Source organism: Ceratotherium simum, chromosome 6 (assembly GCF_057802395.1).
Source record: "Ceratotherium simum simum isolate JZ-2026a chromosome 6, ASM5780239v1, whole genome shotgun sequence".
NCBI lineage: Eukaryota > Metazoa > Chordata > Mammalia > Perissodactyla > Rhinocerotidae > Ceratotherium > Ceratotherium simum.
In genome coordinates this window covers 90,890,485-90,962,573 of record NC_141905.1, presented here as the reverse complement: position 1 = coordinate 90,962,573, position 72,089 = coordinate 90,890,485, and the positions used below count along the sequence as shown (strand labels likewise).

The window sequence follows — 72,089 nt, the reverse complement described above, 5'->3', positions numbered from 1 at the left end:
TGGCAACTTGATAGGGATTGCATTGAATCTATAGATGGCTTTTTGTAGTATTGACGTTTTAGCAATATTAATCCTTCCAACCCTCGAACATTGGATACTTTTTCATTTGTTTGTCTTCTTTGATTTCTTTCATCAATATCTTATAGTTTTCATTGTACAGATCTTTCACCTCCTTGGTTAAATTTATTCCTAAGTATTTTATTATTCTTGATGCTATTATACATGGGATCATTTTATATATTTCTTTTTCAGATAATTTGCCATTAATATATAGAAATGCTACCAATTTTTGTATGTTAATTTTTTATCCTGCAACTTGACAGAATATGTTAATTGGTCTAACCGTTTTTTGATGGAATCTCTAGGATTTTCTATGTATAAAATCATGTCATCTGAAAATAGAGAGCATTTTATTTCTTCCCTTCCAATTCTGATGCCTTTTTTTTCTTTTTCTTGCCTGATTTCTCTGGCTAGGACTTCCAGTACTATGTTGAATAGGAGTGGTGAGTGTGGGCATCCTTGTCTGGTTCCTGATGTGAGAGGAAAAGCTTAAACCTTCCCCCATTGAGTATGATCTTAGCTCTGGGCTTGACATATATGGCCTTTATTTTGTTGAGGTACATTCTCTCTATACCTAATTTGTTGAGAGTTTTTATCATAAAAGGATGGTGAATGTTTTCAAATGCTTTTTCTGCATCTATTGAGATGATAACATGACTTTTTTCTTTCTATTAATGCAATGTATCATATTAATTGATTTGTGTATGATTAACTATCCTTGCATCTGAGGAATAAAGCCCACTTGATCATAGTGAATGATCCTTTCATTATGCTGCTGAATTTGGTTTGTATTTTATTGAGAATTTGTCCATCTATATTCATCAGAGATATTGGCCTGTAGTTTTCTTCTCTTGTAGTGTCTTTTCTGGCTTGGGTTCAGGATAATGTTGGCCTCACAAGATAAGTTTCTGAGTTTTCCCTTATCTTCAATTTTTTGGAAGAATTTGAGAAGAATTGGCATTAATTCTTTTCCAAATGTTTGGTAAATTTCACCGGTGAAGCCATCTGGTCCTGGGCTTTTCTTCATTGGGAGATTTTTGATTACCAATTCAATCTCCTTCCTAGTAATTGTCTGTTCAGATTTTCTATTCCTGATTCAATCTTAGTAGGCTGTATGTTTCTAGGAATGTATCCATTTCTTCTATGTTGTTCAGTTTGTTGGCATATAATTATTCATGGTATCCTCTTATGACCCTTTGTATTTCTGTGGTATAAGTTGTAAAGTCTCCTGTTTCATCTATGATTTTGTTGATTTGGGTCCTCTCTCTTTTTTCCTTGGTTATTCTTGCTAATGGCTTGTCAATTTTGTTTATCTTTTCAAAGAAACAGCTCTTAGTTTTGTTAATCTTGTCTATTGTTTTTTATACTCTATTTCATTTATTTCTGCTCTAATCTTATTATTTCCTTCCCTCGTCTAACTTTGGGCTAAATTTGTTCCTTTGCTAATTCCTTGAGGTGTAAAATTAGGTTGTTTATTTGAGGACATTCCATTTTCTTGAGGTAGGAGTTTATAGCTATCAACTTCTCTCTTAGAAGTGTTTTTTCTGCATTACACAAGTTTGAGTATGTAGCGTTTCCATTCTCATTTGTCTCAAGATTCTTTTTTATTTATCCTTTAATTTTATCTTTGATCCATTGGTTGTTCAGGAGAGTGTTCTTTAATTTCCATGTATTTGTGAATTTCCCAGTTTTCCTCCAGTTACTGATTTCTAGTTTCATACCATTGTAGTCAGAGAAGATACTTGGTATGATTTCAATCTTCTTGAATTTGCTAACACGTGTTTTGTAGATTAACATATGATCTATCCTAGAACCTTCCATGTGTGCACAAGAAGAATGTGTATTCTGCTGTCGTAGAATAGAATGTTCTGTGTATTTCTGTTAGGTTCATTTTGTCTATAGTGGTGCTCAAGTTTTCTGTTTCCATATTGATTCTCTGTCTGGATGATCTATCCATTGTTGAGAGTGGGATATTCAAGTCCCCAACTATTATTGTATTACTGTTTGTTTCTCCTTTTGGTTCTATTAGTATTTGCCTTATATACTTTGGAGCTCTTACGTTGGGTGCATAAACATTTACAATTGTTATATCTTCTTGATGCCTTGACCCCCTTATCATTATATAATGACCTTCTCTGTCTTTACCATTTTTAGTGTAAAGTGTGATATAAGTATACCTACCCCTGCTTTTTTATGTGTGTGTGTGTGAGGAAGACTGGCCCTGAGCTAACATCCATGCCCATCTTCCTCCACTTTATGTGGGACGCTGCCACAGCATGGCCTGACAAGCGGTGTGTCTGTGCGCGCCCAGAATCCGAACCTGGACCGCCAGCAGCAGAGCACGCACATTTAACCGCTATGCCACGGGGCTGGCCCACCCCACCCCTGCTTTTTTTTAATTACCACATCCTTGAAGTATCTTTTCCCATCCCTAACTCTCAGTCTGTGTGTCTTTAAAGCTAAAATGAGGTTCTTGTAGGGGGCATTTGTTGGATATTGTTTTTTAATCCATTCAGCCATTCTATGTCTTTTGACTGGATAATTTAATCCATTTACATATAAAGTAGTTATTGATCAAGTAATGATTGATGGGTAAGAACTTACTATTGCCATTTTAACTGTTTTCTGACTGTTTGTGGAGGATTGTTCCTTACTTCCTATCTTGCTGTCTTCTTTTGTGATTTGATGACTTGTGATATCAGTATGCTTGACTTCTTTATTATGTTCATTTGTGTAACTACTCTATGTTTTCCCCTCGTGGTTACCATAAGGCTTCCATAAAATATCTTAAAGTTATAACACCCTATTTTAAACTGATAGCAACTTCACATTGATAGTATTCCTAAACTGTACACTTTTACTTCTCCTCCCCCTTACAATTTTTGGTTATCCATGTTACAATTTACATATTTTTATATTGTGTTCTTCACCAGTCTACTCAGCTTGGGGTTCTGGATGTGTCAGTGGGTAGTGTCCCTGGGCTTGCTATCAGGGTCTAATTGTGGGTGAGGCCACTGCCGAAGCTCTAAGGTTGGCAGAGTTGCCACTGGGTGAGAAGAATTGGATTGAACTGCTGGCGTGCTTCCTCCCCAAGTGAGGCTATACGATGAGTTCTGCAGTTGCTTGGTTTTGGTCAGGCTTCCTAGACGGTTGGAATTGCGTACTATACACAGCAGTAGTGGGGCTATGAATTAGCTTCCCTGCCTCTGTGGGGATGGTTCACAGAGAAGGCTCCAAGGCCTGCAAGACTCTTCTTTAAAGAGCTAATCAAGCAGACCTGTGCACCAAACTCTTGCCAGATGGGGTTACTGGCTAGGCTCTGCAGATGGGCAGAGTCACTGGTTGGGTTCTTTGCTCGAGCGCCACTGGGCCAACCAGTTTCCCAGGTGCTAGGCCAGGATTTCTGGTCAACTGGGTCAGGGAACCATCCTGAGCAGTGAATGGGGCTACGAATTAATCCCCTGCCTGGCTTAAGAGCCAGAACTGGTTCCAAGGCTGGCATGGCTCTTTGTTGGGGTCTTGACCCAAGCAGAATCATGCTTCAAGTTCCCTGGTCAGACGGCACCACCATCTTCACTCTGCACATGAGCAAAGTCACCGGTTGGGATTACGACTTGGGCATGAGGGTAGGAACTCCATCTGCCAAGATCCCAGCACTGGTCGCAGCAAGCCCCTCCCCCTTCTTTGTCATAATCTGATTCCCAGAGGTCAAGCCCTGCTGGTTCCCTTGTGATCGCCATGAGTCAAGATCAGAATGGGACTCCCAAGAGGTAACTGACAACTGTCGAGAGCTGGATGTCCACTCAGGGGAGCCCTCCTGATTCAGGGCTGCACCAGCCTGGCAGAGGAGTGATGCGGTCAGCATGGAGCCACTCCTATTACCCTTCTAACGTGGTCCATCTTGGTCTCTGTGGTGTGGGGGGTGGGGGGGTGCATCAGCGTCACCTCTGTGTTCTGTGGTTTTCACAGTGGTGTCTTGTCCATGAATAGTGGTTAGTTGGTCTTCTTGTGAGGGGCAGCAACGTCAGGAATGACTTATGAAACTATCTGGGTTGCTCCGTGAAAAATTCCTGACTCTCATTTCTAGCTGCTGTATCCAAACGGACTTCAAATCCTATTGAGTTACCACGAACGCCTCTGACATCTGGCCCTCCCTCATCTCTGAAGCCTTCCCATGATGCCTTAGCTACTCAAGACTAGATACCTTCTACTCAGCTTCCCATACCTTGAAAATTGTTTTCTACCCTGTGTCCAGAGTTATAATTTTCACATTTTATTATGAAAGGTTTCAAACTTATAAGAAAATGGAAAGAATTTTACAATGAACATCAATGCACCTAATACCTATATTCTACCATTAACTTGTTACTACATTTGTTGTATCTATCAATCTTTCCATTCCTCAATCTATCTTATTTTATGCATTTCAAAGCAAGTTGCAAAGATCAGTACATTTCTCCTTAAATACTTCCACATGCATATCATTAGAGTTCAACTTTGTTTAGAGTTTTTTTTCCCTCTCTGAGGCAAAACTGTCAAATAATTAAATGCATAAAAAAGATGCACACAGCTGTATAACTCAAACCATATTGAGATACAGAACATGAGCATCACTTCAGAAGTTTTCATCCTGTCCCTTCCCACTCAGACCTACATTACCTCCTCCCGAGGTCATCACTCTTTTGATTTTTTTCCACCATAGATCAGTTTTACATGTTCTAGAACTTCATGTAAATGGAATCATACACTACCAAGTCTTTGCATAAGGTTTCATTCATGTAGCACAATATTTTTGAGGTTCATTTATGTTGTGTGTATCAGTAGTTTGTTCCCTGTTATTTTTTAGTCATGTTAGAGTCTATGAATATAGAACATTTTATTTATTCATTTGCCTGTTGATTTGTATTGTTTCTAACTTTTGGCTATTAGGAATAGAGCTTTGATGCACATTTGTGTACATGTCCTTTTTAGAACCTGTTTTTGTTTCTCTTGAGTAAATAACTAGGAGTGGAATTGCTGGGTCATAGGGTATGTGTTTCTTAGTTTTATGAGAAACTGGCAACCTTTCTTTCACAGTGACTGTACCGTTTTATGCTCCCACCAGCCATGGATGAGTGTTCTGGTTGTTTCATGTCTTCACCAACATTTAGTTTTAGATAGAAAGATTTTTTTTAAACAATTGAAATATAATTACATCATCCCCCTTCTAAGAATACTTGAGTAACTTCCTATTGCTCATAGACTGGAGATAGAAATTTTCTTCATTTCTGCAGGGGTATAGTGCTATAAACTTCCCCTTAACTACTGCTTTGGCAGCATCCCACAAATTCTGATATGTTTTGTTTTCATTTTCATTAAGTTTGAAATGCTCTCTAATTTCCTGTTTGATTTCTTATTTGATCCGTGTGTTATTCAGAAATGCATTATTTAGTTTCAAAATATTTAGGTATTTTCCAGATATCTATCTATTATTAACTTCTCATTTAATTTCATTGGGGTCAATGTACATAATTTCTATGAATTAAATCCTTTAAAATTTGTTGAGACTAATTTTATGGTCTTGTAGGTGGTCTTTCATGGTAAATGTCCTGTATGCCCTTAAAAAGGATGTGTATTCTGTGGTTATTTCATGGAGAATTTTATAAGTATCAATGAGGTCAGATTGGCCATGGTGTTGTTCAAGCTACTGTACCCTTATTGATGTTCTATCTACTTGTTCTATCAATTACTGAGAGAGGAGGTTTGAAATAGCTCTCTATAACTGTGGATTTGTCTATTTCTCCTTGCAGGTATATCAATTTTTGCTTCATGTATTTTGAAGCTCTGTAATTAGGTGCATAACCGTTTAAGGTTCTTACATCATATTTATTAATTGTTTCAAAATTTATTCTAACCCTTTATTAGTAGAATACCTCCTAGATCCCTGGCAATATTTTTTGCTCTGAAATTGACACTGTCTGATATTAATAACATCACTCCAGTTTTCTTTTGACTGTTCTTAGCATGGCATATCTTTTTCCATCCTTTATTTATAATGTGCTTGTGTCTTTACATTTAAAGTGCTTTTTTTTTGTAGGCAGCATAGAGTTAAGTCTTGCTTTTTACTCCAGTCTAAAAATCTCTCCCTCTTAATTGGCATGTTTTGACCATTTACATTTAATGTGATTATTTCATCTTCATTTTTGAGAGATATTTTTGCTAGGTATGAAATTCTAGGTTGACATTTTTTTTTCAGTACTTTAATGATGTTGCTCCTTTTCTTTCTAGCTTTGGTTCTAACAAGAATTCTGCCATTATCTTTTTTCCTCTGTACAGAACATATACTTTATAATTTGAAATTAATTTGAGTGATTATTTTCTTAATGTGCTTCTGTTGCACTAGGCAACACTAAAGGTAGGGCTATGTTTGTTCTCTCCTACCATTAGATCTCCAATAGATAGCACAGACTCTGGTGCATAATAGAGACCCAATAAATGCTATTGAATGATGGATAAATTCATGTTAACTAATGGCCTCTACAATCCATTCAGGTGTTGGGCAGTGAGAAAGTGTAGTTCAGGAGGAAAAGTACTCTATTTGTAAGGAAAATACCTCCTTACAGAAATTTTGTGGGTATTTTTTCTTATTCTTAAGGTTCTAAAGAATATGAAGGGAATATTTTTGGGGAGAGGTAAGAATTTTGAGAGCAAAACCCAGTGACTTACTTGGATGAGGATGGCTGAGTACTCTTGTGTGAGACATTGAGCATAAGTGACTGAGGAAAGCAATGCTGGATCCTCTTCACCTCCGTGGTTGGATTGTGAAATGGACTCTGGAAGCCTCATCTTCTTTCCTCTCCCATATTAGTACTGACAGGTGATGAAAAAGAATGCCTAAATTGACTTCCTTCGAGCATAGTGGGTGGAGACTGTCCAACAAAAGGAGAGATTTGTGGCGAAAAACTTGTTTAAAAAGGCTGAATTCTTTGTTCCACTGTTGGAGAGACAGTGTGAGGACTGGGTTCTGAAAAGTCCTGTGGCAAGGACACAATTGTCTACATTTCTGATGCACTGTTTCCCAGACTTCATGGACTAGGGAAGCACCAGCAAATGCAGTGCCCATCAGCAATGAGTGAGTGCATCTGGGGAGTCTGTTGTCCAGAGAGCCCCATCCATGCTCTAGGGTTTAACGTGTCTCCTGGGGCTGCTGTAGGGAAGGAAATGGCGAATTCTGAAACCCAGCTCCCCGCATCATGGTGAATCTGGCTGGAAGTAGATCCACACAGAGGGATTCATGTAAGCATCTTTGATCTTTGCCCACCCACTTGGCTTGAGGGTTCAATGGGACATTGAGAGAACTGGAGAGGATCAGTGTGCAAATATGGCCCAGCCATCACTGGACCCCGAGATGAATCCAGAGGGAGGCCTAACCTGGAGTGTAAAGAAAGAGACTGGAGATCAGCAAATTGCTGCCCAGTGACCTTTCTCCTTTTCCCCAGATCTTCATCTAAAATACAGACTCTGCAATTGTTTCTCATCGCTCTCTGAATAAAAGTCAAACTCCCTACTGAAGTCTCCAGGGCCCCATGTCATTCAGTGGCACCCTCTTCTAATCTCACTTCCCCACTCTCCCCTCACCTCTGTCCCCACCACTCCACCCTGCTCTCTGTGTGTCACACATGTTCTAGTTTCCCTCACTGTCCTGCCTCTTCACCTGGCTTGAGCCTCGATCTCATTCAGGTCTCAGATGAAAAGTGACTCACAGTGTCTTCCTGTGTCCCTTATCTGCAAGTTCTCCCCCAGCTATTCACACTGTGTTCTTCTGTTTATCTTTTGAAATTATGTTGTTTATTTACCCATGTATATTTTCCTGGAACGTGAGCTCTGTGTGTACATGGGGTTTTGTCTGTTCAGTTCAGTGTTGCATTCCCAGCATCCAGAACCGCATCTGGCAAGCAGCAGGCATTTAATAAATGTCAGTTGAATGCATAAGTGTCTCACATGCTAGAATGTAGGTACTACATCCAGGAAGTATTCCTCTGCTTTATTCAAGCTGAGCACAACATAGGATGCCGGGCACATCAGAGGTGCTCAGTAAACATTTCCTGAATGAGTGGCATCCCCAAGCTTTTCTGGGCAACTTTGGTGCTGGACTACCGGCTGTAAATGTGGTTTCGTAGGAGTTTAGGATTGGGCCACACAATTGTGTGTTTTAGGACCCCAGTGGCAAGCTTTGCCTATAACTAAGAAGTCAAAGTGCAGTTTCCAAAGCCTGGACTACATATCCAAATGCTTCTCCACGTAGTCCTCTAAAAGGAGACCTGTCCCCAAGAGGCTTCAGTAGACAGGGAGGGGTAACAGTGGCATATGAAGGGTAGGAATAATGAGGGGATATTCTCCAAAAGCAAGACTGAAAAATCCTGTTCATCCTTTTAAATGGAATTCCCAGGAAGGATGTAGTTGGGAGGATCAAGTAAGATGTATGAGAAAGTCCTTGGACATGCTGAACCCATCTTGATCCTTGGTGATCCCCCCAGAGGAGCGGGGGGATCTCTGCTGCAATAGGCATCCCAGCCTTTAGATTCAGCACAGCTGAGACGAGATCCCATAATACCTGGCTTTGAAAACCAACAAGGAATACCCTCAGAAAAGCTATTGAACTTTAGAGAAAGACAAACCTGCTCTTAAAGAGCCCGTGCACAGATTCACCTGTTCCAGAAACTAACATAAAACACCAGAAATAAAAATTCATAGTCCATTGGTAGAAGAGACCCACTTATTAAGCTATGAGCACATCTCAGAGGATTAGGAGATGGCTGGGCCCATGACGCAGGGACTGAAACACTTGTGGTAGCCATTATTGTGACCTAGTGCAATTGTGCTAACACAGGCGCTGGCAGACCTCATTGGATTTCTTCCTCTGGCATGTTAGTGAAGGGGTTTGCTCTGCCCAATAGGGCACCAATATTAATCCAGGGCAGCCAGGGCAGGCAGCCTGCCCCAGGGACGAGCCCCTGCCCGCCAGCAAGCCCAGGGCAAATGTGTGCATCTGTGTAGGTGGAGTGTCTGGGACCTCTGCAGTGGATCGAGGGGGTCCACCGCAGGAGGGCGTGCATGTAGGAGGGCCTGCATTGGTGGGGGTTTGTGGGCCCACAAGCAGTGGGGAGTGTTGGCAGCAGCAGACTTGTGCCCCCCGCCATCTCAGCCACATAGGGGATCTGCCCCACATTCCAATGTCAAACAATTGTGCACTGCTGTGCCTGGGCCAGCCCCACCCATCTGCCAACAACAGCTGCGCCCTGCAGAGAGCTGCACCAGAGGCCTGCAGCAATCATGAGCCCCTGGGCCTAGCAACCAGCCACACAGGGGGCCTGACTCGCTTAATAGCAAAACAGCAATAGTTCTGTGCTATTAGACCTCACAGCCGGCAATGCCAGGGCTTGCCCCACCCAATCAAGTGATCATAGCAGCCACACACGGCTGAACGATACAACCAGCTGGCCTGGCAGCCAGCCTAGATAGCCCAAGCACCTGTAACAAGAGCAACCCCACCACAACAGGACACATGTATCCCACACAGGGACACTCCTGGAACAGTCGGAATGGGTGATGAGAGGCAAGCACATTGCTGGGCCCATAAGGCATCTCTTACATAAGGCCACATTTCCAACATCAGGAGATGTAGGTGATCCACCTAATACATAGCTATAAACACAGAGAAGTAGGCAAAATGAGGAGACAAAGGAATATGTTCCAAATAAGGGAACAGGACAAATCCTCAGGAAAAGAACTAAATGAAACAGAGATAAACAATCTACCTGATAAAGACTATAAACTAATAGTCATGAGGATGCTCACTGATCTTGGGAGAAGAATGGATGAACACAGTGAGAATTTCAACAAAGAATTGGAAAATATAAAAAAGAACCAATCAGCAATGAAGAATACAATACTGGAAATGAAAAATTCACTAGAGGGACTCAACAGCAGAGCAGATGACACAGAAGAACGGATCAGCAAGCTGGATGAAAGACTAAAGGAAATCACCCAAGCTGAACAGAAAAAAGAATTAAAAAGAATGAGGACAGTCTCAGGGACCTCTGGGACAACATCAAGTGCACTAACATCTGTATTATAGATGTCCCAGAAGGAGAAGAGAGAGACAAAGGGGCAGAGAACCTATTTGAAGAAATAATAGCTGAAAAATTCCCTAACCTGAGGAAGAAAACAGACATCCAGGTACAGAAAACACAGAAAGTACCAAACAAGATAAACCCAAAGAGGCCCACACCAAGATACATTATATTTAAAATGTCAAGAAGTAAAGATAAAGAGAGAATCCTAAAAGCCACAAGATAAAGGCAACAAGTTACATACAAAGGAAACCCCATAAGGCTATCAGCTGACTTCTCAGCAGAAACCTTACAGGCTAGAAGGGAGCGGCACAATATATTCAAAGTGCTGAAAGGAAAAAACCTACAGCCAAGAATACTCTATCCGGCAAGGTTATTATTCAGAATGGAAAGAGAGATAAAAAGTTTTCCAGACAAGCGAAAACTAAAGGAGTTTATCAACAATAAACCAGCCTTACAAGAATGTTAAAGAGACTATTTAAGTGGAAAAGAAAAGACCACAAATAGGATTAAGAAAAATTTCAAAGAAAAAAAATCACTGGTAAAGGCAAATATAGTGTAAAGGTAGTGGATCAACCACCTGTAAAGCTAGTATGAAGGTCAAAAGACAAGAGTACTAAAAATATCTTTCTCCACGATAGGAGGCGAAGGGATACACACACACACAAAAGAGGTAAAATATGATATCAAAAACATAAAATGTAGGGGGGAGTAAAAGTGTACGGTTTTTAGTAAAACTGTTAGAGGGAAATATATAGTCAAATTCAGAATACTCTACTACTGTAACAGTGGTACATATGTTACTTTTAACTGTATTATAAAGGTTAAAAGACAAAAGCATTAAAAATAAGTATAGCTATAATACTTTGTTAATGGATACACAATATAAAAAGATATAAAGTGTGACATCGATAGCATAAAATGTGGGAGGGAAGAAATTAAAAGTGTAGAAGCATACATTCAATTGTATGCTACTGAAGTGAAGTTGCTCTCAGCTTAAAATAGACTTTTACAACTACATGATGTTTTATGTAAATATTATGGTAAACAAAATGCAGAAACAGCTAGTAGATACATAAAAGATAAAGAGAAAGGAATCAAAGCATACCACTACAAAAATATCAACAAATAACAAAAAAAGACAGCAATAGAAGAAGAATGCACCAAAGGAACTACCAAACAGTCAGAAATCAATGAACAAAATGGCAATAGTAATTCTTTATCTATCAATAATTACTTTAAATGTAAATGGATTAAATTTTCTAATCAAAAGACAGAGTTGCTGAGTGGATGAAGAAAACAGGATCCAACAATATGCTGCCTACAATAGATTCATTTTAACCTTAAGGTCACCCATTGGCTGAGAGTGAAGAGATGAAAAAAACATTTCATGCAAATGGTAACCAAAAGAGAGCAGAGGTGGCTATACTTATTATCAGACAAAATAGACTTTCAGTCAAAATCAGTCATAAGAGACAAAGAAGATCTCTGGGTAATGATAAAGGAGTCAATTCTTCAAGACAATATAACAACTGTAAATTATATGCACCCAACATTGGAGCATCTAAATATAGGAAGCAAATATTAACAGAAATGAAAGGGGAAATATAAAGTAACACAGCAACAGTAGAGGACTTCAAACCCTCACTTTCATAAGTGGATAGATCATCCATACAGAAAATCAACTAGGAAACCAAAGACTTAAATCACATTGTAGGCGAAAAGGCCTTAACAGAAATATTCAGAACATTCCATCCAACAGCGGCAGAATACACATTCTTCTCAAGTGAATGCAGAACATTCTCCAGGATAGATCATATATACTTGCCACAAAACAGGTATTAACAAATTTAAAAAGATGAAAATCATACCAAATATCTTTTTCTGACCACAGTGGTATGAAACTAGAAATCAATAACAGGAGGAAAGCTGGAAAATTCACAAATATTTGGGAATTAAACAACACACTCCTGAAGAATCAATGGGTCAAAGGGGAAATCCAAAAATATCTTGAGACAAACTAAAATGGAAACATGACATACAAAAATATATGGGATGCAACAAAGAGAGAGAAGTTTATAGCAATAAATGCTTCCATTAAGAAAAAAAATAAGAAGTCAAATAAACAACCTAACTTTACACCTCAGGAAATAGAAAAAGAACAAACTAAGCCCAAAGTTATAGAAAGAAGGAAATAATAAAGATTTGAGGGAAAAAAATGAAATACCAACTAGAAACACAATAGAAAAGATAAATAAAATCAAGAGCTGTTTTTTCCCTTGCTGAGGGCCAGGATCCAGCATGAGGGAAGCAGCAGCAGGAGGCAGGTGGAGTCTCCCTTGGACGCATCACCCCAGGAGCACGTGAGTGTGCTTGTGGCTCAGTCAGGGACACCGTGACGCGTCTGCCTCTGAGAGAACCAGGCACAATCCTGATGACTTGGGCTTTCTAGTCTTAAATAAGATCTATTAAATCAGATAAAAACAGCAATAACTTAGTGTTTCAGCCTGAAAATGCCATCTCTAAACCAGTGACTCACACCCAGGAGAGGAAGAGAGCAGGCCCTGGGGACAGCAAGGCCTGTGATGCGTGGGGTCAGAGAACTTGAATGTTTGTCAAAGGACGATGCGTGTTTGCAGGGCCTGAAGATTTTCCATTGGGAAAATCATAGCATGGCCCAACAGCAGCACAACAACCGCGGGTTCCTCCCTCTGCCAACCCCGTGATGCTCCGTGATCACATGCATTTCCTCCTCTGCCCCTGGACTAGTGTGTGAGTAGGTGTCCTATCTTCAGATCCTTGCGCAGACTGTGCTCCTCTTCCCTCCCCGACCCTGGCCCCTGCCCTCAGCAGACGGGGATTGCGTGCCTGATCAGCACCACGCGCTGTGCGGGAGGAATGTCATACATCCTACGTGGACCCCCTTCCACAGGGATTTTACAACTGGGCAGGTGGTGGCCTTTACACAACAAACAAGAATCACAGAAAAGTGATGCACTTACAGCTCTGGAAGTGTTGGATATAAAACAGCTGGACTTTGGGGGTGCATGTCAGGGACTCTAACCTGTCATGTGGGGCTGGGGGTGAGGGACCCACAAGTGTCAGAAGGCAAAGGGCTGGGATAGCACCTTCCAGGCAGAGCAAGAGGTGGGGGCCTGGAAGGGAGGAGCCTGCGTGAAGGGGCCTCACAGAAGCAGGTGCGGGGCAGGAGAGTCAAGGAGGGGAAGTTGATGTTTGAGACCATCCAGCTGTGGTCAGTGATGGGAGGGGGGGACAGGAGTGGATGGGGGAGGGGACCTTCTGTGAAATGTTCCAGTGGAGGTGGGAGCATAAGAGAAGAGAATAAGGGGGGGTGACTTGAGAAAGTGGGGGTCTGCATAAGACGATCCCTCAAAGCCCTGGGCTGTGAAGGGGATGTGGCTTCCAGGCAAGATTGTTTTGCCTTTTTGCTTGTTTGATTTTAACATGTGAACAGTGTGGGAAGGAGACAGCAAGGAGGGGAAATCCATGATGCAGGAAAGGGGGCAGAACGGAGGAGGGAAGTCACTGAGGACGTGGAGGGAGGGGACCCAATGCAGAGCAGGAGGGCGAGGCCAGGATGGGTGGGGAAACCGAGGTCAGAGGGACGAGTGACTCTGCCCCGACACGTGGTGGGGAAAGGGTCCAACCCGATGGACAGGCTGAGTGGGGCCCTGAGTCTGTGTCCGCCCCTCCCAGGAGGCTGACAGTTGTAGGAAGCCTGGGTTGAAATGCAGCGAGGATTGGGCGGTCCCTCTGCCTGCCTCCAAAGACTGCTCTCACCCACTCTGCATTCTTGCCCCCAAAACCATGGACTCGTCATTCTGTAAACAGAACCTGTGGCGGGTCTCTCTCTGTCTCTAATTTAACCTTCACAACAGTTCTACGAGGTGATTTTATCCACATCATATGAATAAGGATCCAGGCATCCATCAGCTGGGTCACTTGCCAAGGACACCCCCCATCGTCACCTCTTGTGGTGGTCCCAGGTGTCTATTTTGTCTCCAGCACGAGGGCAGAAAGCCCCCACCTCTGTGGACTCTGCCTGGACCGGAGCTGAAGGGGGATGATGAGAGCAGCGGTTCTGTGCTCTCCTCTCGAGATCCCGTGTGCCAACCCACTGTTATCCTGAGTCCTGCCCTACCTGGCCCACCACGTCCCCTGGGCACCGAGGCACCCCCACTCCTCAAACATCTCAAGGCAGATCCCCACTCCACAGACCCCTCTCCACTGCCTTGCTCTAATTATGCCTTTGCTCTGTGTCTACACAATGGTGTGAACTGATTTCCCTGCCTGCAGCCCAGCCCCCGTCTGTTTCCCGTGCTGGCCTCAGGGGGATCCTCCTCAGAGCCCACCTCTCTCCAGCTCAGGATCCTTCATCAGCACCATCGCTTTTGAAGTCCTGGCCCGACTTCTCACCTGACACACAGAACCAAGTTACCTGGTGGACCTCACCTGGACCACAGCTCCAGCTTTCCTGGCCATCCTCACCTGGCACACACAGCTCTTCGTTACCTGGCTGACCTTTGGCCTCAGCACCCCCTCAGCCTGGGTCCTAGCATCTCCAGGTCCCCGGGGTGCCGCCAGCTCCCTGCCGTGCACTTGCTGCAATTCGGTGTTCTCGTCTCTCTTCCTGTGGGCCCGGAGCTCGCTGCTCAGGTGCTCAGTTCCCCGTGGAAAGAAAGAAAGGAGGCGGGAGGGAGGGAACCCCACTGGCTGTGTGTGGAGCGCCTACTACACCCCAGGGACACTGCCTGGACCCTCGATGTGTTATTGGTCTTATCCCAGTGCCAGAACCAAGTTGTAATTTTAATTGAAGACACAAATACACACAATGTTTCACAATTTCCTCAACAAGACGCCCATTAGATCTTTCAGATTGCAAGTCTGCTGCCAGGTACCTTCCAGGGGGTCAGCTAACGTGCGAGGACCACTGGGCACCAGGCGGGGCAGCAGCCAGAGTCTGTGAGGCGGGTGCTATACGTTATGTCCATGATGACCGTCGTCGTCATGTCCACCCTGACCACCACGTCCACGCTGCCTGCCATGTCCACACTGACCATCACCTGCACACTGAGTGTCATGTCCACACTGACCATCATATCCACGCTGTCATGTCCACTCTGACTGTCATGTCCACACTGAGTGTCATATCCACACTGAGTGTCATGTCCACCCTGACCATCATGTTCACACTGTGTGTCATGTCCACCCTGACCACCACGTCCACGCTGCCTGCCATGTCCACACTGAGTGTCATGTCCACCCTGACCATCATGTCCACACTGAGTGTCATGTCCACCCTGACCACCACGTCCACCCTGACTGTCATGTCCACACTGAGTGTCATGTCCACACTGGGTGTCATGTCCACACTGTCATGTCCACACTGAGTGTCATGTCCACACTGACTGTCACGTCCACACTGAGTGTCATGTCCATACTGACCACCATGTCCACACTGAGTGCCACGTCCACACTGAGTGTCCTGTCCACACTGACCGTCACCTCCACACTGACCACCATGTCCACACTGACCACCATGTCCTCACTGAGTGTCATGTCCACACTGACCACCATGTCCACACTGAGTGTCACATCCACACTGGGTGTCACATCCACACTGAGTGTCATGTCCACACTGGGTGTCATGTCCATACTCACGGTCACCTCCACACTTAGTGCCATGTCCACACTGACCGTCACGTCCACACTGTCATGTCCACACCGAGTGTCATGTCCAAACTGACCATCATGTCCACACTGAGTGTCATGTCCACACTGCCTGCCATGTCGACCCTGACCATCATGTCCACACTGAGTGTCATGCCCACACTGACCGTCACCTTCACACTGAGTGTCATGTCCACACTGAGTGTCATGTCCACCGTGTCATGTCCACACTGAGTGTCATGTCCACACTGAGTGACTTGTCCACCATGACCATCACACCCACACTGCCTGCCATGTCCACACTGAGTGTCGTGTCTACCCTGACTGTCATGTCCATGCAGAGTGTCATGTCCACACTGAGTGTCATGTGCACCCTGTCATGTCCACACTGAGTGTCATGTCTACCCTGACTGTCATGTCCATGCAGAGTGTCATGTCCACACTGAGTGTCATGTGCACCCTGTCATGTCCGCACTGAGTGTCATGACCATACTGCTGCATGTCCACTCTGACCATCATGTTCTCACTGACAGTGAGAACTGTCACTGACCATTATGTCCTCCCTGACGTCCACACTAACATATGTCAACCCCATTCTGACCAGGTCACTTCTCTCCTCGCCCACCTCCCTGCCCACAGGACTGAGTCTGCTGACCTCTGCTGACCTTTTCTGGACTGGCCTTTCTGTGCCTGCTCTCACCATCTCCTCACTTCAACCTCCCAGCCTGGAGGTCAAGTCCAGCTGGCCACAATCCTGTGTCCATCCAGTAGCAGGACAAGGGGGGAGTTTTGTCTGTGGGGTGTGAGCTGGGTCTGGGCTCCAGACACGATCTGTCGGCAGATAGACAGCCACGATTCAAGTAGACGGGTCCTGGGGTCCTGGTGTGATGGGGGGGCCTGGACCACGCCCAAGGGAGCAGACACTTTATTCTCAGGGACAGGAGGGGGGCTCTGCAAGGATCCTGAGGAGGGGCAGCCGGAGACAGGGGAGCGAGGAAAACGGACCTCAGGTGGGCGGCAGGCGAGGCCAGTGCTGCCAAGAGTCCTGGGGTGATGGACGGCATTTAGGGGGCACCTGTGCTCCTCAGAACTCTGCTCCACACGAGGGGGTCTAGCGCCCATCTGATGGGTGTGTTCTGAGGATGAGAGGAACTAACTTAGTGCACGCCTCGTGGTTGCTGCCACACGCCACAATGTGGATGAACCTCGAAAACGTGACGCCAGTGAGAGAAGCCAGACACGATGCTGTGTTAGTCCACTTACAGGAAATGTCCACAATAGGGAACTCTGCGGAGGCAGAAGCAGGCTGAGGTTGCCAGGGGTGGTGGGAGGCGGATGTGGGGTGACTACTGAGGAGGCACAGGGTTTCCACTGGGGGTGTTGAAGAGGCACTGGCATAGACAGCAGTGGTGGTTGCGCAATGTTGAGAATGCACTTAATGCCACTGAATTGTACTCTGTGAATGGTTACAGTAGTAAACTTTATGTTATGGGTGTTTTACCACACACAAAAAAGGTAGAACTGCTGGGAATAAGTATCAAGTCATACACCTCGAATAGAGAAATTTTTATTTGTCAATTATACCTCAAGAAAGATGGGAAAAATACAAATACAACGTAAAAAAACACGAGACCTTGGCACAGAGTAAGTGCTCAAACTGGCTTAGCCCCCCACTTGGCAGCTGCTGCTGTTGCTGCTGTTGGCCTGTCCTGCAAACCCACCCCAGCTCAGCGTCCTGCCTCCCTCACACTCAGGCCCAGGGGCAGTGTCAGCCGGGAACTACTCGCATCCCCTGTTCTGCCTCCAGGACGGCTCTCAGCCAGGACTGAAGAAGCAGAGGTGCTGGCTCCAGCCCTCTCTGTGGGAGGTCTTTGGGGTGGCCATGCCCTCCTCTGTCAGCACCTGTGTCCTCTTCTGTGCATGAGGCTTGACTGCAGCACCGCCAGAGGTCTTCCAGCTCTGTGCCCACGAAGGGAGCAGGGCTCAGAGTGTGCCCTTTGGATTCTGTCCTCCAGGAGACGTTCCCCACCACGGCCCCCTGGGGGGGCGGGAAGTAAGCTTCTTGTCTGCCTAGCTTTGAGGAAAAGGACAGCTCCCGGCACCAACTCTTGCCTCTTTCCCTGGACACGATCTGCTATATGCTGAGCCGAAGCCTGGAGCAGGAGCGAAGGCTGCTGCCCCCCGCCACGGCTGCCCCCTTCCGAGCTGACCCCTGGGGTACTCCATGGCCCACCGGCAGTTCCAAGGCCCTCGGGACTTCTGAGGTCTTCTAAGTGATGGGACCTGGAGCTGGATCCCAGTGGATAACAGTTTCACTTCTCCGTCACACAGCAGAGCTGCCCCTGTTAAAGCCAGGCGCTGTCTGCCCTGGTGGCCGTCGTGGACCCTGAGCCCTGAGCCCTGCTGGGCACTGGGCGAGGACCCGGAAGTACCTGCTCAAGCAGGAGGCCGTTTCGAGCCCGCGGTGACTCCCTGGGCAGCTTAAGGTCCATCTGCCACGCTTCTGGGACCCGGAAAGCTGCTTCAGTTGCACAGCATTTTGAAAAAATGATGTTGTGTATTTATTTTTGATCATGGACCTTTTTCTCTTGCTATTGTTAAAGAGATTCGCTCTACAAAATTAGTGTGGGAAACAATGACTTAGCTCACGGAGCCCATCTTATTTGCTGGGTTATAAATGGCTATCATTGAGCAGTTCCGATTTTTAGGTGTCACGTTTTAATGATTTTCAATGTTCACAGAAAGAAGCAAGTCAGAGCAGGGAGGGGTTAGGACTTTGTGGCCCGAGGCCCCCGTCCCTGAAGTCTGAGCTCAGAGCACAGTCAGGCTGGGAGTGCAGGGCTGTGCACGGCTCTGATGCTCACTGTCCTCTCCAGGATCCCAGCGGACACCTTGGGACACCTTCCCAGAATGCAGCACAGCCCTCCTCCGAGGTAGCTGCTGCCCACTGTGTCACCTTCTCTGACCTACGGAAGTGAGACAGAACAGAGACTGGCTGAGATGGTTCCCCTTTCCCTCTGGACGATGCACATTCTGCGAGGTCTTTGAGTGTGGCCATTGGATAGGACCTGCTGTCATATCTGAGGTTACCTGGTGCCTCCACGTGCCCGTGGAGAAATTCTGCCATTTCTGCTTGGCAGGGCATGTGCACCTGGGCTGTGATGCAGGCTGTGTGAGGGCCGGCCTGGATGTTAGAGGAGAGTCCTCTTCAGCATGTTTGAACACAACTGATTCTGCTCTTTGAGAGAATATGTGGGGCTAACAAATTGCCATTTCATCAAGTTTTTAAACCAACCACTGACCACAGGGTGTCCATTCCAGGCTCAGCCCTAGCCCCTTGGCAGGGAGGAGAGCAGAATGGGAGCTTCCTGCGTCTTTATGGGGTGTTGGGTTTTCCAGAGGACAGACGCATTCCCCACTGCTCTCCTCTGAAGCTCTGGCGTCAACCTCGCTGCGCCTCCCTGGCCCCACATGCTCACTGCACTGCCCGGTGGAAGGGAGTAAATTGGAAGCAGCTCACTCTTCGCAGTGTTCTCATTCCTGAAATGGGAAGAGGCGGAGAGGGTCTGACTTCAGGTCTGATTGCCAGAACAATGTATTTAATAACGCTTCCAAAAATGTCCCTATTAACACCGTCATTGCCCAGAACAAAATCAATGAACGGAGACTACTTCAGAAGATGGGGTGACTTCCCGTGCTTGCTGGACATCTTTCCAACATGAAGATCTCTTGGTGTTGTGAAAAATGAAGATGCTTAGGACCCATTCACACCTAATATTTTAGGCAGAACTATTTTTCTTAAGTTTGGGTTGCTGCTGTGAGCTTGGGAACAGCTTGTACCTTTGCTGTGAGACTACAAAGTCCTAATTAAAACAGTGACAGTACAACTTGACAATACAAATCAGAAATCCTTAAAAAGCACTTTACTTACCAACTTAATCGACAGTTCTCACGGGGTCGGGTTGTCTGTGGTTCGTAGTGGACTTTCCTTTAAGCTGATCTGGGCTTGGGATAGAAGAAACAGACTCTTCCACTCAATAGTAAACAAGACTGTGATCTGTTCTGCAACAATTACGTTGCTTTCTTGGAAATAATTGGCTGGTTGTCTGAAAAGGGTCAGTGTGTCTGAGGATGTGTGGAATCTGCCTGTGGTGGGCGCAGTCCTGACACTGGGTCCAGTGAAGAAGACGATGCAACTCTATCTGCTTGAGGAACTGTCCTTCTGAAATCCCAGAGCTGCGCAGCCTTCTCAGTGAGCCTGAGGCTTACTCATTTGTCACTTACAGGCTCATTCTTGAAGTGTTTCTCTGTGTCTATGTGCACGTATAATGAACAAGGTTAAGAAATACGAAATACATCTGCAATTGTACTCAATTCTGAGGTGCCAGCACAGAGTCAGCTGTGATGAGGCCATGGGGAAGATCACCTCTACAGAATCAGCTGCGATGAGGCCATGGGGAAGATCACCTCTACAGAATCAGCTGCGATGAGGCCATGGGGAAGGTCCTTCTACAGAATCAGCTTTGATGAGGCCATAGAGAAGGTCTCCTCTACAGAATCAGCCGTGATGAGGCCATGGGGAAGGTCTTGTCTACAGAATCAGCTGTGATGAGGCCATGGGGAAGGTCCTTCTACAGAATCAGCTGTGATGAGGCCATGGGGAAGGTCTCTTCTACAGAATGAGCTGTGATGAGCCATGGGGAAGGTCTCCTCTACAGAATCAGCTGTGATGAGGCCGTGGAGAAGGTCCTTCTACAGAATCAGCTGAGAGTCCCCACCAGGCTCCTTGATGCCCTCCCATCCCTGGACTGGAGACATCATTCCCAAGACTGGGCATTCGCTGGGGCAGAAACCCCTTTGCTCTGCTACCTCCCTGTGTGATTACCCTCGACCCTCAGCCTGAGAGCTCCTCCCTGCTTCCAGGGAAGCAGCCTGAATCACCTCTGACCCTTTTCTGTGAGTCGTTATGCCTTCCTATTCTGGTCCTGACTGTACCCCCCAGTTGGCCCTCACACCTATCCCCCCTTCATGACTTAGCTCTCCCCCCTGACTCCAAACTCATCTTCCCTGCACCCTGGCCTCCTGCTCTCCCCTGGGGTCGGCCCCTGTCTGCCTCAGCAGATCGCCCTCCCTAAGCCCAAGCCCAGGCTTCATGTCAGGTGTGGTGCTCCCTGAGGAGGAAGCTCACGTCTGGGGCAGCTCATCAGGGAAGCAGAGAGGTCCGGGAAGAGTCTGTTCCAGGCAGAAGGAACAAGGTGGTACATTTAGAGGGAGGGGGAGATGAGCAGGAGTGAGGCTGGACACTCCCTGGCGAGGACAGAACATGTGTACATTAAAGCGGCTCTCTGTAGATGCTGGACATCATCAATGAAGGGCTCTAGCCTTTCATGGCACAGTCAGTTTGCACTTTGGGAGCTCATCACAGTGTGTGAGGAGATTGAAGTGGTCATCAGGCTGTGATGGGGTAAGAGTGCACATGGGAGGGCGGCCACGAGAGCCAGTCCAGGGCAATGGCAGCAGGACAGAGAGAAGGTCAGCACTCCCACCCTTTCTCTCAGAGGTGTTTGTTAGCTGGTGATGCCTAGGTCTAAAGAAATGTAAAATATTTACATTCTGGGAGAGTCTGACATATGAAGGTCTATACCTACCTGTATAGACCATTAATGTCACACGCTTTCCCCAGCTTAGCTGTAGAGCAAGAAAGAGTCTGAACAGAGTAGTCAATGCCATGAGTAACCAGTTGCTGGTGACGGAATTCATCCTGCAGGGCTTCTGAGAAGTGCCAAAGCTCCAGATTCTCTTCTTCACCCTCTCTCTCTCCCTCTGCACTGTGGCACTCTGTGGCAATTCCCTCATCATGGCAGCCATCACCTTCGGCTCTTGGCTCCGCACCCCCATGCACTTCTTCCTGGTCAACTTGGCTGTGATGGATGTTATCTGTGCATGCACTGTGGTGCCCAAGCTGCTTGAGATCATGGTAGCAGGGAAGAGAAGCATCTCCTATGGGGGCTGCATGGCCTAGATGTTCTTCCTGTCATGGTCAGTAGCTGGGGAGGTGCTGCTCTTCACAGCCATGGCCTATGACTTCTATGTGGCCATCTGCCAGCCGCTGCACTATGGCTCCATGATGAGCCCCAGGGTGTGTGGGGCGCTGGCTGTAGCAGTGTGGGCCATCAGTGTGCTCAGTACTGGAGTCAATGCCTGCCTGATGCTACAGTTGACCTTCTGTGGGCCCAACGTGATTGATCACTTCTTCTGTGAGATCCCTCCTCTGCTGCTGCTCTCCTGTTCCTCCACATACGTGAATGACATCATGGCAACAGTGGCTGACATCTTCTTTGCAGTGTTGAATTTCCTGCTCACCATGGTGTCCTACAGCTTCATCATCTCCACCATCCTGAAGATTCAAACAGCTGAGGGGAAGCAGCGAGACTTCTCCACCTGCTCCTCCCACCTTATTGTGGTGACCATGTACTATTCCACCATCATCTACACCTACCTGACCCCTGGCTCCAGCTACTCCCCAGGGACAGGCAAGGTGGTGGCTGTGCTTTATTCCACTGTGAGCCCCACCTTGAACCCTCTCATCTACACCCTGAGGAACAAGGATGTCAAGGCAGCCCTCAAGAAACTCTTTACACTTCTAGCAGAAAAACTGTAAGGACGTGGTTTAAAGGTAAGAAGGGCTGGCTCAGGGAAGCTGAAAATTCCACATTATCACAATCTAAAAGGTGTTCATTAGGTGCCATCTTCTATTGGGAACCAAAAACTAAATCAACTGACACACAGCATCTCCCATTTAGAAATATGTGCTCTAGACGTTCTTGAATTTAGACCAACACAAATAGGGCCCCTTGAATCTCATTTGACATTTGACAAATGTAGAGCTTAAATACATAGATGTTTGCAGTAACTCCTGGCAATAAGATGTACTTTGTGATAACGCAAAGTAAAAGAGCGAAACGTGGCACAGACATGATCCATCTGTAGGGACGATCTCCGACTCAACTGCTGGTTCACTGGCCACTGTCAAGGCCCCTTCACACCACGTTTTGGCCTGGCACACTTCTCCCCGATGCCCCTGCCAGTCTGTGAGCTGCTTGACAGACAGCAGTGGTGTCCAGGAGCTCAGGGCACATGGGTTGAGGTGAATGGAACCACAGAGGATGAGGGGGCCATGGTGTGTGGCAGGGGAGGTTGGGGAAAGGGCTGGGGCCTCAGGAAGGTGGGGTCAGATGCACTTGAGAGTTGCAGGTGAAACATGGAACTAGTTGTGTCCACATGATGTGACTTAGAAGTGGCTCAATGGCAAACAGCTCGATGCTCCTGCCAGGAGGTGATCAGTGATGACACAAAGGACCACTGGGGACTTTAATGTACTCTGCAGGACATGAACACACTTTCCTGGGTGTCTTCCACTGGAATTCTTTTTGTCAAAAGCCCGTGCAGCTTGGGGGCCTCTCCCTGCTGCACCCCATGGTGCATGCAAGAGAGGAGGGGCACAGCCACTCGAGGTGCAGGGGCCCCCTCCACACGGGACAGAGCAAGGTGCCAAGTCACATGTGGTGACACTGAGTAAGGCAGCCTTCTTCGTAGTTCTGCAAGAAGCTCTGTGAGGAGGAGCTATGTAAGGAGTCAATGAGGATTAGGAAGGCAAACAGCACCACACAGGAGCTGATAGACACCCCCTGGGCCAGAGGAGTTTTCCACTTCTGTACAGAAAAGGAATTAGTGTCAGTTCCATTGTGGAAATTATCCTTGCATCTGTATCTGTGCGTCTGTGTGTGCATGTGTGACTGTGTGTCTGTCTCTCTCTCTGTGTGCTCCTCTGTGCATCTTTGTGTGTATGTCTGCATGTATGTGTGTGAATTTGGTTCTGTGTGTGTGCATCTGTGTTTGTCCATCTGTGTCTCCATGTATGTGTGCAGTATATTTGGGCTCATTTAGAGTTTAGTAAACTCTCTTTAAATTCACATTCCATCATGTGGGTATTCTTCACAATTCAACATTTTGCGGACATACAGCATTCCAACTTAAAGAGCCTTTCAGACACTGTTGACATAGTTAACTTTAAGTTATCTGGAGCAAGGAACCCCATCTTGACACTGTGTCTAGACTCCTGAGGGGTCCAGGAAAGCCATACCTCTCAACAAATGGTGCCCTAAGAAGGCTTATTTCTTGAGGGTGTTTTGGGGTTATTGTGGGTTGACCTGGGGAAAGACTTGAAAATACTGGAGTTCTAAGTCACTCACCACAAGGACAATAAGAGGGAAGTACCACGAGCTGAGAGGCGGAGAAGACAACTTTGTCAGAGACACTGCGGATGAGCAGCCGTGAGTGATGTGGGAGGTGTGGGATTCAGGGAAGCACAGGACAGCCCCGCCAGCCCCTCCCATAGCAGGGTGTGTGTGAGGTTGTCTAAGCATGTGTGCGAGTGTGCCACTGTGGGAGATATGAGCATGTGTGGGTGTGTAAACGTGAGTGCCGTGTAAGAGTGTGTGGGGGGGGTGTTTTATCATGTGTGAGTTGTGAGCATGTGTACATGTGAGCATTGTGAGGGTGTGGGCGTGTGTGGTATGTGAACATGTGTGTGAACACATGTGTCTGACTATGAGTGTGTGTACGCACACCTGTGTGTGAGCCCTTAGTGTTCTGTGCAGTCACTGCCGGTTTGCATCTCTGCTCCTCTGCTGGCCCATGAGTGCCAGGATGGGGTGATACATCAGAAGACGGTCCTGAGCCTGGTCCAGGCTCTGGCACCTGGAGAAACTCGGCAAGTGCTGCTGACTGAGTAATGAGGTGGCCACTTTTCCTCCAAGGGATTCTCTGCCTGTGTGATTTGCAGGGCGGTCTCCAGACCTCAGTTCCTCACTATCCTTTTCCCACTGATTCACAGGTAGGGTCCTTTGTGATTCCACAGCTTTCCAGAGAGGACGTTTTCTGCTGCAGGACACAGAGCCCCCACTGCAAGCTGTGCCCACAATGAGATGTGCTATCTCCATAACAGGGTCCAGGGCAAGGTGGACTCAGGGCTGCCTGATGCAGGGGGCCAGTGTGCCACGGGGGACCCAGATCATTTCCTCCTGTCTCTGCCATCCTCAGACCTGGTGTGTGTCCCACGATTATCGCATCTCCCAACATTTCTAAACTTCAATTTTGAAAGCATTTCCTTTCAGATTTTCCCTAAAATGAAATGAGGACAAAAATGGTTCAATAACTGATAATTCAGCTAAATCCCCACTCTCACTTATTGGAGAAGTGGTATCACGAGATGCTGCTGGGAAGGTGCTCAGAGTCCTCAGTGTGTGAGGCAAGTGCTAATGAAGGAGCCGGGCTGGGCTCAGACCAGAGTTCCCACTCCCCTCTTAGCATACCGGTCATCTGTTCACTGAACGAGTCTGTGCATGAGCGTGTGTTGTGTGTTACGATGCGTGTGTGTGAGAACGTGTGTGTACCACCGTGTGTGGGTGCCCATGGACCTGTGGGTGAGCCCATATGCTTTCGTATTCTATCCTGTGTGTGTGTGTGTGTATGTGTGTGTGTGTGTGTGGATATCTTGGGGGAGAAAGACTGTTCTCGGTGCTGGGCATGGAGCAGTGAACAAAACAGAGAAACATCTGGTTCACAGACTTTGAGGAGACGAGCATTGCTGCTTCCTGCTATAAGCGCATCGCCCCTGAGAGATACCTGCTCGGCCACTTTCATCCAGTGAATTTGGTTCACTTGGAGGTTCTTGCCTCAGTTTCAGAGGCTGGAACACCCCCTTACCATGGTCGCCCCTACAGCCCCCACGCTCCCCACCTGAAGAAGCCCAAGACCTTGGGGCAGGAGCCTTTCTGAGAAGGCATTTGAACTGCACAGAAATCAGGGTTTTGATGCTGAAAATTCTGTAATTGATCTGTAGGACTATTTTGGAAAAAGTAGCCTTTTTATTAGAATAATTCTCGAGGTGTCCTGTGTTGTGGTCAGGTGACTCTCGTGTTTATTCCTGAGTCAGTTTCAATGGTTTGTGTCTTTCTAGAATTTATTCAGTCATCAAAATTACCTAACTTGTTGGCGTACATTGTTCATAGTATTCCCTCATAAGCCTTCTATGTCTGGAAGGTCATTACTGATGTCCCTGCTTTCAAGGTGACTTGAGTTTTCCCCCTTTTTCTTGGGTCAATCTAGCTAAGCTTTGTCAACTTTGTTGACCTGTTCAAAGAACCAAATTTTGGTTTCATTGATTTTTTTTCCTGTGTTCCATTTTATTTATTTCCACCCTAATCTTCACCTTTTCCCCTTTCTTCTGCTTGGTCTGAGTTTGGGTTGCTCTAATTTTTCCATTTTCTTACAGTGAAAGATGAGGTTATTTTTTGGACATCATTCTTTTTTTAATATCAGCATTATTAGCAATAAATTCCCCTCTAAGCACTACTTTAGAAGCATGGCTTAAGTTTGGGACGTTGTGTTTTTATTTTCATTTACCCTAAAGTATTTTTAAATTGTCTTTATGATTTCTTTTTTGACCCATTGGTTATTTAGAAGTGTGTTATTTAATTTCCATATATTTGTGAATTTTCCAAATTTCCTTCTGTTACTGATTTCTAACTTCATTTCATTGTGGTCACAGCACATGCTTTGTATGATTTCAATGTTTTTAAACTTATTGATGCTTGTTTTATGACCTAGATATAGTCTATCTTAGAGAATGTGTTCTGCAAACTTGAGAAGATGTCCATTGTGCTTTGTTGGCTGGAATGTTCTATGGATTTCTGTTAGGTATAGTTGGTTTATACTGTTGTTCTGGTCTATATTCATGTTGATCTTTTGCTTAGTTTTCTGTCCACTTTTGAAAGCAGAGTATTGATTTCTCCAACTATTACATTTGAATTGTCTATTTCTCTCTTCAGTTCTGTCTTTTCTTGCTTCATATATTTTTCAGTCTCTAGTTAGATAGATATACATTTTTAATTGTTAAATTTTCCTAATAGATTGACCCTTTTATCATTATGAAATGTCTGTATTTGTTTCTAGTAACCTTTTGTCTTAAAGTCTACTCTGTCTGATATTAGTATAAGTACTCTAGCTCTCTTTTGGTTGCTATTTGGATGGTGCATAGTTTTCCATCCTTTTTCTTTCAACCTATTAGTATCTTTGAATCTAAAGTGTGTTTCTGAGACAGCATATAGTTTGGATCTTGGGGGTTTTTTTCTGCTTCTGCATTTATTTATTTTTATTTTTTCCAGTTTTATTGAGATATAATTAACATATGACATTACATTAGTTTAAGGTGTACAACATAATGATTTGATACACATATATATTGTGAAATGATCACTACAGTAAGTTTAGTTAACATCCATCACCTCACAGAGTTACAAATTCTTTTTTTCTTATGAGGAGAACCTGTAATTTCCACTCTCTTAACAACCCTCAAATACACAATACGGTGTTGTTAACTATGCTGTGCATTACATCCCCAGAATTTATTCACCTTATAACTGGAAGTTTGTACCTTTTGACCACCTTCACCCATATCCCCCACCCTCACCCCCTGCCTATGGCAACCACCAATATGTTCTGTTCCTATCAGTTCAGGTTTTTTAGAGTCCACATATGAGTGAGATCAAACAGTTTTGTTCTCTCTCTGACTTATTTCACTTAGTGTAATACCCTCAAGGTCCATCCATGTCTTCAAATATGGTAGGGTTTTCTTCTGTTTTATGGTGAATAATATTCCATTGTGTATATATACACCACATCTTCTTTATCCATTCATCCATTGATGGACACTTAGGTTGTTTCCAGATCTTGGCTATTGTGAATATTGCTGCAATGAACATGAGGATGCAGATTTCTCTTTGAAATGCTGATTTTATTTCTTTTGGCTATATACCCAGAAGTGTGATTACTGGATCATATGTTATGTGTGTAATTACTTATTTGAGGAATTTCCATACTGTTTTCCACAGTAGCTGCACCAATTTACGTTCCCACCAAGAATGTACAAAGGTTTCCTTTTCTCCACATCCTCACCAACGCTTATCTCTTGTCTTTTTGATGACACCCATTCTAACAGGTGCGAGGTGATATCTCACTGTGGTTTTCATTTGCATTTCCCTGATGATTAGTGATGTTGAGTACCTTTTCAAGTACCTATTGGTCATTTGGATGTCTTCTTTAGAAAAATGTCTATTAATTCCTCTGCTCCCTTCTTTAATCAGGTTTTTTTTTTTTTTTTGCTTTTAAGTTGTATGAGTTCTTTATATGTTTTTGATATTAACAACTTATCAGATTTATGATTTGCAAACATTTTCTCCCACTCTGTAGCTTGTCTTTTCATTTTGTTGATGGTTTCCTGTGTTGTATAGAAGCTTTTCAGTTTGAAGTAGTCCCATTTGTCCATTTCTGCTTCTGTTGCCTTTGCTTTTGGTGTCAAATCCAGTTTGCTTTTAACCTAGTCTGACAATCTCTGCCTATTGATTAGATTGTTTAATCAATTCAGATTTAATGTTACTATTGATATGGTTGAATTTATGTCTGCTATTTTGCATTTCATTTTCTATATGCCTCAAGGGGTTACTTTTTATTCCTTTATGCTTCCTTTATCACCTCTTTTTCATTAAGTGAATATTTCCTAGTGTAATATTTTAATTCCTTTAATAATTTTTAGCTATATTTTTGTGGTTACTTTCTTGGTGCTTGCTTTAGAGTTTACAATATTTATCTTATTAGGATCTGCTTCATATTTATACTGAGTTAATTACAGCGAGATATAGAAATTTTACTTTTAGGTGGCTGTACTCCCTTGTCCTTTTTTTTTTTTTCCTCTCTTTTTGTGAGGAAGTTTGGCCCTGAGCTAACATCTGTTGCCAATCTTCATCTATTTTATATGTGGGGTGCCACCACAGCATGGCTTCATGAGTGGTGTGTAGGTCTGCGCTCAGGATACAAACCTGCGAACCCTGGGCTGCCAAAACAGAGTGCACTAACTTAACCACTACATCACTGGGCTGGCACCAAGTGCTATTATTTTTATACACATTACATCTATATATCTTTAAAACTCAACAATACAGTGCTATAGTCATTATTTTATATAATTTTTGTCATTTATAGAATCTGTGAAGAGAAAGGAAGCAATTAAAAATGTATTTATAGATTTTTAAAATATTAATATTGTGTTTATCATTTCTGATTCTCCTCATTTCTCCTTGTGGAGATGAATTACCATCTGGTTTCATTTCCTACTTCAATATACTTGCATTGTTACACTCCCCCTTGTGCTTTTATTGTTGAATATATTCCTCTATGTCATAGGCCTAACAATACAAGTATATGCATACTGTTTTATGCAATTGCTTTTAAAATCAATTAAGAGAAAAAGAAAAATACAATTATACTGTCTTTTACAACTACTTATCTAGTTACCTATACCAGCACTCTTTGTTTTTGCTTGTGGATTTGAATTACTGTTTAGTGTCAATAGCTTTCAACCTGACAAACTTCCTGTTTTGTTCCCTATAAGGCAGATTTGCTAGCAATAAATTATCTTGGTTGTTGTTTACCTAGGAAAATTTTTCTCTCTCCTTCATTTTTGAAAGATAGTTTTGGTTGATGTAATATTCTTGACTGATGGGTTTTTTTCCAGGACTTTCAAAACATCTTCTCATTGCCTTCCGGCATCCATTGTTTCTCATGAGATATCAGCTATTAATCTTCCTGTTCTTACGTTCTCGTAAGTTCTCTCGTACAGCATGACTTGTTTCACTCTTGCTTCTTTCAAGATTTTCTTTTTTTTTTTTTTGGCTATCTATATTTTAACTATGATGTATCTGGGTGTACATCTCTTTGTGCTTGTTCCACTTGGATTTTGCGGAGCTTCTTGAATATGTAGATTAATGTGTTTCTTTTTTTAATAAAATTAGGGAAGTTTTCAGCTGTTATTTCTTCAAAATACTTTTATACGCCTGACTTTTTCTCCTCTTCTTCTGGTGTTCCTATTATATCTATACAGTGTGCTTAATGCTGTTCCATGTTTCTCTAAGCATCTGTTCACTTTTTGTCATTCTTTTTTCTCTGTGTCCTTCAGATTGTGTAATCTCTATCAGTCTATCAGCAAGCTCACTGATTGTTTCTTCTGCCAGCTCATATCTGTTGTTGAGTCCTTCTAGCACATTTTACATTTCAGTTATTGTACTTTTTAACTATAATATTTTTATTTGGTTCTTTTAAAATACTTTCTGTCCTCTTATTGATATTCTATATTTGATGTGACATTGTCATATGTTCTTTAATTACTCCAACATGGTTTCCTTTATATTTTTGAACATATTTATAGTAGCTTTTTTTAAAATTTTTTGTGAGGAAGATCATCCCTGAACTAACATCCATGCCAATCCTCCTCTTTTTGGTGAGGAAGACTGGCCCTGGGCTTACATCCATGCCCATCTTCCTCCACTTTATATGGGACACTGCCACAGCATGGCCTGACAAGCAGTGCACCGGTGCATGCCCAGGAACCAAACCCGGGCCGCCAGCAGCGGAGCACGCACACTTAACAGCTACTCCATGGGGCCGGCCCCTATAGTAGATGTTTTGAAGTCTTGGTCTGCTAAGTCCAACAGCTGGACCCCCACAGGCAGTTTCTATCATGTGCTTTTTTTTGTCCTGTGTATGGCTCATACTTTCCTGTTTCTTTGCATGTCTCAAACATTTCCATTGAAAAATGGACATATTTTACACAATATATTGTAGCAACTCTGGATACTGATCCCCTCACTGGGGTGTGGTGTGTTTTTGTTTGCTTGCTTGTTTGATGACTTGTCTGGACTAGTTCAGTGAGGTCCATTTCACCCACAGCGTGCAGCCTCTGATGTCACTCCTCAGAGGACACCAGTCCTGGGCATGAGCACAGTGTCCTTGACCGTCAAGGATGATTTTGGTTTTAGCTGGGCTCTCTTTTATCAAGCTTCTGGCTGGTCTGCCTCTACTGGTATCACACCCAGCTGTTAGCCTTCACTAATTGCTGGATGATTGCTCTATTGTTGTTTTTTATTGTGGTAAAATATACATAACATAAAATTCACTATTTTTACCATTTTTGTGTTTACAATTCACTGACATTAAGTATATTTGTTACCAGACACATACCCAGGTTCTTTACCCGCTATACAAGCGGGGCCAAATAAAACTAGAACGCCAGGCTTATGGCAAGGAAAGAGTTTTTATTTCGGGTGACGTCAGCTGGGAGACGAGAGCTCTCGGATTTGTCCTGTCTCCCCGGAAGATGGGAAGCAATGGGGTTTTAAAGGTTGTGAGGAACGTGGCTGCTTGTAGGGAGGGTGAGCCTGTGGCCTTGCTGGTCAGTGCTTTCCCATCACCCTGCACTTGGCCCTGTGAGGCTGCTTGTTGGGAGGAGGAGGGCGAGATAAGGGAATTGCAGGTGGGTGTCCTTCAGCTGCCTCTGTCTCCGTGGTGGGTGGTGGATTCTGGCACCAGGAAACCGAGGAGGTGAGGTCTGAGAGGCTTTAGCTTCTCGATATCAGTTTCCCTGTAACAAACCTCAAGAACTGGTCATTAGCCAAAACATCGGTGTGAGCCCAGCTTGAGGCCACCTGGGCTTCTAACAATTTGTAAAACAACCAATATCTACATGTGGATGTAACTTAGAGAAACAGGGATAGAGAATGAGTGCTTTGGGTTTTAAACCCATATATGTTGGGTTTAATATAGGGGCACTGATATCAGGGCCGGCATTATATTTACATTGTTGTGCAACCATCACCATTCTCCATCCCTAGAACTTTTTCATTTTTCCAAACTAAAACTCTGCACCCATTATGCTCTATTGTTTTTGACAAGACCAGTCTGATCCAAAAGTCATACGCTTTTCTTTGTAAGAGAGGGATGTTGCCAGTCTTTGAGGCTTGCTCTAACCCCAGTAGAGCTCTTGTTAATTGTCTCTTTGCCTGGTTTTCTTTTTTAAATTTATAGGTGATCTACCACTTTTCTTGTTGCTGCTAGTGTCATGGATCTAATAGCCTCCTCTTAATTGCTCACCATCAAAATCTCCATTGTTTTGGACAACATCCTTAAGCATGAACTTTTCCACGCTCTTTTCCAAATAAAATCAGTCCCCTTAGGGAGAGCTATGGTACACTCTGTTCTTATGTCCTACTCTCTCCCATGGGCCGAATCTCTGAACCACTGCACAGGAGCTGGGAGTGGGGACAGTGGCCCACTTCTTCTGGAGTGACACCCCTTCTCTGCAAGTGGGGCACTGGGTGGGGATTGTAGCCCCTAGTCTTCTTGGCTTGCTCCTCCCAGCATGGAACTTCTACCCTTTGAGTGAGCTGGTCTAGAAGCAACTTGGGACTAATATTTTGGTCCTGCTATACCTGGGCTAGAGCTTCCACGCTGTGAATGGGGCTGGGTGGTGAAAGTGAACCCCAGTCTGCTCATCTGTGCCTGCCTGGAATAAAACCTCTGCAATATGGAGCTAGAAGGTAGTGAGAAATGTTGAGGACTTTCCCTTCCAAGGATGAACCCCTGGCTGTAGACCATGAGCTGGGGGTAGAGGAGAGGGAGCCCACATTCTTGACTATCTACCCCAGAGTACAGCTTCTGTCACACTGAGCTGGATGGGAGAGGAGAGGGTCATGCCTCAAATACCACAGACTCTCACCATTCTTACCAAGATTTAATAGATTTTCTGGAACAAATGTTTCTTCTTTTGCCATGTACCCTTAAGACAATTTTCAGAGACTTTAAATGTTTGTTTTTATAGTTTTCCCATTCCAATTAAATGCTTCTCACACCACCATTCTGGAAGTCCGACCCTCAAAGGAAATCTAATTTCTTGAATTGATGGTTTCCTTGGTTTTGAAAAATTCTCAGTTGTCTCTTTGATTATGGATTCTCTCTCTCTCTTTCTCTCTCTCTCTCACTCCCTTCTGTCCTCCTCTCCTCTCCTTTTGGGATTCTACTTGAATATGCATTAGATATTTTCACTATGTCCTACATACTTTTTAATGCATTTTTAATTTTTATCTCTCTACACTTCCATGTGAGTATTTTCTATCTAATCATATTTAGTTCTCTGATCTTCTGCTCTACTGTGTCCAATGCACAAGTAGACTCATCTATTGAGTTCTTGATTTCAGATATACTGTATTTGACAGTTCTAGAATTTCCATTTTTTTTTTTTAAGATTTTCTTCCTCTGGTGAAATTTCCCATCTTTTTCATTTATTTTGTCCATAGTTTCTCTATTTTCTTTAATATACTTACTATAATTATTTTAAAGTTTTTGACTGCTAATCTCTGCAAAGTTCTCCTCTCTGGAATCTTATCTTCTCTGGTCTTTATTGCTTCAGAGGGAATCTGATGCCTTTAAATAAATTGTTTTTGTATTTTATATGAATTTTCTTGATGTTATCAGAAGAAATGTTAGTCTTCCACAGGCTACTTCATCCTACCATAAGCAGAAGTCCTAAAGTATATTTTAAAATGTTTTTGGTCCATTGTTTTGATATTTCTTATTGAGGATTCCAAGGATGTGTCTATTGTCTAATGGATATTCTGTCCCAATCTTCTATAACTATGACTTTCCCCTAATCATTTTTATCTCTGTTTTTATTTATATTTAGTTTTTCACTTTTCTTAGTGTATCTTTTATGTCTCTTGCTGTGCCATATCTTGTCTTTTTTATCCCTTGTGTTTCTGGTAATTCTTTTTTGGTTAATTTACCAAGTTGTTTTATTTCTTCTGTTTATTTCTAATCTCTACCAATTACCTTCTCAGGTCGTCTAATCATCTCTACCATGAATTCTAAATCTACTTTTAGCTATTTCTTCAGAGTTGCAATTTTCTTGTTAAATTTATTTTTAAATTAATAGTGAAGGGTTGGGGTACAATATCCTCTGTATTGTGTTGCGCTCTTACTGATGACTTTTCTGCATCTTCAGTAAAATGTCTTTTCTCTTTTGTTTATATCTCTTCTTAGAGAATATCTTTAGATATCGAAGACTTCTTATTACTCATGTTAGAATGATTTGGATTTTTTTATTCCAGCTAATAGCAGATGAATGTCTCCTGGAGGGGCTATTAGAGGGGTAAGATTATTGTCCCAGTTTCTAAGCTCATACAGAGAACTTTACTATAAATCCCTTTGTGTAGCCTGGGAGGGCTCCTACTATAGGTCATGTTCTTGTTTATTTTACTACTGTCACCAAGAGTGACGCCCTCCTGCCCTCCTCCCCACCCCACCACCCATCTGTGCCTTATTTCTCTCTCAGTCTTGCTCTTGGCAGTTTCCACTCGGGACAGGCCCCTTCACTTCTGGGAATGAATTTTGTTGGAGATTTTTTCCACCTGTGATATCATTGTGGATTCCATTGCCAGTTTTGATGGTATATAATTTATATCAAATTGGAGTTTGGGATTTTCCTTGTCTTCTAACTTTGCTAAAGATGTAGTTTGTTGGTTTTTTTCTTTTCTTTGTTGATATATATGGTTTTCAGGTGAAGTGGAACCTTTTAGGATTAAGATGACCCATATTCCTATCAGAACTGTAACTTTCATTGTAATTTCAAAACAACAACAAATAGTAACCATAACAACACAAAATATAGGCAAAATAGTGTCACTAACACACTAAATATTAGGTGTCTGGGTAAATTCACTTTTGCTATTTTTACTTCTCTGTATTTCATGTCTTCTAATTTTTAGCAATAGAAGAAAAGTCAAACTTATGAAATTAAGAATAAAACATTATTTAAATTTAAAAAGTGAGCATAATCATTGAATGTCAATTTGCCCAGATTTTGAATGCTTTGTTCTCTGGGAGATGTGGTGACTCAAAGTTAATGATCCAGGCATCTGGGGAAGGACGGTGGCCTCGCGAGAGCAGAGTCGATGTGAACCTGGCAACACAAGCAGCATATGACAAGATTGGAAACTGGGCAGGGCTAATGTATCACATTCCTTGAGCCTCCTGGGGTGAATGGCTCTCCCCAGTGACAACTCCCACTGAACCAAGAAGCTTGATAAAGGAAGCCATTTCCCAGTCTATGTTCATGGATCTTCTGAAGTGCCTCCTCAAAGGCCATGTTCACATTCATGAATCCGTTGATGTCTTTGTTTTCACACTGTCACATTTAAAGTATTATAAAAACTGTCCAGCATCTTCCAGTTTTGTGTGCCTTTAATTTTGCAACCTCACAAATGAGGCATATTTGTCACCCCTAGGAGTAATTAACCAACCAAATTAACAAACCAAAGGCAGGTACCGATGATCTACATTCTTCAATTTTCATGTTTGTATCATCGTCAGTGGGATGATTTAAAACTTGCAATAATAGTGTTTATGAATTCCTGAGAAAATTGGATCTGCTCAACCAATTATAAATGCATAGTGGTAACTCTTAACCTGGTTGTTCTTTTTTTTTTATATCTTACTGGGCATCGGCATTATGAAGTGGAATTTCATGGCCTGGGAATGGATGGTTAATTTTCCTTTTATACTTGGACAGGTCGTGGTACAATACTCCATGAGTGCACCTCAACTTGCCACTTAGAGTGTTGCCAAGAGCAAAACCCTTCAGATAAGGTAAGAATGTCCTCTCAGAAATCAGAATTGATAGCCAAAAGTTAGATTTGGAAATGTCTGCTGTGACATCGAAAAGGTACTGTTGAACAATTCTATATTATCTCAAGTGTATTATATTATGATCTTTCATTAATTTTCAGTTAAATCAACAATACGCAGTTGTTTCTTTTGTGCCTCATATAGCTGAATCACAGTTTATAAATTAACATATAGAGATAATGATCTCTGATGAGATTACTGTTTTACACTTTCTCCTTTCTTTGTAAAATGATCCATATCTAATAAAATGAAAAAATATGTTGGAGAAAGCTTGTCTTTTTACTGTCCCTCAGGTGAAAAAGGCCCAGACTGACTTTTCTTGGACTATACTGTTTTGTCACAACTGGACTTGAATATCCTTGCCAGGAGAAATGACGCCTGCATTTGAGTCCGAGTTTCTGGTTGTAACCTGCAGGAGATACACACAGTTCTTCCAGAGTGGTCCAAAGCCAACCTGATCTTAGTGAGTCTGTGTCTCCCTGTCTGTTCTTTGCACCTGAACCCCATGTTCTCTTGATTCTACTGAGACACTGCCACAGGCCTCCTAACATGTGGCTTTTTAAGTCCAGGTATAACTCTTGCTGATCCTTCTCTGGACACTGAGAAGGTCACACAAAAGCTTCCTGGGGCCAATCAAGCCCAAAATATGTGCACAGAATCAATTTCACTACTTTTGAGATGTGTCTACATAAGAGGGGAAATACTCTAATTGTTCTCCAGTCAGGGAGATTAGCTGTGGGCTAAAGAGATTTAACATAGGAGGGAGGAAAAGTCTAACACAGTGAATAGGAATGCTGCCCCATATAGAGGCTGCCAGATGCTACAGACAGGGAATTGGTAGCAAGATCCACAGGAGAACCTCTGCTCAGTTACCAAAGCAGTCCCTTGAGAGAGTGTTGGACAGTTTGGACATATCCGAAAGGGCAAAACCAGCAAGGTCAGCATAGGATGCTACAGGCATCATTCTTTCAAGGTGGGCAGGTCAGTCAGTAAAGATTTATCCACCATCCTTGACAGAACAGCCAATGGGTGTGGTGCTGAAAGTAGTGCTGGGCGCAGTTGCCCATCATGCTAAACCTACTCAGGGAACGTGATGAACATGGTCAAGCTACTTAAGTTTGTGGTGTAGCTAGTAAGACAAATAACTGGAGAGATAAGTACAAAAGTGTAAAGGGAAGAAACGGGCCCTGTGAAGCATAGGTGGGGTAAGCCAGCCCTGGACTTGGTGCAGGCTGTGGTCCAGGGCTTCTCAGAGAAATGAGGTTAAAGTGGCAATGTTAAGGATGGCGCCATCGTTTCATGGGGTAGAGCAGGAAAGGTTCGTGATATGAGGAAAGAGGCTCATGCAATTTACAGGATTTTAATTCTAGGAGTAATAGAAAAGAAAAGGGGACAAATGCAAAAAGACCCAAGTGGTTTGCAACAGGCTGACTCCAGGCCATGGTTAGATGCCAGCCTCATTGTGGGGTGGGGAGTAGCTCTTTATGAAATTAATGTAGAGTCATGGTGGACCCAGGGCTAACTGATTTCATATCCTTGACTATAGTCTCTCCAGACGAAATTTAGAAAAGTGTGTCAGGAAAACGAATGTAGGTTCCCAGAGAATGGTGAATGTGCTTGGCTCTTTGGTCATGACTGAACAATGCAGAGTTAACAGAGCAGAGAGCCCAACTGAAAGGATCCAGGCCATGCTTGAGCAGAGAGACACATGAGGATGAGATCCACTGGGAAACAGACTCCTGAGCACGAAAAGGAACAGTGGTGGGACTAGGCCAGGTCCCTGGTCAGAAAGTGCATTACTGAGGCTTTCAGGATTGAACACTCCTGCCCATTTCTGATGGAATACTGTGCATCTGTTAAAGAGGATGACTGATTCCATCACTGACGTGGAGAGACCTGCACCAAATATCACTGGGAGAAAAACAACCAGCATCCAAAGAAGTATAGGACATAATTCCAGAAAGGATGTTCATGCCCTTGGAGTTTAGTGGGTATTTTACTTCCACATTATAGAAGTCTACGTTTCTTGAATTATTATATAGTTATAAGAAATAGGCAGGAAAAACTTAAAGCTATTTTTATTTGGGAGAAAAATAATGAAGAAGAGAGCATTAGTTAAGACAAAGTTCCAGAAATGTCTGTGGTTGCTGATGGCAGGTCTAGGCACCGGTTATTGGGTCTAGAGTGAGAATTATTTGAAGCAGAGAGATTATAAAGACCTAGAGAAAATGAAAAATGAAATGACGGTGATGGGATTCTTTGCATTTATACTAACCAATACTAATAAACATTTACTTTCTAGTCAAACTGTAGAGTAAGAGAGAAATTTTGATCTATGTAAATTGATTGAAAGACGACTTAAACGGCCATGAGGAACCAGTCGCTGGTGACGGAATTCGTCCTGCAGGGCTTCTCAGAAGCACCACAGCTCCAGATTCTCTTCTTCATCCTCTTTCTCTCCCTCTACACTGTGGTGCTCTGTGGCAATTCCCTTATCATGGCAGCCATCACCTTCAGCTCTGAGCTTCACACCCCCATGTACTTCTTCCTGGTCAACTTGGCTGTAATGGATGTTATCTGTGCATGCACTGTGGTACCCAAGCTGCTTGACATCCTGGTGGCAGAGAAGAGAAGTATCTCTTATGTGGGCTGCATGGCCTAGATATACTTCCTGACATGGGCTCTAGGAGCAGAATTGCTGCTTTTCACAGCCATGGCCTATGACCGCTACGTGGCCATCTGCCAGCCACTGCACTATGGCTCCATGATGAGCCCCAAGGTGTGTGTGACTTTGGCTGGAGCAGTGTGGGGCATCAGTGTGCTTAGTGCTGGAGTCAATGCCTGCCTGATGTTACGACTGACCTTCTGTGGACCCAACCTGGTCAATCACTTCTTGTGTGAGATCCCCTCTCTGCTATTGCTCTCCTGTTCCTCCACATATGTGAATAATATGGCAATTATGGCTGACATATTCTTTGCAGTGTTGAATTTTCTGCTCACCATTGTGTCCTATGGCTTCATCATCTCCACCATTCAGAAGATTCAAACAGCTGAGGGGAAATGGCGAGCCTTCTCCACCTGCTCCTCTCACCTCATTGCTGTCACCTTGTACTACTCCACCATCATCTACACCTACATGAGCCCTGGCTCCAGCTGCTCCCCAGAGATGGGCAAGGTGGTGGCTGTGCTTTATTCCACTGTAAGCCCCGCCTTGAACCCTCTCATCTACACCCTGAGGAACAAGAATGTTAAGGCGGCCCTCAAGAAAGTCTTGATGCTCATGGTGGAAAAACTGTAAATTGGCAGTCTCTAAAGTTTGTGTTCTTTGTTGCTCCCTGACCACTGACCCTTATGAGATGTGTCCCACCTGTTATAAATATCCTCTTTCCATGGGGGCTGCCACTGACATTCTCAATACAGCTTTGTTGAGAAAACATTCCTCCACTGATTCCCTGTAGAATCTCAATGGGATTTGGCTTCAGCCCACTTTTACTAAACGTGCGGTGTTCCTGGAATATTACACATGGTAACATACAACAGATCATTGACTGACCTCTCAGATCCCTTGGACTGTACCCCAGCCCAGAGTCTCCATCTACTTCATGTTGACCTTCTTGCAGTGGGAGCCAGTGCAATTCCATCAAAAGTGTCCCTCTAAAGCTACCCAAATTTCTGCATAGACCAAATGGATCTTGGCCCCAAATCGCAGAGAAAGTCTCTCCTGTGATGGTTAAGTTTATGTGTCAACTTAACAGGGCTGAAGGATGCCCAGATATCTGGCAAAACATTATTTCTGGGTGTGTCTGTGAGGGTGTTTCCAGAAGAGATTAGCAATGCAATGGGTGAATGAACTGGGTAAAGAAGTCCAAATTCTCCAATGTAGGTGGGCATCATCTAATCCATTGAGTGTAAAGAAGACTAACCTTACCAATGGGGGTGGGCATCACTTAATCTATTCAGAGCCTGACTAGAATAAAAAGGTGGAGGAAGGGCAAATTTACTCTCTTTGGCTTTCAGACTCAGACTAATACTTACCCCATCATCCCCAGATCTCAGGCATTTGGGCTTAGACTGAATTAGACCATCAGCTCTCCTGGTTTTCCAGTTTGCAGATGGCAGATCATGGGACTTTTCAGCCTCCATAACTGCATAAGCCAATTCCGATAATCAATCTCCATACATATGTGTATATATGCATATTATATTGTGTAATATTATACATATATGTATATACATATATTTAATGACATATATTATGCATATGTGTATACATTTGTGCATTATATTAAGTATATAATATATATATTAACTGTCACAAGACCATATGTGTGTGTATCTCCTATTGGTTCTGTTTCTCTGGAGAACCCTAACGCATCTCCCTTCTCATCCAATGACTGCCTTGGAATTTCCTGATCCAGGGGTATGATAGGATCTTTATGACCCAAGACAAGACCCCCCCCACATTCGAGTCTTGTGTACACATTGCTCCTCCTGCATAGAACCCTCTCTGCCTGGTTAACTAGCACTCATTTTACATCTCAGCTGCATGTTATATCCTAAGTAATTCTTCCTTCACCAGACTGAATTGAATCCCTCTGTTATCTGCTCTCCTAGTGACTTCTGTTTCCCTCAGAGCTAATCACACAGTTGATTATTTGAGCAACATCTACCATACTGGGATTCATGATGGGAGGGTCTGTAGGTTTTGCTTATCATTGTATCCTCAGTAACAGAACAGGACATGGAACATAATAGGTGATGAATAAATGAAAAATAATGCACAGTACCAAACCACTTTGCATATCTGTTCAAGATGAAGATACACATACTCTGCTACTCAACAATTTCATTGCTAGGTGTTCTTGCATATGTACACAAGGACATGAGTTCATAATTGTTTGTTGTAAAAATTGACTCCAAATGGATTAAAGACTTGAATGTAAGACCTGAAACTGTGAAACTTCTAGAAGAAAACATAGGCAGTACGCTCTTCGACATCGGTCTTAGCAACATCTTTTCAAACACCATGTCTGACCGGGCAAGAGAAACAATAGAAAAAATAAACAAATGGGACTACATCAAACTAAAAATCTTCTGCACAGCAAAGGAAACCATCAACAAAATGAAAAGACAACCTAACAATTGGGAGAAGATATTTGCAAACCATACATCTGATAAGGGCTTAATCTCCAAAATATATAAAGAACTCATGCATCTCAACAACAAAAAAACTACCAACCCAATTAAAAAATGGGCAAAAGACCTGAACAGACATTTCTCCAAAGAAGATATACAGATGGCCAACAGACACATGAAAAGATGTTCAAAATCACTAACTATCAGGGAAATGCAAATCAAAACTACAATGAGATATCACCTCATGCCCGTCAGAATGGCTATAATTAACAAGACAGGAAACAACATGTGTTGGAGAGGATGTGGAGAGAAGGGAACTCTCATACACCGCTGGTGGGAGTGCAAACTGGTGCAGCCACTATGGAAAACTGTATGGAGATTCCTCAAAAAATCAGTGATAGAACTACCATATGATCCAGCTATTCCACTGCTGGGTATTTATCCAAAGGACTTGAAAACACCAATTTGTAAAGGTACATGCACCCCTGTGTTCATTGCAGCATTATTCACAATAGCCAAGACTTGGAAGCAACCTAAGTGCCCATCAAGGGACGAATGTATAAAGAAGCTGTGGTATATATACACAATGGAATACTACTCAGCCATAAGAAACAATGAAATCCAGCCATTTGTGACAACATGGATGGACATTGAGGGTATAATGCAAAGTGAAATAAGTCAGAGGGAGAAGGTCAAATACCGTATGATTTCCTTCATTAAGTAGTAGATAATGACAACAATAAACAAACACATAGGGACAGAGATTGGATTGGTGGTTGCCGGGGGGGAGGGGGGGAGGGAGGGGGGTGAAGGGAATGGTTCGGTACATGTGTGTGGTGATGGGTTGTAGTTGGTGTTTTGGTGGTGAACATGATGTAATCTGTGCAGAAGTGGAGGTGTAGTGATGTACACCTGAAATTTTTACAATGTTGTAAACCAATGTTACTGCAATAAACAAAAAATTAAAAAAAAAAAGAAATAGGGAAGAAAAAATACACATTTAATGCTTGTAGCTAAACATATCCATGCAAATATTTAAATATAGAGTTATTGGGGAGTATGAAGGGTCTTACATGTTTTTGAAAGAAAGGAGAGAAATAATTACTTGATAGATGTAAAATAAAGGATTGTTGCAAGAACAGAAAATATTACAAGAGAAGGCATAATATGGGAAAACCACAGAAAAATTGGCTTAGATGAAATTAAAAATGTTTGCATTAGTAAAATTTAAAAATTTTCATCACATTCTTGATATATAATAATATTTTTTAAAATTACGGATCTAGAATCAGAATATCTAGATCAAAAGCAATAAGTGTAATCCAATTCAATTCTACAATAAACAGGTTAAAGATTGGACCTACATGTACTAATGGAATAAATATTGGAAGCCTTTTAAAAAAAAAAAAGAATTGTTTATTGCATCTCTTTGTGTAGTAGAAAAAGTGGAAACCACCTAACTGCCCATCAGTAAGAAAATGAATAAGTAAGCCATGGATTCATCACACATGGATTATCATGCTGGATTTTCACATCTATGTGGACCTACAGCAAAAACATAATGTCATGGAAGAAAAGCAAGTTGAAAATGGATGTGCATAGGTGGTGAGCATTGTCATATTTATACAAACACTGAAATAATATGTCATATGGTTTATTGTAATAAATGTAATGGAAATGGTGCACACAGTCTTCAGAGCAGTGGTTTCTCTAGGGATGCAGAGAGGGAAAAGAAATCAAAGGTGGAAATGAGTTGTATCTGTGTTGTTTTATTTCTTACACAGAGACAGACAGCAAACATGGCAAGAAGTCAGTACCTAGTTACATGCATATGTTTGAAACTTCACATGATTGAAAACTAAAAATAAACAAGGAATCACCTGGAATGCTCATCAACACTGAATAAATCAGAGTCTGCATTTTAACAGGCTCCTGGGTGAGTCTTATGTAAACTGAAGCATGAGAGCCCCAATCCAGGGAAAAAGCAAGACTTTCCTCCTCCTCCACTACACACCCCATCAGGGGTCTGATGCGAGTTCTCCCTCAACTCAGAGAAACCTATAGGCTCCCTCAAATAAATTCCTCTGTTTAGCAGATGGTTTTGGATTTTCACTCATCAGAATAGAATGCACATATCCTGTTTGTTTAAAGAAAAGTCAGTGTCATGATCTGAGTTTTTAGAGGTACCTTTTTAGTAAGTGTGGGTAGCTCAGCTGGCTAGGGAACCAGACCACATTGTGTTCCCCCAGATCACCCCATTTGCTCTCAATGGTCTGTAGGCAGAGCACATTTCTCACACCCGTGGGTCACCTCACCACTATATGGTTTAGCCACGGGCAGTTCCCAGTGGCTCCACGAAAGTTAGTCCTCACTACTGTGGGAGTGACACCACATAGCATGTGTGTCCCCATGCCACTGGATCCGAATGCATCGTTGGCAGTATGGTTAATCTGTGGGAAGGTTGTAGAGAACCACAGGCTGCTTTGGATGTAACACAATCCTTGAAAGCTGAAAGTAATATTGCTGGGAAAAGATTTCTTCTGAACTCTATCAAAATATTAATCACAGGAATGTTTCCAACCATCCATCCCGCATCTGAGTTTCCATCATTCTTACCTTGCCTGACTCCAAAAGAGACTTGAATAGGCTAAAGTAGGTTATGTGGCATTAGTAGTTTGTGAGTTGGCAGCAGTGAGATGGTTTCAGTAAATTGGTTCCCCTGGGCCACTTAAATTCATCTCCCAATTTTGCAGGTACTTTGTAATATTTCCAAATCATAGCTGATTTTCCACACAAACGTATGAAGATATCTAATGGAATGTATCATCTGAATGGTTTAGGACAGGGAAGTAAATGATGTGATTACAATTAGCCCTCAATTATTTTTTTCCAATTCTTCCTTTATATAAGAAGGTGTATGTATTTGTTATCATTGCAAAATTTTACATAAGGAGAGGAGAAACAACTCAACCAGATCCTTCTTCCTCCCTGGATCCACCCTCCTCCCCTCACACACACACCTCATTTCTATCCCCAGATTAATCCCTGTTGTTTCTTTTGCATTATTCCAAAAAATTTTTGTTATGCATTCTTAAATAAATGTTGGATATCTGCTTGTAGCAACATTTATATATTGTGACAATTTTTTATTTGTAATGTAGTTTTCTTTACCTAGGTATTTATTGATGGAGATTTAGATTATTTCATTTTTCTGTTATAAAAATGCTACACTGAATATTCTTATAAATATTTGAGCCCTCTGAGTATTTATGCAGAAAACAGTGTGGGAAGTGGGCTTGATGATGAAAAGATATTTATAAAAACTACCAAGTCCCTCCTTAAAAACAAAATGCAAACAACATAGAAATGTATTAATGTTCCCATAGCTTCATCAAAATTTCCAATCTAAACGTGAAATTTTTATGTCATTGTTGTTGTAATTTACATTTCCATGAATGTTAGTGGTGTTGGCACTCTTTTTAGGAATTCACTCGTCATTTCTCTTCTATGATATATGTTTTTCCATCTTTATGATTTACAGAGGCCTTACATATTCAGGGGAGAACGTGAAAGGCTATATGTTAGATATGAAGCAGAGTTAGCTGTAAAACAAAGGCTGCTCTAGACAACTCCAAAATTACTTAAAATAATCTTAAAAGTAACAAACAAATCAGCAAGTCCACCGAGTTCCTGCCGGAAAAAACCTAACACACTTAAAGAAATAATAGAAAAGCAAGCAGTGGGCAACATAAAATCATGATAAAATCAAAATGGATGTCCAGCATCCATTCAAGAATTACTAGACAAGTGAAAGAGCAGAAAAAAGTGTAACATAGCCAGGAGAAAACCAGTCAACAGACTCAGAAATGATACAGGTGATGGAATTAGTGAATAACGCCATTAAAAAAGCTGTTGTAAATATGTTCCATATGCTAAATAAAAATATAAACATAATTGAAGAGAAAAATTAAAGATTTAATAAAAAACCAAATAGATGTTCTAGAGATGAAAAACACTGTATCTGAAATGGAAAGTTCACTGATGGGAGTAACAATAGACTGGAAGCCGTGGAAGAAAAGGTCAGTGAATTTGAAGACTCAGCAATAGAATCCATCTAAAATTAGACTAAAGTATTAGACTGAAAAGTGAACATCTAGGGTGAACTCTGAGAGAATATTAAGCAATCTAAGATATATGTAATGGGATTCTCACAAAGGGAGGAGTTAGAAACAAAAAAATTTTGATTAAAAAATTCATAAATTTTCTAGATGCAAAAGTCTTAATAACTCCAAGCACCATAAACACACATAAAAACAACATCAAGATTCATCATAATCACATTTTTGACAATGAACCTTAAGAGAAATTGAAGGAGGGTGAAAATACATATAAGAAACTAAGATAAAAATTACAGCATATTTCTTGACAGAACTTATGTAAGCCAGAAGACAATGAAACAATAACTTTAAAATGCTGAAAGAAAAAAATGTCAACCTAGAATTCTATATCCAGCTGTACTGTGGTCACATTAGGAAATATACACAGAAGTATCTGGGGGTAAGTAAACAGCTATAGCATATATAAGAAACCCTTAAATTATTCAGAAGAAAATGAATTGTGTGTGTGAGTGTTTTCTATCAAATATTTAAGGAACCAATAACACAAATTCTACAAAAGATTTTCCAGGAAAAAGAAAAGACTGGTACGTTCCTGACATTTGAAAAGGCTAGCATTACCCTGATGCCCAAAAGAGACAACGAAGACAATATAAAGAAAGAAAATGACATATCAAAACCCTCCACAAAATATTAGCAAATTGAATCCAATAATATATGAAGGATAAACATCATGTCAGTTGAAGCTTAGCCTAGGAATGCAAGGCTGGCTCAATGTTTCAAAATCAATCAATATAGTTCACACTATCAACACACTAAAAAAAGCGTATTATCTGATGAGATGTAGGAAAAAACATTTTAAAAAATTTAACATGCATCAACAATAAATATTCTAGGCAAAACAGGAATTTAGAAAAACTGCCTCAAACTGATAACGGGGTATCCACAAAAAAGGTATAGCTCACACTGTATTTAGGGGTGAAAGACTGAATGCTTTCCCTCTCAGATCATAAACGAGACAAAGATATTCACTCTCATCACTCCTACTCAACATCTAATTGGAAATACTAGCCAATGTGATAAGACAAAGAAAGTTATTGTCACAGGCATAGAGATATGTGAGGAAGAAATAAACTATTTCACTCCACACAAACGTGATCATCTATGTAGAAAAAAAACAAAGAATCTACAAAAAGCCACTACATTTATTAACCAGTTTAACAAGGTCACAGAATACAAGTTCACAATACAAAAATCAATTGCATTTCTATATAAAAGCTATGAAACCATTAGAAATTAAAAATTTTAAGGAACCATTTGCAATAGCACCAAAAAGCAGGAAATACTTATATATAAGTATAACAAAATATGGGCAAAATTTGTATGCTGAAAACAAAAAGTTTGACAAGAGAAATCAAAGACAACCTATAAAAAAGAAGAGATAAGGGCCAGCTCTGTGGTGTAGCAGTTAAGTGCACGTGCTCCTCTGTGGCGGCCTGGGGTTCACAGGTTTGGATCCTGGGCATGCACAGATGCACCACCTGTCAAGCCATGCTGTGGCAGCATCCCATATAAAGTAGAGGAAGGTGGGGCACGGATGTTAGCCCAGGGCCAATCTTCCTCAGCAAAAAGAAGAGGATTGCCATCAGATGTTAGCTCAGGGCTAATCTTCCTCACCAAAAAAAAAAAAAAGAAGAGACATACCAGGTTAATGGACTGGAAAACTTGACAGGTAGAAAATATTTGCAAAATATATTTCTGATAAGGACTTGTGTCCAGAATATACAAAGAACACTTAAAATTCAACAATAAAAATAACAAACACCCAATTTTTAAAATAGCAAAAGACACTAAACCAAAGATGAAATTCAGATGGCAAATAAGCGCATAAATGGAATGGCAACATCATTAGTCATTAGGAAATTGCAAATTAAAACTATTAGCATGTCTAAAATTTAAAAGACTAACAATAGCGAGTATTTAGTGAGGATGCAGAGGAAGTAAAATTCTCATGCACTGCTGATCAGAGTATAAAATGGTAGAAACGCTGTCCACCAACAGACACATTCATCAACAAATTGTGATACAGCCAAACAATGTAATGCTTCTGTCGTTAAGAAGTGCTGACACATGCTAAAATATAGACGGATCTCAAAACAATTATGCTCAGCAAAACAGCCAAACCAAAAAAGAGTATATACATTTTTATAAAATTATATAAAAGCAAACTAATCTCTAGTGATAGAAAGCATATCAGTGGTTACATGGAGTGGGGAGGGGATTCGGGGAGGAGGTTCAGGGATGGATGGGAAGAAGATCTACAAAGAGCAATGAGGAAACTTTGGGGTGATGGAGATGTACACTGCATGGGCTATGGTTTCATAGAGACATATTTACATCAAAACTTATCAAATTTGACACTTTAAATGTGTGCAATTTATATTATGTCAATTATGCCTCAATACCACTGCTTCAAAAAGAGATCTTGGACCTCAAACTAGGACTAAAGTTCTAAATTTATAAAACTTCTGGAAGTAAAGTTAGGAGAAAATCTTCACAACCTTGAGGTAGGCATAGATTTCTTTTTTTTTTTTTTTTGTGAGGAAGATCAGCGCTGAGCTAACATCCACACCAATCCTCCTCTTTTTTGCTGAGGAAGACTGGCCCTGGGCTAACATCTGTGCCCATCTTCCTCCACTTTATATGGGACGCCACCACAGCATGGCCTGACAAGCGGTGCATCAGTGCGTGCCCGGGATCCGAACCCGGGCCGCCAGCAGTGAAGTGCGCACACTTAACCGCTAGGCCGTGGGGCCAGCCCCAGCATAGATTTCTTAAGGCACAAAAAGCACTAATTATAAGGGAAAAAAATAAAAGACAAATTAGACTTCATCCAATACAAAAATTTCTGCTCCTCAGAAGAAGCTTTTAAGAAATCAAAAAGGCAAGGCATAAATTTGGAGAAGCAAGTTGTATATCTACAAATGTATCATATTTTCTCTCAATCTGTATTTGACAAAGGACTTCTTTCCTGAATCCATACAGGTCTTCTACATCTCAATAATATGGCAAATGGCCCTCATGGAAAAATATTATTTGAACAGACACTTCATAGAAAAAAATATACACTTAGTCAATAAACGCAAGGAAAGTGCCCCTCATTCATCAGAGAAAGGCAAAGGATTCTAGAATGGGACCATCAGTTAGGAAAACAGTCTCACAGCTCACCACCTTAACGACCCAGCTGTGCCATTTCTAAGTGTTCATCCAAGTGAAATAAAAACATATATCAATGCCAATAAAAAGACTGTCTAAAAACATTCATAGCAACTTTATTCATGCAGGTTTAAAACTGGAAGCAGGCCAAATGTGTGCCAATAGGTAAACGGATTTTTTGAAAATCATGGTATGTCCATACAATGAAATACTACTTTCAAGAAAAATGAACACACTACTACTACTTACAGAAACATGGATTAATCTCAAAGACGTTGTTTTATTCAAAAAAAAAAAAGCTGTACACAAAAGAGCGTATACTGCATGATTCCATTTATATGAAATTCCAGGAGAGGCCAAACTGCTAGAAGAGTTTAGAAATAAATACAGCAGTGCTGGGGCAGGAAGTAGGGGGCTGGGGGCAAAACTGAGAGCCAAGGACACAGGAAAACACTCTGGATCGACAGAGCTTCCCTCTCGGGATCGAGGTGGTGGTTACACTGTGGATAGAACAATCACAATTATAACCTGTGAACTTTAATGTTAATTATATCTCAATAAAGTTGATTTAAAAATCCTCACTAAACAGAAAAGAGCACTGAATAATATGCAAATTTTGTCAAAACACATGCATATGGATAACAATTATGGAATTTGCGGTAAAATCCAGCAAGGACAAACTCTGCAAATTTTGTCTACAGAGTTTCAAAACTAGAAGGTAAAATGGAAGTTCTAAAGGAACATTTTAAAGGAAATTTAAGTGATTTATTGAATTGCTTAAATGTAGGCAAATAATAAGATACATAAAAGGGTACCAAAACTCTCTAGGGATATATCCCTATTACCGTGTATGAGTGTCACGTGATGTGTTGTTGGTAGAATGCAAAAACCAAGACCAAAGAGCCTCAGCTGACCTGGTCTGAAAGTAGGAAACCTTCCACTCAGGGACATGGAAGTTGTAACAGTGATGCACTGAGGGCGAATGGGGGGGAGGGGAGGGGAGGGTCTCCAGGGAAGGGCTGGGCTTGCCCCAGCTAGCGAGGCTCTGCTCGCCCGAGTCTCTCCTCAACACCTAATTGGTAGGAAGCTTTGGTCATGAACCCTCAAGCCACACTTGATGGTGTGGCTTTCTGAGAGCTTTCTCCTCCAGTTTGCCTCCCCAGGGTCCCTGGGACAAACACCCACCCCTGTCTTGGAAACGCAGAGGTTCACTTGAAGGCCAGTTGAACCTCAGCCAAGAGATCCAGTCAGGAGGACATTGGAGACTCACTTCATGCAGGACAGACAGCGTCAGTGGTCACCACAGTGCTTACTTTGGCTGGAGCCGCCTTCCAGAGCATCCACTGAGGCCGCTGTGAGTGGACAGAGGTGAGAGAAGCATGGCTGTTCCACCCTCTGAATCGCTGGGAGAGCAGTTATTTCAGCCCATGGAATGCCACGTGGAGCTATGGCCCATATTCCAGGTGAACGAACACTTCTTGGAAGGGATTGAGCAAAGATAAGGATATGGTAGAAAAGTTTTGGTTTTATGTTCCATTATGTAAAAAGTATAGTATCAAACTTTTTTTCACATGAGTTTATTCATATCTGTTATTTTTACTCTTTATTCAGAACCTAGTTTTCTCACTCACCCACCTTACCAACAATATTACTTTGAAATGAAACAAATTAAACTTTGAAGAATCTAAGATCCAAATCCATGACTAGACAAGACTTGGGGGTCCTCTCACTCAGCCACTGCCTCCAGAGAGAATCCTGAGAAACCATCACAGGCAGCAGCCCGTAACCCTCATCAACAGACCTGCACTTGGGAGCAGAAAGTGACTGACAGCTCCCAGTTCAAGGAAAATGTTGACCGTCGTATCCATGCTGGCCAGGCCCCGTCTTAGCCGAGTCGGCACCTGGATGACAGGAAGTCACCTAAATAAAGTGTCATTGCCATGTGACCCTAAAGTCAGTCAGAACAGAAGTTGAGAGAGAAAGTACAGAGGGGCAGGGACGCGTGGTAAGAGGCTGTGGGTGTAGGTGGTGCCTCCAAAAACATGCTCAGCATGCACTGAGTTCCCACCTTGGGGCCCGTGGGCTGAGGGAGGCATCTCAGTCTGTGGCACCGTGTGGGCAGCCCACGCTCTGGCCGGGTCTCAGCTCTCACAGGTGTGGGAGTCAGCCCTGCTGAGGTCACTTTCCTCCTCGCTGCCTGGGAGCTGTTGGGAGGCTGCTCCAAGCCCTCGTGAAAACCCTGCCTCATTTCTAGACCTCCAGCGTCCTGTCACACACGGGGCAGCCTCAGCAGCTCTACTCCTTGACCTTCTCTAACAAACATTTTAGAGCCCAAGATCTGCTCCCGAAGAACAGCCTGGACCAGTGGCAAGGGCCTCGGTGTGGATCCAGCCAACACTTTTCCCGGCCGTTTGTGTGGTTGGGGTAGGGGCACATGATTTATTCCCTCTGGATGTTGGTTCCCATGACTGAAACAGAGGAATAAAAATACTTACCAGTTGAGCCAGCAGGGAAGAGAGGCTTCAAAATAGTCTTTGCTCAGGCCAACGGACAGGAATCTGACCAATTATTGATTTATTGTTTTTTAAAAAGGGCCATTCAGATCTTATCAGTAATGTGTGTAAAATGTCATACAGAAACTTTGTGGATTTTGAAAGGTGGATCAGCCAAGGCAAGGCAGCCTCAGGAGGCCAGGTCCAGGCAATGGTGTGGCCAGTGCCCATCAGGGTGAGGCTCCCAATTTGTCCTTCCACCTGTGATGGAGCTTCCACAAGAAGCCTGGAAAAACGGAGGCACCCTCCTTACTGCACTGCAGGGGAGTCCTCTTGTCCCTATACCAGCATGTCAACTATCATCTCTTGGCTAAGGTAATAAAGGCAAGGTACTATATTTTCCTCTGTAATTACTAAATACTCTGTAGAGGATACGAGGAGACTATGTAAAAGTCCGCACAGTTTTAGCAATGTTTGATGATGTGCAATTCCTTTTGCCTACTACACCCATTAGCTGTGTCTACTTGAGGGACAAGCTTTCTCTTCTTTCCAATTAATCAATCAATGTAAATACGGACTCATGGAATCTTACTCAGTGGAGTTTAGTTCTTTACTGTCATTATTTATTTTGATTCTCAAACTGGTTCGGATTTCACCAGTAGGAGCCCCTTCAAGCTGGCTCTGTCTCCTGTTGACATATAGTCATTGTTCTTTGGGCAATTTATTACTTTATGGCACAAAAAAGATATTCTGAGCTCATCTTGTACTTTCCTTGCCCCAGTCCTGGAGTCAGCCCTGGTTCCTTCTCCTGGAGACGGATATTTAGGGACAAAGTTTGGAGGCTCACTGCTACTGCCTGTCCTCACTTCTAAGTTTTCTCAGTGGACAGAAGTAGAAAAGGTATGTTTGTGAGTGTGGATGTCGTATGTAGACACACACCCACACTTATTCCTGTATCCATCTCTCCATTAAAACCTGAATTCACTTGAGAGTGGTGATGGCTTCACAGGTAGACACATCAGTGAAAAGTTACCAAATTATACGTCAACAGAGCTGTTTCAAACACCAGAGTTGGTTCTGCTGTCTCCAATTCCAGTACAACACCGGGAGGTCATTCCAGGGTTCCCCTGTCCAGACGGCGACCCCCTTCCCAGCAGTGGCTCCCACTACTCTCCATAGTTACCCATGTGCTCAACCTGGGACCCATGGAAAGTGGTTTCAGAATGGATAACCCAGCCATTGTGAAAAGCAAACTTAATAACTAGATTTTAGTCTTTCTTTGTAGTTTTTAAGGAAATTACATTACCATCAGGCCAGTGTGCACCGAAGCATTGATGGCGCACACAGCCCACACGCCCACGGCCAGCGCCCTGCACAGCAGCAGGCTCATCCTGGAGCTGTAGTGCAGTGGGTGGCAGATGGCCACGTAGCGGTCATAGGCCATGACCGTGAGCAGCAGCAGCTCAGAAGACCCAGACCAGATGAGGAAGAAGAGCTGGGCCATGCACCCTGAGAAAGAGATGGTGTTTTTGTCAGAGGCCAGGCCCGCCAGCGCCTTGGGCAGCACAGATGAGGTGCAGACGACGTCCATGGTGGCCAGGTGGCTCAGGAAAAAGTACATGGGGCTGTGGAGGCTAGTGCTGCAGCTGACCACAGCAATGATCACAGCGTTTCCCATGAATGCAATGGCATAGAGGGAGAGGATGCAGCCAAAAAGGGGCATCCGCAGCCCAGGGTGCTCAGAGAAGCCCTGCAGCACGAACGCCGTCACCAGCGTCTGGTTGGACCTCGCCCCCCAGCTGGGAGGGGTCCCCACATGCCACTCCATATGTTTTCAGTTCTCTGGAAGAGATCATAGGACACTCAAATTAGACTCCTTCCTGTGGGTGACCGTCCTAGAACTTAGCCTGGTCCCAGAAAGGGAGGGAGTGACCTCTACTTCTTCACAGGAGTCCGTTTATTCCTTAACCTCCACCCCAACACTCTTCTGAAAGCCACATAGCCTTCACTTACTTTTCCTTTTATTTTCTACCTTGAAAAACCTTGTCATCAGGATTAATAATAGGCCTAAAAGAAAAAGGTAAAAATTTAAAATTTCTATAAGTTAGCCTAAGATAATATTTTGCCACCTGGGACTAGCCAAAATTTCTTACACAGAACACAAAAGCACTAATAATAAACAATTCATTGATAAATCAAAATCAAAAACTTCTGCTCATCCAAAAAAACACACTATTACAAAATGAAGAGGCAAGCCACAATGGGGAGGAAACATAGAGCTGACAAAGAACTTAGACACAGACTATATAAAAATCTCCTATACATGAAAAAAAGTCAAAAAGCTCAAGACATAGCTGGTGAAAGACTAAACAGATCCCTCACAAGACAAGACATACAGATGGCCAACGGCACATAAAAATGTTCTCAACAATGTAAGCTATCAGGGAAATACAGATTAAAATCATAATGAGATAAACATTTAAAAAAACCCACAGAATGCAGGAAGGTTGGTCAGCATATGGAACCATCAAAATTCATATTGTTAGCAGTGAGATAAAATTATACATCACTTTGGAAAACAGTTTCTAGACACTGACGTACACCTACCCTATGCCTCAGTAACTGCTCCCAGGTATCCACCAAAGGAAAATGAAAAGACATGTCCTTGAGAAGTTTTGATTGAGAATATTAATTGCAGCTTTACTCATAATAGCCCAAATCTGGAAACTATCCAAATATCCATCAACAGAAAATGGATTAACAAATTGAGGGGTATTCATAAAATTGAACATTGCCACAGAAGGGGTTGAACTAAACACACAACAACATCGATGAATCTCAAAACATAAGGGTATGCAAAATAAGCCAGTCTCAAAGAGAATGTAATGCGTGCCTCCGTTTGTATGAAGTTCTGGAAAGGCAAACTGGATCTATGATAGAAAAAAGGAAATCTGCGATTGCCTCTGAGGACATGCACCGGTGGGGACCGACCGAGAAGGAGCAGGAGGAAACTTCTGGGGTCACGAAAATGTGGTAGAGGTGAGCTACTTAGGTGTACACATTTGTCAAAACACGCCCAACAGTTCTCATAAGATGCACGCATTTCTTTCTATGTAATTTCCTTAAAAACTGCAAAGAAAGACTAAAATCTAGTTATTAAGTTTGCTTTTCACAATGGCTGGGTTATCCATTCTGAAACCACTTTCCATGGGTCCCAGGTTGAGCACATGGGTAACTATGGAGAGTAGTGGGAGCCACTGCTGGGAAGGGGGTCGCCGTCTGGACAGGGGAACCCTGGAATGACCTCCTGGTGTTGTACTGGAATTGGAGACAGCAGAACCAACTCTGGTGTTTGAAACAGCTCTGTTGAGGTATAATTTGGTAACTTTTCACTGATGTGTCTACCTGTGAAGCCATCACCACTCTCAAGTGAATTCAGGTTTAATGGAGAGATGGATACAGGAATAAGTGTGGGTGTGTGTCTACATACGACATCCACACTCACAAACATACCTTTTCTACTTCTGTCCACTGAGAAAACTTAGAAGTGAGGACAGGCAGTAGCAGTGAGCCTCCAAACTTTGTCCCTAAATATCCGTCTCCAGGAGAAGGAACCAGGGCTGACTCCAGGACTGGGGCAAGGAAAGTACAAGATGAGCTCAGAATATCTTTTTTGTGCCATAAAGTAATAAATTGCCCAAAGAACAATGACTATATGTCAACAGGAGACAGAGCCAGCTTGAAGGGGCTCCTACTGATGAAATCCGAACCAGTTTGAGAATCAAAATAAATAATGACAGTAAAGAACTAAACTCCACTGAGTAAGATTCCATGAGTCCGTATTTACATTGATTGATTAATTGGAAAGAAGAGAAAGCTTGTCCCTCAAGTAGACACAGCTAATGGGTGTAGTAGGCAAAAGGCCGTGTGAGGTCCAGGTGGAACAGGGAATAGGCCGTGTGAGGTCCAGGTAGGACAGGGGACAGGCCATGTGAGGTCCAGGTAGAATGGGTGACAGGCCGTGTGAGGTCTTTCTGCGGCCCCAACGTCATCACACACTTCTTCTGCGAGATCCCCCCGCTCCTGCTGCTCTCCTGCAGCTCCACACTCGTGAACCGCATCATGACTCTCCTGGCTGATGCCTTCTTTGCAGTCATGACCTTCCTGCTCACCCTGGCATCCTACGGCTGCATCATCACCAGCATCCTGCGCATCCGCTCAGTGGAGGGCAAGCAGCGGGCCTTCTCCACCTGCTCCTCCCACCTGATGGTGGTCTCTGTGTACTACTCGGCTGTGTTGTATGCCTACATCAGCCCAGCCTCCAGCTATGGCCCTGAGAGAAACAAAGTGTCTGGAGTGCTGTACATGGCACTGAGCCCCACTCTGAACCCCATCATCTACTCTCTGAGGAACAGGGAGGTCAAGCACGCCCTGAGGACGCTCACCTCACTTCTCAGACGTTAATGGCGATGTGCAAGTCCTCTTCCAGCCTGGGCTCCCTACGCCTGCCCCCTGAAACCAGCCTTGGAGAGTGAGACCTGGCTTCCACACTTTCTGTGCTTCTACCCTCGGGTGTGGGTGCCGGCCTCAGCTGCAGAGCCATGGCCCAGGTCCTGGTAGGTGCTCTTCCTGCATCCCAGTAAACGTGTCGTCAGCTGGGTGACCCCCATGAATCTGACCTTAGAACAGCCCCAAGGCCTTTCTCAACCCAGCTCTTCTTTAGCTGTCATGACCTTCCACACTCCCCTTGCTCCAGCTGAGATGGCCACCAGCTGTATCTGCCTCTCCCTGTCCCCACAGCCACACTCACCTGCTATGGTCTGTGTCCAGAGCCTCCTCCCTCAGTACATAGTCAACCCCGTTCTTCAAGCCTGCTCACATGCCACCACCGTCAAAGGCTTCCTTCATCTTCTAGCCAAAAATAGCCCCTCACTCCGCCTCCTAGGCTGGTCACCTGGACCTCACACAGTGTGTTCTCCCTTCTACCTGGACCTCACATGGCCTGTCCCCTGTTCCGCCTGGACCTCACACGGCCTGTCCCCTGTCCTACCTGGACCTCACGTGGTCTGTCCTTTCTCCTACCTGGACCCCATATGGCCTGTCCCCTGTCCTACCTGGACCTCACACGGCCTGTCCCCTGTCCTACCTGGACCTCACACGGCCTGTTCCCTGTTCCACCTGGACCTCACACAGCCTGTCCCTTGTCCTACCTGGACCTCACATGGCCTGTCTCTGTCCTACATGGACCTCACACGGCCTGTCACCCATTCTACCTGGACCTCACATGGCCTGTCCCCTGTCCTACCTGGACCTCACACGGCCTATTCCCTGTTCCACCTGGACCTCACACGGCCTGTCCCCTGTCCTACCTGGACCTCACACAGCCTGTCACCCATTCTACCTGGACCTCACATGGCCTGTCCCTTGTCCTACCTGGACCTCACATGGCCTGTCCCTGTCCTACATGGACCTCACACGGCCTGTCACCCATTCTACCTGGACCTCACATGGCCTGTCCCCTGTCCTACCTGGACCTCACACGGCCTATTCCCTGTTCCACCTGGACCTCACATGGCCTGTCCCCTGTCCTACCTGGACCTCACACGGCCTGTCACCCATTCTACCTGGACCTCACATGGCCTGTCCCCTGTCCTACCTGGACCTCACACGGCCTATTCCCTGTTCCACCTGGACCTCACACGGCCTGTCCCCTGTCCTACCTGGACCTCACACAGCCTGTCACCCATTCTACCTGGACCTCACATGGCCTGTCCCTTGTCCTACCTGGACCTCACATGGCCTGTCCCTGTCCTACATGGACCTCACACGGCCTGTCACCCATTCTACCTGGACCTCACATGGCCTGTCCCCTGTCCTACCTGGACCTCACACGGCCTATTCCCTGTTCCACCTGGACCTCACATGGCCTGTCCCCTGTCCTACCTGGACCTCACACGGCCTGTCACCCATTCTACCTGGACCTCACATGGCCTGTCCCCTGTCCTACCTGGACCTCACACGGCCTATTCCCTGTTCCACCTGGACCTCACACGGCCTGTCCCCTGTCCTACCTGGACCTCACACGGCCTGTCACCCATTCTACCTGGACCTCACATGGCCTGTCCCTTGTCCTACCTGGACCTCACATGGCCTGTCCCTGTCCTACATGGACCTCACACGGCCTGTCACCCATTCTACCTGGACCTCACATGGCCTGTCCCCTGTCCTACCTGGACCTCACACGGCCTATTCCCTGTTCCACCTGGACCTCACACGGCCTGTCCCCTGTCCTACCTGGACCTCACACGGCCTGTCACCCATTCTACCTGGACCTCACATGGCCTGTCCCCTGTCCTACCTGGACCTCACACGGCCTGTCACCCATTCTACCTGGACCTCACACAGCCTGTTCCCTGTCCTACCTAGACCTCACACAGCTTGTCCCCTGTCCTACCTGGACCTCACACGGCCTGTTACCCATTCTACCTGGACCTCACACGGCCTGTCCCCTGTCCTACCTAGACCTCACACGGCCTGTCCCCTGTCCTACCTGACCTCACACAGCCTGTCCCCTGTCCTACCTGGACCTCACATGGCCTGTCCCCTGTCCTACCTGGACCTCACACGGCCTGTCACCCATTCTACCTGGATCTCACACAGCCTGTCGCCTGTTCTACCTGGACCTCACACGGCCTGTCCCTTGTCCTAACTGGACCTCACTTGGCCTGTCCCCTGTCCTACCTGGACCTCACATGGCCTGTCCCCTGTCCTACCTGGACTTCACACGGCCTGTCACCCATTCTACCTGGACCTCACACTACCTGTCCCCCATCCTACTTTGAACAGTAAATCCACATAACAACTTGTCTCTTTGACCACACTTTAATTCCCAATCTTGCCGTCCCCATCCTATGTTGGAGTTTCACGATGAATAATGAGTCCCAGTTAGTGCCTCTTGCCCCTCACGAGTGTGTTGGGGAGCGTGTGGTGCCATTATTGTTGTTTCAGTGGTTCTATCCCACTGAATCTCTCACAGGCCTCATCTGCTGAGCCCTCAAAGACTCTGGTCCTCGGGGTGGAGGCAGTGTCTTGGGGTCTCACTTCTAAGTGCCTGAGTGAGACCAGAGTCAGGACCGTTTCAGGTCCCACAATCATAAAGCTGCCCTGCACTTTCACGCTCAGTGTGGCTTCTCCCTTCATGAGTTCCTTGTCACCGATTCATATGTCAAGGGTGACTCACAGTCCATTCTCACCGTCAGCATGAAACTCCATGTCTCAGCACCCTCACTCGACATGAGTTGGGGGACCCTTCATGTGGGATGTATCTGCCCTGTTCCATGCATGGCTCCTTGTCCTAAAATGGCACCTCACCTACTTACTCATCTGGGAGCACGCCCAATGACCCCTCATGATCCAAATGCTCAGCCTTTCCTCCAGGCTCCACAGAAATGCCCCAATGCCCACGTTTGAATTTGCCTTCCATTAGTCACCAACACAACCCTTGGTTTCAGATGCACCTGTTTCTTCATGAACCATTTAAAATGCTCTTTACCCATAGTTGTGGGTTGAATTGTGTCCACAAAAAGATATGTTGAAGTTTTACCCCAGGAGTTTTTGGATGTGGCCTTCTCTAGAGATAGTGTCGTTGCAGTTGTGGTCAGCTAAGGCGAGGTCCTGCTGGAGTAGAGTGAGCCCTAATCCACGACTGGGGTCCTTTCTGAGAGACACCGTGACACAGAGGGAAAGGCCATGTGAGGATGGAGACAGAGGTTGGAACACTGTGTTTACAAGCCAAGGAAGGCCAGGATTTCCAGCAACACCAAAAGCTGGAAGAGGCAACCAAGGATTCTCCCCACAGGCTTCAGTCAGAGATGGCTGACCAACACGTGGATTTTGGTGAGGAACCTCTGCAAGTGTATCATAATAAAATTCTGTTGTTTTAAGCCACCCAGTGTGTGGTACTTTATTGCAGAAGCCTGGGAAACTAATATACATTTCGTGTAGGTGGCAATTCTGTGCATGGGCTGTGGCATTTGGTCCAATGGTCATTCTGATTAGGTGGGAAGTACATCAGGGTAGGTGGTATGAGGAATGGGTCTGTGGTCTATGTTCTTTGTAGAGGTATGTAAATTGGTCTGTGGTCCATATTCTTCATGGAAGAATGTAGATTGAGTCTGTGGCCCATGTTCTGCTTGGAGGAATGTAGATTGAGTCTGTGGTCCATGTTCTTCATGGAGGAATGTAGATTGAGTCTGTGGTCCATGTTCTTCACAGAGGTATGTAGATTGGTCTGTGATCTGTGTTCCTCATGGAGGTATGTAGATTGAGTCTGTGGCTAATGTTCTTCATGGAGGAATGTAGATTGAATCTGTGGTCCACATTCTTTGTGGAGGTATGTAGATTGGTCTGTGGTCTGTGTTCTTCTTGGAGGTATGTAGATTGGTCTGTGGTCTGTGTTCTTCCTGGAGATATGTAGATTGGGTCTATGATCCATGTTCTTCATGGAGGTAGGTAGATTGGGTCTATGGTCTGTGTTCTTCATGGAGGTATGTAGGTAGGGTCTGTGGTCCATGTTCTTCATGGAGGTATGTAGGTAGGGTCTGTGGTCCATGTTCTTTGTGGGGGTAGGTAGATTGGGTCTGTGGTCTACGATCTTCAAAGAGAGAAGGGAGTGGGTCTAAGCTGATGTTCAGTGAAGTGGGATAGGTAAGAGTCTGTGGCACAGCTTTGACAATTCCATCATTGGTTCCTGGGGTGAGGTTAGGGCTATGTGCTGATTGTTTGGTGGATTTTCTTCTATGTAAAACAGCACTGGTGCAAGTTATCTCCACATCAAACAACATCTCCTGTGATTTTACCTCCACAGAGCAGGTCCTCAGTGCTCTTTGTGCAAGGGAGGGGCCCAGACTCTTCTCTCCCTGGGCTTTCTGTGGGTGCAGTGCATCCCAGCTGAATAGCCCAAGGTGTAATTTCTCCATTTCCCCTGTTTTGGAGAGGTTTTCCTTGGCTCCACTGACTCCCCCCTTAGTTACGCCAAAATCTTTGGTGCTACGATCCCTCTGGCTTCCCTGGGCAGCTCCTGAGAAGTGTTTCTCTTCTGTACCTGTGGTGGCTGACTGCCTGGTCACCCCTTCAACTCCGATTAGATCATGCTTCCTACTGGATGAAAAGACCAGGAACCATGCCTCAGACTCGCTGGGAATCTTTTTCTTTCACACTAAAGCAGACTGGAGGTCAACAGTGCGCGACCAGCAGGTGGTCTCCACAGCATTGGCAGGAGCCCCACCCCCCACCCGTCTTTCTGCTCCCCTCCCTCACCATACCACCTCCCAGACAGAAAGGAGAAGGAGCAGAGGATAGGGGCCTGTTCTGGCTCCTGCCAGGCTCTCTTGGAACTGGCCCATGGCTCCCACCAACAACTCCCTCTCAGATGGATCTCACTGCAGCCTCCCTGGGTGAAGGGCATCTGGGTAGGCCCAAGAGGAGGTGGATGGCCCAGGGACATGGCCACAGCAGCCTGTTGGCCGCCCCTCCCTCCTGTGAGCCTTGGGAGTTGTTCCAGCCCATTAATCACGCTTTGCTCTGGTGTCTTGTGCCAGCATCACACATAACCAGGAGCAAAGCAAGCAGAGGAGTTCTCTCCTCCTTTGAGGCCTTGTCAGGGTTGGGCTTTGGCTGCTGCCCTTGTTTTCTGAAATACATGTTCAGTTCAGAAAGATCTCAGAGTGTGCTGGCCCCCTGCAAAGGCACTTGGTTCAGAGGGTGTCTTGGTCCATTTGGGGTTGCTAAAACTGAATACCACAGACTGGCAGCTGATTAACAACAGACATGCATTTCTCGCAGTTCTCGAGGCTGAAAGTCCAAGATCTAGGCGCCCGCATATTGAGTGTCTGGTGAGGGCCCACTTCTGGCCATCTTCTTGCCGTGTCCTCACATGATGGCAGGGACGAGGGAATTCTCGGGGTCTCCTTTATAAGGACACCAATCCCATTGATGAGGGCTCCACCTTCATGACCTGATCACCTCCTGACACCATCCCCATGGGGGTTTGGATTTCAACATAGGAATTTTGGAGGACACACACATTCAGACCACAGTAGATGTCGAGACCGATGACAGCACACACAGTGAGCAGGTACGAGAGGGTTCATCACTCACATAATCCCCGTCTCTGGGGGAAGGGCAGGCCCCCAAGCAGGCTTGAGCAAGCTGGAAAAGGCGCCTGATGGGGGGTTACTGTGTCAGGAGGTAGGGCCGGGCGAGGGGCCCATACACAGGCAGGGGCTTGTGGGGCTGCTATCTCCTGCTGGTGCCCAAGTGGGATCCCCCTTCTTCTCAGCTTGTTCAGGTGTGGGGCAGAGGTAAGGGGGAGGGGTGAAGCTTAAAAGCATCAAATACCAAAACTGGAGTCAGATGCCCCATTACAGAGAAGGCAGACAGAAACCAGCCCTGCTCCCCTCCCAGACCAGACCAGGTTTTAACCAGGAAGGGAGCAGGTGTCCTCAGAGGGGTGGGAGGTGCCACCAGGGCCTGGGGAGCACCAGGGCCCTTCTCGGGGACACCACAGGTTGAGGGGTGATGACGGCGGGCAGGTTGACGAGAGGGTATGCCCAGTTATGGTCAGAGGCAAAGGAGCTGGACCAGATTCAATCCCACTGACTGAGAAACGCCGGGTGCAGTCTGGGCGTCTGTCAAGTGAGGTCTGGTGGTAGAGCAGCATCCTCCTCACCTGAGGTCCCACAGACAGGTGCGACCCCACCTAGTGACTGGTTTGTGTGGCTGCCTTCAGAGGAACAGGGCGTTCTCCACTGAGTCATTCCCTCAGCAATCTAAGAGCATTCAAACCCAGGATGTGACAGGTGCGATCAAGGGCTCCAAGAGCACAGAGAGGAGGATGAGCATGATCCCACCTCGTGGAGCTCTGGGTTTAGTGGTGACTCACCCAGCGAGGAAGCCAGAAACGTGTCCGAGGAGCTGGAGTGTGATCACACAGACATGTAGTTGTGTCGGTAGCCACAGCCCAGAGAGGGCAGCAGGCTCTCCCAGCGTTCCTGCAGATGCTCCCTGACTTTTATTCCTGTCAAATGCAGCTGTTTTCTCTCTACCCTGTCCAAGGGCAGGAAGGCCGTCAGTACATTATTCGGGAAAAATCTCACGCAGACACACATGGATACAAAATCTGGAGGTTGGTGGCTTGGTTCCCAACACACGCATCCCCCGGAGGCCTGGGTCTCCACCCCCATCCCCACCCCCACCCTGGGTTTGGTCTCTCAGTCAATGGGCTTTATATGTTCTTCCGTGATGGGGACAGAAAAGAGTTTCGGGTCCCTCGCCTTCAGACAAACATGTTCGAGCAAATGAAACTTCCTTCTGAGGAAGATCAATGCAGCAAGGTCAATGTTTCAGTCCCAATGGTACTTTCATTCTTACCCTAATCCCATTTGGATAACAGCAAGGAAGTCCTATAGTGGTCAGTCATCACAATAGAAGGAAACGAACAAAACATGAAAAGCGTTGGTATGCAGCTTGGAGTTTAAAATAAAATTCTGATACTCAAATCAGCAAAAAGGCCCAAAGTTTGTGAGGCTAAAGACAAGTCCCCTGGAGGTGGGGCTGGGCCCAGACAGGAGGATGTGGACCCAGGGAAGAGAGAATCCTTGGCCCTGGAGAAGGAGGTCAGAGCAGACAGAGAGGCAGGGGTCCCTTAGCAGGGCCTGTGCCCCACCTGCTGCACCTCATCCAGGGACTCGAGTTTGGGGAGGTACATGGTTTACCCCAGAGAGGGGCAGCCCATTCAGTCAGCCCACCCGGAACCCACTCCACCTGACAGTACAAGTGACTGTGGCATGGCTTTCCACGGATTTAAACCGAGCAGGGCAGAAACTCAACATTTCCTGGGAAGGGGGTGAAAAGTAACAGAGAAGATCGCAGGACCTGAGAGGCCTCGTGGCCACGTTGAGGGGACTCACCTGTAAGCATCAGCTTCACCACACTTGCAAAGACTAGTAGGGAAGTGATGCTCACACCTGGGGCCCACACATGATGCTGCAGAAACTCCCGGGAAGGGAGAAAAGCAGATGTGACCAAGATGAAGCTAAGGCAGGTGAGATGGGTCCAATACAGAAATAAGGATTAGTGATGGAGGAAATGATCGCCTGGGTTCAGATCAACATACTGCAGCTGCTGCGTTGATATTGACTGTTGTGCTCACCAATCCCTGCTTCTTTTCCCCATTTTGCCAAAGACTCCCCTCCCAGGAGGAGGAGGAAGGAGGAGGGGTCCATGTCTCCCACGCAGGGCTCAGCGGGCCTGGGCACACCCCTGCAGGCCAGACCCTGCCACGTCCCTCTCTCTCCACTTCGCAAGCTCTCTTCCAGCACCACAAACGGGAGGGTCCCCTGGGAACCCGCCCTCTCTGCTGCTCTGGACAGAGGGTATGTTTAGTAAATTTTGGTTTTATCACTCAGCTTGCAGCTGATTGAAACTGCCCAGCGACACTGCTGAAGGCTCCCTGAGCCTGGGGACACGCTTGGGTGCAGTGGGGACAGTGTTCCTTCTCTACCAGTGTGTTGGTGGCCGGGGCTCTCACTGTCTAGTTCAGAAGATAAAAAAAGTCAATACGTATGAAATCTGGAGATTTTCTGATCTGAATTAATTTTTGAGAGACTGCCTTAATGGACACTGTTTCTTGTAAAGAACATAATTACCAGACAAAATAACAATGCCAGCATTTCAGTATTTATTTTGAGTAATATCAAAGTGACAATATTAATACTGGTACATTTTAAGTTCTGAATTCACAAAAGTTTTTTAAATATCAGTGAAACTAAATATTTAATACAACTCAATTGTTAAAATTATAAATATAATATGTAACATCAAATACAATGTTGATTTATAAAGAAACAACACAAGTATACTTTGTCATTCTAATTCACATTGTTAGTAGATAACGCATAAACGAAGTGTTCGAAAAGTAAGGAAATATGAAATGAAGAATATTTAATTAATCATGAAAAAGACGAAAATGAAATAATATCATTAGATATTTATTCAAATGTGAGAAGACCAACATAAAGAAATTCCTATCTTAAGGACTTTGTGGTTAAGTTGTGATTTTACTTTTGTGCAAAATTTTTTACTGGCTGAAGAAAGCATCTGCAGGCTCCACATCAGCCAGGTGAACGGTGTTGTTACCGAACGCAAACACAGGTCCATCACCCGATGCACCAGAAGCCAAATCACTGAAACGTCAGGCTTGCAGCAAGGAAAGAGGTTTATTATTGAAAGACAGCCCGAGGAGAGTTAAAACTCAAATCTGCCTCCTCAAAGGGAAAAAGAATTTCGCTCGGGGTTTTCAGTAGGCGACGGGGAGCATGTGGTCTTGCTGGCTGGCATCTTCAGCCTGCATTTGGTCCTGAAGATTGAATCTCTTTCTTCCCTGGACCATCTGGACTTTTCTGGTTAGTTTTCCTCCTCAGCCTGAGTTTGGCCTTGTGAGGCTGAATCTCCTTCCTCCTTAAAGTCTGGACCTTGACTTCCTGGGAAGCACAGCTCACTCATATACTAAGGAGGGACAGTAAGACCTGGTCAGCTTTAAGCAATAGCTGATTATGCTGAGTATATGCACAGTTGCAATAGCAAAGTGTATCTCAAATTTTTTTCACTCTTCTTTGAGCCCAGGGGAGATTTTAAGTCCTTTGTTCTTGGTTTCAGGGTGAGCAGATGGGTATAAAGGTCCCCGTGTATGGGCCTCTGACAACCCCATCCTCAAATTGTCCACCTCATCTCTTATTTGATAACTTTGAACAGATACTTTGGTTTTTAGCCAGGGCTGCAGATGTTTTTATTGATAGTAGGTTTTAGCTTTTGGTTTAAAAGAGATCATATCTTGTCATCTTCAATTTCTTGGTGATAGATGCAATTTTCACACATAGCCACTGTATAGATCTCATTATTTCATGACTGTATCCTACCCCTCAGAGAGTCTTTGAACTAGAATGAGGGCTACTCTTAGTTTGCTTTCCCCTGCTCTTCAGGACGATGGAGGAAGGGGAAGTGCTTCCTGGAAGAGAGCACCTTTGCGATTCCACGAGTTAGCAGAGCATGGAGCTATCTGGATGCATTTGCATGTAAAGCTAATACAGATCTCAGACTTTTAAAATATCAAATGTCGGTATTAATGCTATTTTGGTTCTTATTTTTAAGCAGAATTCTGGATTACCAGCAGTACCCTGGTTATCTAGAGCAGCTAGACCATCACTGATGCACCAGTGCGCCAGCCGTTTCCTCTCAGCACTGGCCTCCGTCTTGGACTGCTTATTTCTGGGATACATTCCTCTGCCTTGTACAAAGTTCCATGAGGTTTAGAGCTGCTTGAAGTGTACTTTTTTAAGGTTTGTTTATTTAAAAATGTAAGTGTGAACATCCATATGACCTTGTATCTATTAAACATATTTCATTGGTGATTGAAATCCCCACCCCACCCCCCAAAAAGAACTCTAGGCCTAGATGGCCTCACTGGTGAATTCTATTAAACATTTAAGGAAGAAATCACACTAATCTGTAATGGTTTTCTATCACTGCATCAGTGCGTTGGAGCAGCACCTGTTTATCTCTCAATTCCACAGGTCAGGGGTCAGAGCTGGCTCTCTGCTCAGGGAGACGTGGTGCCGGCCAGCTGGGTCCCCAGAGGCCCTGGGGAGAATCCACATCCAGGATCATTCAGGGGGAGCAGGACTCAGTGCCTTGCAGTCATAGGACTGAGGTCCCCATTTCCTTGCTGGCTGACACCCAGGGATCTCTGATCCTCAGGCCCGGCCCCTGCCATCATCAAAGCAGCAATGGCTGTCCAATCCTTGTGCTTCCAAGCTCTCTGACTTCCTCTTCCACCCTCAGAAGGAGAAAACTGCTTTTTAAAGGAGCTCATGCGATTATATCAGGCCCACAAAGAAATCTCCCCATCTTAAGGTCAACTGAGTCATATAACACGACATAAACACATGTATGCAGAAAATGCTGCTTAAATTAAGAAGTGAGTGTAGCAAGGTCACAAGACAGTAAAATACATGAAAATAAATTGTGTTTGTATATACTGATAATGAGAATTGGAAACTGAAGTTAAATAACACCATTTACAATAGCATCAAAGAAAATGAAATACTTAGGGATAAATTTAGCAAAATATGTTCAAGTCCTATATACTAAAAAGTACAAAATAGTGTTGATAGCATGTAAGGACGACATAAATAAATGGAGATATATACCATGATCATTGATTTGAAACCCATATTGGCAACCTATCAATTCTTCCCAAATTGATCAATAGACTCAATGCAATCTCTTTTAAGTAGAAATTGATATTTGATTTTAAAATTTACAGTGAAAAGTAAACATCATAGAATATGCAACACAATTTTGAAAAAGAACAGAGTTGGAGGACTTATGTCACTCAATTTTAAGACTTACTTTAGAGTCCAGAAACAAATAAACCCACACATAAATGGTCGATTGATCTTTAACAAAGGAGCCAAGCTAATTCAATGGGGGAAAGGACAGTCTTTTCGAAAATGGAGCTGAAACAACTGGTCATATATGTGTAGAAAAGAATGACCTTCAACCCCACCTCAAAAATCACAAACATTAAATGGATCATAGGCCAAAACAGTAAAGCTAAACTAAAGACTACTAGAAAAAAAAGGGAAATATCCTTGCAATTTTGGGGTAGGCAAAGATTTCTTAGGTAGCACAAACTACCAAAGAAAAAAGTTTATAAAGTAGATTTCATCAAAATTTAAAACTTCTATTTTTTAGGAAACATGGTTAAGAAAATGAGAAGGCAAACCATAAACTGGGAGAAAATATTTGTAACATATAAATCTGACAAAGGGTATGTGTTCATCATGTAAATAAAACTCTTAAAACTCCAATAATAGGACGACAAACAACCCAATTGTTTAAAAGATAAAAAGTCAATTGACAAATGTAGACATTGCACAAAAGAACTTATATGCATGGCCAACAAGCACATGAAAAGATGCTCAACATCATCAGCCATCAAGGAAAGGGAATTACAACCACAGGGAGATATCACTAGACACCTCCCAGAAAGGCTGAAGTTAAACAGACTGGCAATGCCAAGTGTTGGCAACAGTGTAGAGCAGCTGGAACGCACATACATTCCTGGTGGGATGTAAAGTGGCACAACCACTTTGGAAAAAAGTTGACTGCTACAGATATACTTAGCACACGATCCAGCCACTTCACTCCTACGTGTTACATAAGAGAAATAAAAACATATATCCACACAAAGACCGTATACAGTCCTGCGTCAAGTAACAACAGGATATGATGAGAAATGAGTCATTAGGTGATTTTGTCATTGTGCAAACATCATAGACTGTATTTACACAAACCTAGATGGTATAGCCTACTACACACCTTGGCTATATGGTACCAGTCTTATAGGACTACCGTCGTAGATGCAGTCCGTCATTGACTGAAACATCATTATGTGGCACGTGACTGTACTTATGTTTATTGCAACTTCATTCAAAATAGCCAAAAACTGAAATTAACGCAAATGTCCATCAATAGCTGATGGATAAAATAATCGTGGTAAGGGCCAGCCCAGTGGTGTAGTGGTTAAGTTCACTCGCTCTGCTTCCGTGGCCTGGGGTTCACAGGTTCAGATCCCTGGTCTGGACCTACGCACTGCTTATCAAGCCACGCTGTGGCAGGCATCCCACATATAAAGTAAAGGAAGATATGCACGGATGTTAGCCCACGGCCAATTTTCCTTAGCAAAAAGAGGAGGATTGGCAACAGATGTTAGCTCAGGGCTAATGTTCCTCACCAAAAAAAATAAATAAAAATAATCATGGTACATCTATACAATGGAATAGTACTCCGCAATAAAAGATAAACATTATGTGTTTCTGCAACAATATTGATGACTCTCAAAAGCAGTAACATGAGCAAAAGAACACAGACACAAAATAAGTTCACATTGTGTAATTTCATTGAAATTATGAAATTTCAATGAATTTTCAACTATGAAATCACAGAATAGGAGCTCTAAGTTAGAGTGACAGAAAACACATCAATGATTTCCTGGGCTGGGGGTGAAGGATTTGTTTCAAATGGGCACAAGGGAACTTTCTAAGGTAATTGAAATGCCCTGTATCATTGCTGTGGTGTATACACTTGTCAGAACTCATCAAAGGTGCATATATATGTGTGCATTTTATTATATGTAAATGATACTCATTGACCTTGATTCAAAAAATTACCCTTCCATTTCTGCTTTGACATTTGGGGACATCGTTCCAGACATGGTCCCATGTCTCTCTGCCTATATAGATGGAAGGATCAACAATGTACAGTTGGAGAGCTGCTTAGCCTAGACTGAAAGATAGAATTTTATGAGAATACTATATATGTTTTCAAATGGAATATATTAAACTAAATTTTAGTTCAATTTAATAATTTTAAAAAGAAACTGAAAGGAAACTGAAAAAGCTAAAGAAACTCAGGAAAATGTTTCTTCACAACGAAGATTAGTACCCAAGAGGCACATTACTATGTAGCCCCTCAAGAAACCCCCTCAAGAATTCCCCCCATGGTGGTTTTTCCTTCTTGGGAATTAGTCTCTTGCTCTTAAATCAGCACTCACCAGGAACTCTGTGCCCATTTCCAGGGACAGAGTGGGCATCTGCAACAAGGCGGGTAACACACAACACCTCCAAACCCCAGGGAACATTTTCTTCTTTAGACACCATGGTTGCTGCCTTTTTCTTTTTTCAAGAAAGAAAGAGCAAAAGGGAGAGAGAGAAAGGTGCGGGGGAGGTGTTTCCAAGTTAGATAAGAGCGTTGTGCCTGAATGTCTTTCTGGACCCACAATTTTTCGCTAAGAAAAATAATGAGAAGTCACAGCACCTTCTCCCCCTGCACCTCCTCCTCCCAGAGCAGGAGCCCAGTTGAGCTGGCTCCCTGTGTCGTGTCACCCATCCACCCCTGGACCCTGGATTTGCTGCACTCTGGAGCCCAGGACGATTCCACATGACATCCCAGCTTCCAGCAGAGGGAGGACACAATGAGGCAATACTGTTTGCAGGGCATTTGGCAGGTTCAATCATTACTATCATCATCATCCCAATCAAGGTCACCATCACCATCATCACCATCATCATCATCACAATCAAGATCACCTTCACCATCATCACCATCACCGTCACAATTACCATCACCATCGTTACTATCATCATCATCACCATCACCATCATCACCATCAGCACAATCAAGATCACCATCACCATCATCATCATCATCACAATCACCGTCACCATCATTACTATCATCATCATCACCATCACTATCATCATCACCATCATCACCATCATTACCATCATCATCATCACCATCATCATTGTCACTGTCATTGTTGCTGTCATAGCAAGGAAAATAATGACTCGTGTGTGCTCTGCTCCTCGTTTTTCGCTTACACTCAGATGAACTTTCTAACTTTAAATTCACAACCCTCCATCTCTTAACTATACTCCTCCTTCATGCTTGTTTTCATTCTCTGGACCCAGTGCTCTTCTTTTGTTCACCACAGTCCCTCCCACTGTGCCTTCCCTTCATCCTTTCTATTTACTTTGAGCCATTCATACAGCCTCTCCAGGCTCTCCCCTGAAGAACCCTTGCAGGTGTCATCTACGAGGCAGTGATCTCCATCCAGGCTGCACACTGCTTCTCCGTCATGCCCATGCTGCACACCCAGATATTCTAGTATAATTATTTTAGGGGTTCTGGACATTGGTATTTTTTTAAAGTTCTCTTGGTGGTTCTGATGTGCAGCCAGGATTGAAACACTGTGTTTGGACAAATTTAATTCCAACTATGTATAGGTAAGTGCCAGAAAACTCTATTTACTAAGGTTGAAAATGCAGGCTGTGGAGCTGAAACATAAGCACTGGGGTCTCCAGCTCCCCGCTGGGTAACCAGGGAGCCCTCGACTGCAGCTGAAACTGTCCTCCTCGGTGACATTTAAAAGTGAGGAAAGTAAGAGACCCTTGGGCGCCAATGTTCCTGTAAGGATATTTTGATTGTAAGGATATTTTAACTCAACGGACATTTTCTCATAAATATGTACTTTTAAAACAGAATTGTGCCAACGTTGAAGACATTTTGTTAAAACTCACTTAATATGGTTTAATATCTTGGTCAATTTTCTATATAGAACAAACTATGTCCTTTTTTTCCATTTTAATTTTACTTACATGGTTTTCATCTACATTAGTTTCTTTTTTTAAATTATCCAATAAAGATTTGATTCATCTATAATTTTTTTTTGTTCATATCCACTATTTTTACCTCATCACTTCTGCCAATGTAAATTTTTCTCCATGGCCAGTATTTCTCCCAGTCCTTACTTCACGTTTCCATTATTTCTTAGCTAATCTATGAGAAAGTGAAAGTCATTTTATGAGCCAGAGATGGAGGAAGGAAGGTGGACTGCCAGCAAGATGAGTCAGCACTTAGAGATCACACCTCTGGGTGACAAATGGCACTGCCATGACAAATTCATTACCCAATGTTTCCTTCTGCCCCACGTTTGAATGTGGGTGGTTTGCTGTGGGCCTGCATGGGTGGAGGGGTGTGAAATTGAAGGAAGACTGTGTATTGCTGGACTGGGCAGGAGTTTCTTGTGAGATGTGTAAGTCTTGTTCCCAAATCCCCCATTCCTGAGTTGGGCTTCAGGTGTAAATAAGCCAACAACAGCCCCACTCATGACCCTTTGGTTTCACAAGTCACCACCAGCCGAGTGGGGCTTTAACACCTTACACAGGAAGCCAGGGTAGCCACATCAACACCAAAGAAAATAGACTGTAAGACAGAAGGTGTTACCAGGAATGCTAACTTCAACACATTCAATAAAATAGTCTCAAAATGTATAAAATAAGAACTGACAGACCAACAGGGAATAATGTGGAAGATTTCAACAATCCTCTTTTCACCATGAGGTCAAGCAAACAAACAATATTTTTTAAATCTGGAAGACATTTGAATGACTCTACCATTACAGAACATGCAAGTTTTCAAGCATGAGCTGAACATTTACACAGATGGGCCTCATCTAGGCCAGTGCTTCCCAGACTATCTGTAGTAAAGAGTTGGCTTATTTTATGGTTTTTGTTGTTTTCCAATCTGTTATGAGCCAATATTTTTTTAAAACATAATAAAAGTGAATTACTAGAAAAAGGATCTTGTGCTTGGAAAGCACAGTGACGCCAAAGTGCGTATGTGTTTCTGCAAAGTATGTGCTTCTGCCTGCTTCCTCTCAGTTTCCACGCTGGTCTCTTCACAGACGGAGCAGACCGGTCACACTGCGTCACAGACAGCGTCAGTCTGTGCACCACACTCTGAGCAGCGCTGTGCTCAGCCATGAAGCCTAGTATTTGTCCTGGGACGCTCGTATCTATATGGGAAACAAATTTTATCCTTAGCCCTTACCATACGCAAGAATCAATTCCACATGGATTTAAGATGTAAGTGTGAAAGGTAAAACTTTAAAAATGGGCAACTATCTCTCTGATCTTTCTGGGATAAGGAGAGATTTTTTAAACCCCAAAATAAAAGATTGAGAATTTTAAAGTATCTGTTCATCAAAAAAAAAAATCACAAATAGTGTGAAAAAGTAGCCCAAAGAGTATAAAAAATAATTACAACACATAAAACTGAAAAAGCATCATTAACCAGAATATATAAAGCATTCCTACAAGCAGTGAGAGAAGACATAAACCCAGTACACAGAAGAGGAGAGCTGAATACATGAACAGGCATTTTATAAAAGAGGACACTATTCTGATGAATAAGCATGTGTAAACAGACTCTCCACTTTATTCATAATAAGGGAAATGCAAATCGGGACCACAATTAAATACCACTTTATGTCCAAAAGTTAAGATGGGCAAAAGTTAAGAAATCTGTTAGTATTTAGTGTTAGTGAAGTTGTGAACCAACAGGACCACTTAGACATACTTTGGAGAGTGTAAACGGAACATGATGTAATCCATGCAGAAACAGAAGTATAATGATGTATACCTGAAATTTATACAATGTTATAAACCAACGTTACTGCAATAAAAAATAAAAAAGAATGCAAATGGGCTCAAATACTGGAGAAATAACATGGCATCATGTATTACGTTGCCCGTGTGCACATCTGACCTGGTGATATTCTTGCAAGGTGTTCCAGGAAGCATGGGAGAAAATGTTCTGAGCAACGCTGTTTGCAACAGCAGAAACATGGGACTAATCTGACGGGATATTGGATAACCGTGAAGTCAATAACCTGCACCCACATTTCACAATGGGCATACAGAGGTAACAACGAGTAAAAAGTTCAGGCCTCAGAGAATATAAATCCTACGAAATCACTTTTAGAAATTAAAAAATAAGAAAAATGAAATACTATAAAAAAACATAAGAAAGAAAATCACAGAGAATGTTAGAAGCAAAATCCAGGACAGTGGTCACCTCTGGACATGATAGAAGCCAACAGGCAGATGCAGTTGGGAAGGGAAAAGTGGGTTGCTTGGTGTTCATTATGTTATTGTGCTTATAGTTTACAT

The 72,089-nt window shown here is 43.9% G+C and overlaps 1 protein-coding gene and 1 pseudogene across 1 annotated transcript; both read left to right on the top strand.

Moving 5' to 3' along the window:
- The first annotated feature begins 21,591 nt into the window (after positions 1–21,591).
- Positions 21,592–22,524, top strand: LOC101408066 (olfactory receptor 13A1-like; annotated as a pseudogene).
- Positions 22,525–37,863: 15,339 nt separating this feature from the next.
- On the top strand, positions 37,864–54,918 carry LOC101393162 (olfactory receptor 13A1-like). Its single transcript, XM_087432993.1, is given in 2 exon segments — positions 37,864–38,362; positions 54,473–54,918. Coding segments are annotated over 2 exon segments (945 nt in total).
- The last annotated feature ends 17,171 nt before the right edge of the window (positions 54,919–72,089 follow it).